We start from the raw sequence: 72,089 nt of genomic DNA on the forward strand, positions 1-72,089 counted from the left end.
TGGAGAGTGTGTTATTTTTCTCTAGGTCAGGGTCACTCATCCTGACCTCTGCTGATATATTTAATCCAGATAATTCTTTTCGTGGGGAGATTTGGCAGCTTTGGCTTCTGCCTGCTGGGTGACAGTCCCACCCTCTCTTAGCTCTTCCTATTCAGACAGTCACAGGTCCTTCAGAGACAAGCTCTCCCTGAGTGAGAGCTACCTGCTTAGATATTTTGGGTTTCTTCTTTGATCTATACATAAAATGAGTTATATCAGATCTTCGAACTCACTTTAATAGAAATTTTGTGTGCAGCAATTTTCTGAACAGAGCGAACAGCTCTGACATAAATGCTCCTACAGAACAATATCTCATCTGTGCATGTTAAACTGCAATTCCAGCTGTGCATTGACCACTGGTGTCACTCATGTGGTAACATAAGGATTTTAAGAGCCATCGAATGTGGGCTAATACTTAATGCTTCATTTAAAACCCTTCCAAGTGCTCAGCTATGTTGATATAAAATATTTGCCCTAATTTGGATATGAAACACTTTTCTTGTGTGATATCATTAAATATAGTAATACATTTTCAGAACAGAGCTTTGATAACAGGAAAGAAAAGAGGTGATGTGAATGATTCTATGTGAAACTGAGCTCACAAAAAGAGTCCTAAATGTACTTTGTCATCAGTTTGGGATTTCTCTAATTACTAAACAGCATTCTTCAGAAGGCACATTAAAATATTGAACAATGACAGAAATTTGAAGAGATTATATAGGACCACCAGAGAAAGGAGTTGCTAATCTTGGTCTTTTTTAAGCAGTAAGGAGAAGGTAGAAAAACTACAAACTTGATACACCTGTGAAGGCCCACAAAGGTTTCCTATTGAGATGTGAGCTTGCTTTACCCAGCAGAGCTGCATTAAAGGATTGCTTGACCATATGTGTGGTTACCAGGGGATTGGAAAGTATCTGCACTTGGATGTGCTGGGGAGGTCTTTGCTCCACCCCTTGGCATTCCTATAAAAGGCCCTTTAGAAGAGACAGAAGAGGCTGGTGATTAACGATCCAGGCCCTCCCGAGTCTGTCCTGTGTTTTTATTTGTTTCTCTCCTCTCTATCCTTCAATCTAAATATTTCTCACTCCTCCGTCCTCAAGACTACCCTGGGGAAAAAGTAGGCCTCCCACAGACAAATGGGTAGCCCCCCGCTCCCAACATACACCTTGCTTTTGTGTGTGCATGTATATGTTTGTATGCTGGTTGTGATTTTTGACTGGAAGGAAGACATTAAAATATAATAGTCACATAGAAACTAAGAAGACAGGTCATCAAAAGAGAGTACTCTGAAGTACAGCATCTTAGGCTGGAAATGACAGGGAAATATATTCTATGGCCTTAATTTTTTTCAAAGTTGTTAACATTACTAAGACAGTATATTTTAGTTTGAGCTCCCATTAATAAAAATGCTACATGGAAATCTGTTCACTGACTTCCTGAATAAGTTTATAATCATCCAGTGAGCGAATGTGCACATGTGTTTGCACATACACATGGATACACATGTATTATGACATGGCCTCCCCTTTGTGCACCTGTTGTGACAAAGCTGATTTTTTTCCCTGTTCTTTTCAGGTTTTGTTAATTTTTCTAAAGTTTCTGTGGTTCTATGCTTTATGACCTCTACCAGGTGATGTGGAGGCAGTAAAAATTAAACATACTATGTTTATATGTCATTATGTGTTTGCAGTTTGAGATTTTAACACATCATCTGAATCCACGTACAGTGAGATACCCAGCTTTCCTTTATGGGCCTGAGTTGTACCCTAAGGCTAGCTAGACACGGGCTCAAATCTACTCAGAAGTCAACTGTAACATCACTGGACTTACAGCCATCTATGTGCAGTGTCAAAATTAAGACATAAAAGCCAGGAGATGTTGGAGCTCCAGTTTGTAGTCAACTACATCATAAGGTAGCATTATGCTGACAGCTCATGCTCTCCTTTATGAGCAGTCTATGCCAGTTATGATTTGCATGCGTATGCCACTTTAAAAAAAAATCACAATGGAGTCTTTCCCTAGTAGTAAATAACATGATGTGAAATAAAAGGAATGAATATATTTCAGAACTTATTGCTAGTAGATGTCGCGTGGGAAGTGAATGAGTTCACATTAAGAAGAGATCATGGTGTGGTTTAAATGATAGACTGGGGAACAGTCTTAAGCAACTTTGTCCCTAAAGCCACTTCTAACTATCCCAGACTTTTCCAGAGACAGAGTTTCCCAAACAGTGGTTGCACAGAACTTCTCAAAGGCTTTGTGAAAACATAGACTGCTCAGCTTTGGGCCTGGAGTTTGTGCTTCGGGTGAAGCCTGGCAGCCTGCATGCATGGCCAATCCTCCAGCGATGTCCAGTGGTCACTGCACAGCCTTCCTGACATCCAGGAACCACCATGTAGTTTGAGTTAAGACCTTTGCCTTTCTTAGAAATGGCAAGAACTATGCGGATTAAATAAGTAAATTCATGAATTGGGAATACTCATTTGTAACAGACCGACTTAGCTTTAATAGCAGAATAGATGAATTATAAATGAGGCTGTTTTCAATGAGATCCTTCACATGCTATTGAAAGAGAGGACATTTTAAGAGAAAAACAAAACAGGTGATCTCTTCCTCAATGCAAATGTCAATCAGCTTAATTTTAAAAATGCATCTATATAGTAAGACAAAACTAAAAATACCTGTTATCAATATTTTATTCATCTTTTCCCTTAATTATCTCTGTTCCATCTGCTCTCAAAGACTTAATGACTCTGTTCTCTCAGTGTTCACCCTTACCCTAATATCCAATATCTCTTAGACTCATATATATTTTTATTACTTATGTGCACTGCAGGTCTCTACTAACTCAATACCATGACTTAAAATTCATCGGGATTCTATTAAATTTAAATAAGTACTAATCCATGGAATATAATGTTTCACATATTAGCCAGAACTGCAAAGCACATTTTGACAGATAGTTAGGGCTCCCTGCAGTGGTGGTGGAGGCCACACACCTGAAGTACTGGTGTAGCTGATCAGCTGATCATATGGATGACAACCGTGGGAACTGTGAGCCGATCCATACGGAATACAGGGTTGCTGAGTGTTTTCTTCTCTTTGTACTTTGTTTGAAAGCATTCAGAGTAAACCAGCGATCTAAGAAGTCCCTGAGGCAGATGTAATAGACTACTCATCCTAAGACAGGAGTCAACTTTTAACCCTAACTCCCAAATTTGACACAGTGATGAAGCATGATGTTAAGAATGGCCCATGCGGTGTGTGATTGTTCAGATGAAGATTATCCTGCACCACCTCTGGTCAGCTCTTATTGTCCAACTTTCCACAGGAACTATGGAATGCTTGATGTTTTAGGAGATGATGAAGGCAGCTGAAATGAAGATGATGTGAAGTCCTTCTCTTTGTGGTTGGGCAAATGAATCTAAAATTGACTTGTAACTCTCACAGGAAACCAGGGCACCAACTTCTGCTTATTTGGCAGAAACATTGATTCAATTAGCCAAATAAGCAACAGAAATGTTTCAAAACAAGACACAGTTGAATTAATATCTGAGCTGTCAATAAATATGTGTTACGTTTGACAGTGAATTATGCCACACTAAGGCCTGTATGCTTTAAGAATTCTCATCAAATATGGCCTCTTCTGTCTATTTGTGGAATGAGCATTTACAGAGATCTGGAAATTGTGTGGTTGTTCTGACTACATAGCAAGGGAGGACGAAAAGTAATTGCTGATCGAATATCACAAAGTCATCATCCCCCCCACCCCATTCAGTTACTGCTACTCGAAGAACCTTGAACAGAGGTGCTGATTCATTCCCGAGTCAATATTTTATATTCTCAAATGCAGTGGATAAGGTATATGAGAACACTAATAATTATCCTTCATTTTTTTATTTCCTGGCTTTATAACACCATTGTTTCCCAACACCTTGCCAACATTATCTAAATTTGAGATTCAGGATTAGAAGTTGGCTCCCGTTTTAGGACAACTGGAAGTCAATGTGAATATAATAACACAGGTTTGAGCCTCTGCCCTGTCTGTTTTCTAATTTAACAAACATAGCCCTCCTTTTCCACAGAAGCAAAAGTACAAATCTCTTTAAGACAAAGACTTCCAGCTCGTTGTGTGCATATCCAAAGCCCTGGCATTGACGCAGGATCTGGGGTTTCCAATGGGGAGGATAATCTGTGATAACAAAATTGTATCCCTTTCTTCCTGCAATTACCTCAGCATCCTTACAGCCTTGACATCTGGAAGCCCCCAGTTACTGTCACAGCTGCCATTCCTGCCCCACTGCAGCAAGTTAAGCACATGTTCCAAAGAATACTCATTGTTTCGTTATTTTCTGGGAGCTCAGAATGAAGGCTATTGGCGAACACACTACTTGGTACCACACACATTATGGAATCATATACTCACGTGTGACATGTCACAAGATGAACCTCTTATTTCCAGGTGGTGCAGGATTGTTTTTTGCTTAGCAACACACACACACAAACACACACACACACACACACACACACACACACACACACACACACACACACACCCCACACACATACCACATACAGTGGACTATCTTGAATCTTATCTTTGCTTTGAAGACTACTGCCATCATTTTGTCAAATGATCAAGGTTAGTTAGGAGGATGTGTGCCTCAAGATACACTCCTATTTAAAATGTTGAGAGAGAATTAAATCAGAAAGTAAGTGTAATGAGATGTGTGGCACTCTGTATTTGTCCATATAGTACTTCAGATAACAGTCAAATAAACTTTCAAATACTTGGGAATCAACTAAAATAAAATCTAGCTTCCCAAATGAAATACAGAATCACTAAGTGTCAGGAAAATCCAACTGTCTTTTGGCATCAATAAATGTGTGGAATGATTTTGTGATTTAAAGATGATGAACATTTATGGCTGTTTATATGGCTCACTTTTATTCTTTTAAAATCATCAAAAGGAGTGGGTGCTACATGGATTTACTTATCTTCAAAAACACCATAATGATTATCCTCATTTTAAGGGTATTAGTGGGTTTTGTTCACAAAATTAAGAGTGAGATGGGTATTTCTAATGCTCTATAATCATTTTGTTAATCAAAATGATTGCCAGCAATCTTCTAGAAACTAAACTGATTTGCTCCATAATAGATTAAGGATTGCTCTAACTCACAGCACCACTTGGCAAAAATATAATTGTATATGACTTTTTATTTAGTTTACTAATTGTATTTTCATTTCTGTTAATCCATTTTGCTTTCATTTACTCCAAAACATTAAAATATTCTCCCTAGCATATTATTTGCCCTAATTTGCTACTTAATTCAGTATTTCCCTTAGCTTGATAATTTTTTTTTAAATTTGTGCTCATAGTGATTAAATAGTCTCTCATAATTCAGCAGTTTATTTCAAATGATTGAAGCAGGCTTATATCATTTATGTAGTGACTGCAATATCTAATATCCTATTTTGGTTAAAATTTTTGATAGTGTACTTAACAATATGTTCATATGATACTGATTTTATATATGCTTAAGCATTGTGTTAGCTTTAATACTGATCCTCCAATAACCAGAAGTCACTGGACATTATGCTAATATTTTAATATGACATTCTATACTGAAAGGTTTAACTCACTTTGAAATGAATCTTTATTTGGATAGTGCCTGTTTTTTTCTACCTTCACTACTCTATAAAACCTCGCCAGAGGCTCATCTTTCTGTAAGCAGCAATTATAGAGTCCAGAAAGATGTTTGTATGAATTTATAAAAACCCATTTTAAAATCACATACAAAATACACAATACATCTTGTCCAATTGCTTTCTTGCCTTTGTGCTTCTACATTGTGTTCTCTTAGTGACCATTCATTTTTCATCTCTGCACAGAGAGTAAGAGCAAATTTTGGATTGGTCTGTGCAATTCTTGAGCAATCAGATGCAGGTGAAGGATTTTCAGAATCAAATAAAGCAGAATTGTGTTTACGATGGTCTGTTCACACACCGTTGGTGCTTTGCGGCACATTGGATAAAATGCTCCTTTTCATTGCTACTTAAACAGAAGCACATGGAATACTGTATTCTGCAGTCAAAGTTCCATCAGTGGGTCAATGTGCTAAGGGAAATGCAAAGACCTGCTCTTAGGGAGATTGCACTTTGGTCTCCCCCACAGGAGATTCAGCTGGGTTATAAAGATCTTTCAACAGAAGTGCTGCTGTAACCTTGGTTCTGGGCAGACAGAAAGCGGCCTCCTGTTTCTCTAGATTACAAACCACTCACGCTTGTTTAGAAGGCCAGATGAATGAAGATGTCAGTGAGCAGCTCCAGACTTGATTTTCTTTGTCTGCTTGTTAACGAGTGTTTTGCAGAGCTGATGTTGAATTGTTTCTGTTGGACACAATTTGAGTGAGAAATACTGCTTAAGCTTTTTTCCTGATTCTTTTTGGTTTTTCTCACACCTCAGAAATCACTTTTAACTTTCCAAAGACATCTCAGTTTCAAAATTCATGGTTAGACTCTTTTATGTCATGACATAAAATGTAACAGGGCAAAATTAGAGATGATTTATGCACAAGACATTGTACCATTAAAGTATTTAAGCCAACCTTGGCAGAGTTCATTATCAAGATTTTCCCATATGATAAACTCCGATGATAGATTTTATTTTTTATAGTTCTTGGGTTTGAACCCAAGGCCCCACACATACCAGACAAGTATGGCATGGCTGAGTCACATCTCCATACTGGAAATAGTATTGTTGACTATGAAATAGTGTGCCTTTAGTTACTGCAGAGTTCTCACCTACAAAAGAAACTGAAAGTGATTCTTGACTATGAGGATATATATAAGGAATCATATATATATATATATATATATATATATATATATATATATTCCTAAACCCTTACTTTTAAAAGAATTCATTACTTTTTTTTAATAAAAAGGAGGGTCACCTTACAAATGTGTGAGACCTAAAATATACTAAGATTTGAAAACTGTCACCAACCCATCATCTGAAATAGATGATTTGGTAACCTATCTCTCAGTGTTGCATATAATGGACCACCAGAAGATGTCTAAACCAAACTGACTTTTCCTTTGTCAGATTTTCCATGGAAACATAGTGACTCTTCTAGGAAAATCTTCCAGACCATGCCTTTCCCTTGGGAAGTTAGCATACACTTTTTTTTCATTATAATTTAAGATAAATTAAATTACCCTAGCATTTCACAAGTATCTCTCCACTTGGAGCCCTGACCTGGGCTGCATGTGCTTTGCTACAGTGTGGTGAATATTTTACTGTAGATTCTTAGCTCTCGAGTTTCTTCAGAGGCCAAAACAGTGTTGATGCTTCATTTACCCTCATGAGCAAATAAATCTCCATTGATCCAAAAGAAAAATTATAGAGCAGAGCAGCAAATTGCGAAGCTCTGACTTCCCAGCATAAAACCATGCAAGTGGTCGTTATCAACATATGGAGTTAGAGTCTAGGCTCTTTAAACCAGATGCAGCTATTCTGAGCACATCGTTTTTAGCACTACACAATCGTATCACAGCCTAAAATAAGGATGGGAGAACACGAAGCCCTGCTCCATGCAATGTGCTTTACTTTTTATGTGGTGTTAACAAAGTGATTCTGATAGCAAATGAAGTCTGTCTTGGTTTAAGACAGAAGCACAGAGGCATTTTCCTTCTGGACAGCAGACTTCAGTACTGAGAGATCAGACGAACAGTCTGATCTGCATTGTGACTACGGCATTCCTGCCTCCATACCAGCTAGAGTTTACTTGTCTTTAATGGCATTTAAATTATAGCCCTCTGTAGCCACGCAGTCAAAACACCACGTCATCTGATGGGACACCACATGACAGTCAGATGTCGGAGTTTTAAAATCCCTATACTATGCTTGCCCTTGTTTTTCTCTTTTGATAGCAGAAGCAAGAAAATTGTCTTTTAAACTAGATTTATAGTTGAACTAATCAAGATAGATTGAAGACATGATTTGTTTATATTATTTTAACTTAGTTTATAGATTTTTCCTTTCCCCCCATAATTTTATTTTAGTGTTTTTTGCATCCCATATACCTATCACATGTATGTTGTATTTGCACCCAATGCATGAAAATTAAAAATGTATGTTCAATAGAAAATTACAGAGATTTTGTTTTTGCTCAAGACAAGACATTGGATATAAAGCTGACTTATACTAGAATATCTATTATATATAAAGAAAAGGCACCACACTCTGTATTCTGGGACAGCATTCTGTACAGATGGCCTGTTTCAAATGTCACCCGAGAAACAAGTTTTAATTGGAATATGTACTTTAACATAATGTTTATTACAGTGACTTCACAATAAAACTCTTCTGAAAATTACCATTTCACTCAGTATTCCTACAGATACACAAACAAGATGCAACACTTTCTGTAAAAGCCCTTTACCTCCACCTCTTCCAATTATTTACATAATAATACATGTATCTGTACGTCTGTATCATTGGTGCTCAGAGAATTAAACTCTCTCCCAGGAACACATGCTGCCTTAGTAACTGGTTGGAGAACTTTGCTTTCATTCTTCATAGTGTAGCATGGACTTCATGGATTTTCAAGAGTTGGTTCAAATCACATGACAAAATAATGAGGTTTTGCATAATATGCTTGCTCATTTGAAGACTCAGGTGGAAGATAAGTGCCTTTAATACTTTCATGGGAGGTTTTGTTTTTTAATTAATCTGAAACTGTCTTAAGTAAGCTTTATCTGAGAATATTTATGCCAAAATGTTTGTCTCAGTTTTGAAAAAAGCCATTCACTACAAATAAGCAGATTCCTAAGCTTCCAAAAGTTCAGAGCAACTTTTAGTGTGTGTGTGTGTGTGTGTGTGTGTGTGTGTGTGTGTGTGTGTGTGTGTAGAAAATCACATTGTAACCTATATGAAAAATAGAAACAAAAAAGAATTACTGTGTAGATAGTTCTCAAACTGGAAATGCCTAAGATCTCACAGCATATTTCACCTCCCTAAGACACCAGGTAAGGAATGGCCAAGATATTTGAGAATAGAGACAATTCAATTTTTTTCCATTGAATTGGGTTAAATATATTCACACTGCATTAACATTTGACAAGAAATCATGACAAGTATTTTAATGCAGAATTTTTTGGCTAAATAGAGCCATACAATGTAATTTTTAATTAAAATGCATTTTTCTTTTGTTAGAAGTTATGGAAAAGATGGAATAGCCATACTCAAAAGCTAAATCAAAGAGAGGAAATTCTGCACAGCTGGACAATGGTTAACTTTAGACTATGAATCTCCTCTCCTTGCAGCCCTAGAATGCAGGCTAGAATTACTTCTGCAAGTCCATTGCTTGATAAACACAAAGGAGTGTGTGCAGTGTGATGAACACCTATAAATCCATTTATACAGACGCTAGAGGTGTGTCTCATTGGATGACATGTCTTCTTCCCTCCTTCTTCCAACTCTCCCTCTTTCTGCTGAGAACTTCCTCCCATCAAGGCTGTACATTCCCAGTGCAGAATGAGCACTTGACAACTTCAAAGAAATATCCAGGCCTGATAAGAATGAGGCCTCATGGAGTGGGCTACATTCCACCTATGTGAGTTTTGCCCATGGCTCTACTGTTTTTCTGAGCTTCTTCGAGGTTCTCTTTGCAGAGGTGTAATGCATTTGCTTGATTTTTAAGCTTTATAAAACATAACATTTTGTAAATAAATAGCTTTACAACAAGTTTATGAACCTATAAACCATACTGCTGAGATTCCTCTGCATGACTGCCTATGTCAGGATCCCACACGTATTAACTTCACTGCTGAGTAGAACTCCACCATGTAATCATGCCTAATTTAGGCTCTCCTTCTCCTCTTGACATTTGAATTATCTTCTTTATGCGGTGACAAGAACCATTATGCCACAATTCTTCTGTGTATGGTGGCATTCGTGGTGAGAAATACTCTAAAATCTGTAGCAAACTAATAATTTCTGAATCTTAAGGTTTTTGGATGGATGAGCTTGTACATGAGTTTTGTTTTAGGTTTGGTTTTTGTACTTGTTATTTCTCTTAGTTAGTTAGTTAGTTAGTTAGTTAGTTAGTTTGTCTGTTTGTTTATTTGTTTTAGCCCCTACAGGACCTAGCTTTTTTGTTTCCTTGGTCGTGTAAGTCCTAGTGTTCTTTTAATAGTATTTGTGTGTTTTTAAATCTTTTTGCTTTTTATGTTTTAAAATTTAAATATTTCATGGTAAACTCATTTCATCTTTTTCATTATTATCATTCCTCCCTCCAACCCCTCCCATATACCTATATCCTTCTCTCAAATTCCTGGCCTTTGATCTCTTTCCTTTAATTGCTCATATATACATATACATATCAAAACATATGCAAATATATTCCTCAATATATAAATACAACCCGCTTAGTCTTTACTGTATAATGCTACTTGTCTCTTGTTGGCTTAGCTAGGTGTCTTATATTGTTTTGTTCTGAGACATGCTCTCACCATGAAACTCTCCTGGCCTAGAACTCATTCTGTAAACCATGCTATCACAGAACTCACAGTGAACCGCCTACCTCTGCCTCCTCAGTGCTGGGAATAAAGTCATATGGTATCACACTAGAAGTATTAGGGTGCATAGGGGACAAGTAAAACAATTTAGAATAGTGTAATATGAAACTCAACAAGGCTTTCTTTACAAATCTAAGAATGTGGAATATATTTGTGCATGTCAGTACATATTTGTAGCTGCTTGAGTAATTTTATAAAGCCTTACCTTACTAAGTCACTTGCTTTATCCAACTCCACTTTTTATTATATGAGGTCAACACTGGTAGAATTTGTACTTCATATGAAAAATATATTTGAATACTACAAAGCCTTCATGTAAAGAACAGTTCAAACTACCATCCAGCTGCAAAATTTTCTCCCTCTTCCAAAATAAACCTGCATACCCATAACAACATATGCCCACTGCATCACATCAACTGCCACGGCACTATCTGTATCTGTGAAATTGACTACTCTGTTACATCACGTGAGCCATTATTATAGCATTGGTTGTCTTGACTGGCTCATTTCAATTATCCCAAGGCCCCTCAGATTTCATTAATTTGGGAGCAGAATATCCTTCCTTTTCTAGACAGAATAACTTTTCATTGTATTTATACACCTTTTGTTCATCCAAGTCACTAATCCATGAGCAGAGAGCAGCAGGTTCTGCCATTTTTGGTCTGTTATGAATAATACTATTAAGGAACAAACAACAACAACAAACCACCAAAATAGCTGTTTAACCTTTTTTCCCAGTTCTTTTTGGGTATGAAGGTTTTTGTTTGTTTGTTTGTTTTTGTTGTTGTTTTTGTAAACCTGTATAAGTCAGTATGAGCAGTATGAGCATCTGTGATCATGGATGTTATTATTTTTTTCTTTTTAATACTTTGGATTGGCAGAAAGCAGGATGGAGATAGTTGTTTTTAAGTTTTGAAATTTTAAAATATTTTCTGATATGAATGTTTCTTTTTTCCCATTGACTAATAGTTAAGTGTTGATTTAATATCCAATTTGCTGTTCTTAACTTCAATCTTATAAAACAGAATTCTCTCTACTACCATAGTCTTGTACATTTTATAGAGGCAGTTCTTATTTCTTCTTCAAACGATGGACTGCATTTATATGAAATACTAATTAGAAAATATTTTACACTTTTAAGATATTTGCTGCAGTTGTGAGATAATAAGCACTGTGGTAGGTTAAGTCTATAGATGTATATATAAACCAGCCATCAGCTCTCATTTGACACTTCCTTGCCCATCTTAGAGGAGAGGAAAGTGAGACTTTGAAAGGATAAATGTCATAAAATGTAACCATTATACAGGGGCAAAGACAGAGTGCCAATTCTTGGCTTTCTGGTATCAAAGCCATTTCAAACATAGCGTGTTTCAAGGTGAGTGAATCCTTGCAAAAGCACTGTGGTAGATCACAGTGCAGTTGGCTGTACATCTTTCCAGGAGAGATGATCTCTGTGAGATGAAGTCATATTTGTGGATCTCACAGCTAACAATTGGTGTGGTATTCCTTTGGAGTGTTGGTTCTTTCTTTTTACTTTTTCCTATAATCCATGCAATGCATGGCCACCACTGATTTTACTAAAGTTAATATAGCATGATGTTTTCAAAAGATAGGTCAAAGCCATGTAAACAGAATGCAACTTGAACAGAGTGTGTCAAATATACAACATTCTGTATATCAAACTTCTTTTGTTTTGTTTTACTATGATGCTCAGGCTGACCTTGAACTCTCAATTCTCTTGACTCAGTCTCAAAAGAAATTTGATATACAGCTTGTTGTATATTACAGGCATGTACCACCACACCTACCACCTCACCACAACCCATTAACTTGTTTGTTTGTTTGTTTGTTTGTTTGTTTGTTTTGAGACTTGGGCTCTTGTATCCCAAGCTAGCCTCCAACTCACTATGGTACTGATTCTCCATCTTCCACCTCCCAAGTGCTGGGATCACAGGCATGCACTACCATTCCTAGCTCACTGCAAATCTTACCAGGACAGTAAGTCTCCCATTTTGTATTTGTTGGGTTTAAGAACAAATCATTTAAGTCTTAATCGCATTGCCTTTAAGAAGAACTGTTGGAAGACATTTCTTTAAGTATGGGCATACAGATCACAAACCCTTCTGTAGAATTAAAGCATCCCCTACACCACCTACAAATCTCACTATTTGGCCTGATACAGTAGAAATTTCATAGATGCTTTAGACCCGGTTCCAAGCATTTGCATCTAAGCTCATCTTTGTACCTCAAGATAACAGCATACTTCCAAAGCACTAGTTACCTGTCCACGAAGAAGTTCAATCATTGTCACCAGGACCATTGTCCATTTAACTGCTATTGAATTTCCCTGAATAGAAATGCCATTCATGTTTTAACTTACAGAGCCAAATCCCCAGAAGGTAACTCCTCATTACTGTTTGGATTAACCCAGTTTCATGATAAAGGACTAGACTATCATTTTTCACTCTCATATGCAAATAAACAGGCACAATGGCAGTGAATGTGCCCCTCTATGCCACTAAAAATGTCCCAACCCCAATCATTCCATCAATGTATCTTTACCTCTTCTGTTGTAATCGTCTTCTCTACACAGAAGAGAGAAAAGATGATGAAAGTATTAAATAATTTAATTAATAACAAATAATTTATGTGATGAATAATTTATAAAATATTCATGAAGTACTTAAAAAAATCTAGACCACTACCTTCCAAGGGGTTTATTAAGAAAATAGATATTACAACCACTTTATGCCTCGCTACAAGCCCTGTGTGACAAAGGTCCTTGTTACATCTACAACTGCCGGGTTCCACCCAGAGAGTTCCACACAGGAAATCTTCAGGAATCCTGAAATGTAACAAGCAGTCACTGAGACTACCTTGGTCTCTGCCTGACCAGGAGTCCTAGGTCAGCTATGCTCTTCTTCAATTGATTTCACTTCCTCCACATTTTAACTCATTAGCACAAGAGAGAATCCTGCCTATTAATAACTGAAGGCTAAAATATATGGTGGTAATGATAATAATAACAACCCATGATAAGATAAAGGAAAGGTTATTTTATTTGCTAAAAAGTGGTAACAACGCTAAAATACTTCAGATAAAATAGTTTTGGTATAACTATCAAACATACAAACATTTTGAAATATTAATAAAGTACAATTTTGTTTTCAGAGGAGAACAGCAATTTGGTCTCAGTTTTTCTCTCTTAAATAAAATTTTAAAAAGGTCTTCTAATGGTGGGCCAAGTATTTCCATGGTGGCTTTTGGGGTTTGTGTATTTGTTTTCCCAGAATTAGTGGTCTCTCAAACATTGATTTGCAAAAAGCCAGCCACTGATCATGATCGTTTGGGTGAAGATACTCTTCTAAATTCCATTTTTTTTAATGTTTGTGAAGCATATCTTCTTTTATATTAATATGCTTCCTTCAGTTTTAAATAATTGCTTTATAAAAACACACACAAAGTAAGACCAAAGTTGTTATTTTTTATTAAAAATCAATTTGATATTACTTAAGATGGATTCTATAACATTATGAGGGTAGGTGAGTAATAGAAGGCTTCAGTTAAAGGAAGTGTATGTCGTTGATTAAAAAGGGGGAGGAAGGATTAAGAAAATGAGGAGATAATGGGGATTCTGTATCTGTCATCTTTCAAAAAGTGTAACAGCTTGAGGGGAAAAAAAGTCAAGCTTGTAATTGACATACCAATCCATTTCTAGAGAACTGACCACTTAAGCCACATTGTTAAGTATGTACGTGTTACTATAAGGAAGATTTTTTTTGGCCATATTTTAACATATATAACTTTTTAAATTGAAGCATTAGTATATTGATTTTTTTTTATAAATAGCTACTATAATATACAATAAATAAATTTAATTTCAGAATTTACTGTATGGACAGTGTAGTTTCTTTCTAGAATTTATCTCTGTGGTGGGAACTTGGTATGGCTTGGATATTTTTTTTAAGTGTTAGGGTACAGAGTTTTACTATGTAATTCAGATTACCTTCAAAGTTATGATCCTCTTGCCTCAGCTCCACCTTCCCAAATGTGGGGTTACAGTCATACATCTCCATGCTTAGTTATTTTGACTCAATTTATTTATATTTATACTCACTAACTTGATAATTTTAGTATACATTAATATAAAGGTTAAATTTTGAAGTAGCCACAACTTTCTAGATGTCAAAATCCAGAAATCTCATTAAAGAAACGTATGACTATAAAGAAGATATGCTTCACAAACTTTAAAACAAATGGAATTTAGAAGAGTATCTTCACCCAAACAAATGATCAAGTCGGTGATCAGTGGTTGGCTTTTTGCAAATCAATGTTTGAGAGACCACTAATCCTGGGAAAACAAATATACAAACCCCAAAAGCCACCGTGGAAATACTTGGCCCACCATTAGAAAACCTTTATTAAATTTTATTTAAAAGAGAAAAACTGAGACCAAATTGCTGTTCTTTTCTGGATATGAAATGTGCTGTATTTTTATATTGAAAAACAAAACAAAACAAAACAAAAAACCTTACCCATTAAGAATCATATCCTTAGTAAAATGGAAGGCATTTTACAGGTAATTAATGGATACTCTACTGGTTTTTAATGACGTTCTCTTGCAAATACCCTAGCATGCTACCGACCGTGTATATCGTGGAGAACTGTTGTCCTCCGCTCACAGTGAAGGGCATGCCTGGGTCACCCCACATGAGAATCAACAAAGGGTGCCAGGCTGTACGATGACCACAGAGACGTGCTCTAAAGGAAGCTTTGTGGGATTTCCACCCAGATGGCTGCTGCAAAGCATGAATAAGAATGAGGAGGAAGAGGAGGAGGAGGAGAGAGCAGAAAGTGGAAAGGAAAAAGCAGTTCCCTGTGTGTTCAGAGAAGGCTTCCCTACGCGCTCCTTATCATTCCTTAATGTCTTGCTTGATCAGGGAACCGGCGACTTGGAAGCACCTCCAGTTCTCATCTATAACTGACAACTTCACGTACGGATACTTCTCTATAAACCTGATCTCGGTCCTTTGACTTCCACATTGTCTTTCCTCTCCTGTCATTTTGACAGCGCGTTGCTGAGTTTATCCTCCCCTCTGTCTGTGGCCAGCTAAATGGAAAACGGGCCACATGCTGTGATGGCTCTAGTGTTTCAGCGCGGGACAGAAAGGAGAGGCGAGGAAGGAAGGTTCCTCAATGTTATTCTTACATCTTTGAAATTTATTCCAGTAACTCTTCAAAGCATTCTCTGTTCCTTGTCCACCTTGCCTTGTAAAACTTCTTGTCAAAGGAAACATCATAGAATGAAAAACAGATTAATTCCTGCCATAAGCTATCATGTAGCTGTAGAAAGTAAAAAAAAAATATGCCCAGCACTGGTAACGGTTGAAACTGTACATTCTGTTACCCATAGACTAGAGCCCCAAGCTTAGCGGTTCCAAATCACCTCCGGTCTCGGCACTGGCTGTCCAGCCTCAAGTTTTCCTAACAATATGTGGTTCTGCCCTTCTCTGAACAGCTCACTCTCCTTAGCTGGCTTCTATTTTCACTGCGGATCATTTCTATTCGTCTCTTTAGTGGCTCGAAATCGCTCACATCATTCAAAAACAAAACCCACCTTTGAGCATTTTCTTCAAGGAGTTAGTATTTACAGGAATACAGCAGTAAACTCTGTGAACCTTGGGGGGAAAAATAGAAAAACAGGGAAATTTTTAGAGTACCTCATCAGATATTTCTATGTGTCAGCTAAGGAAACTGAGTCATGGAGGAAATGATGTTATCCAATGCCACGCAGTCACAAATGAAGAGAGCAGGGCTAGTCTCTGCAACAATGATCGCAGCAACCCTTGATTCAGACAGCCCTGAACCTGACCTTGGCAACCCTGTCATCCTCTCTATACATTTAAATTTAAGACCAAGAATAAAAACATATCATCCAGAGTAGTTTCTGTCTCCTCTTTAGTCTGTATACCACAGGTTCCTGCTTGCAGAGAGACCTAGAGCTTCTAGTACAGCAGACAGCCGTGGTTAGACCATGGGCAGCAGAGGTAGACTTGCTGGTGGTTCTATTTGTTTATTTTATTTATTTATATATTTATTTATTTATTTTGTTTTTTTGAGACAGGGTTTCTCTGTGTAGCTTTGTGCCTTTCCTGGAACTCGCTTTGGAGACCAGGCTGGCCTTGAACTCACAGAGATCTTCCTGGCTCTGCCTCCTGAGTGCTGGGATTAAAGGTGTGCGCCACCACCGCCTGGCTGGTGGTTCTATTTTAAGTGTCCTCTCAAGACCTGGTTATTTGCAGCTAGTTACTTAACTGCTGTTTGTCTATTTCCTCCTTGGTAAATTAAAAATAATTAGCTTATTTTATCTACTCAACCATGCTTGATCTGAAATTTCTGTTACAGACTGGACATTCAGTATTCAATCACAAAAGTAAAGCCCCTGTTATGATGGAGGCTCCCTTTCAACAGGACACACAGACAGTCAACTAACAGAGGGATGACCCCAGCCTTCCCCAGTCACCAACTCTCAGTGTGTACCCTATCTCCTCACATTTCCTTCCCTTAGATATGTCAGGATGATCTCCTTCTATGTGTCAAGTTCATACTGAAAACCTGCCTGCTTTGGTATTACCTGCTCCCTCGTTTCAGTTCATAGTCCCTTCTCTGCACTGTTATTTGAAATCCTTAGTCCCTGATGTTGCCTGGCAGGCTGTGTGTTTTACTTCTCTCTTTCTTACTGGTTTGTGTTTAGTCATGTGCCAAGATCGTAGAGGGGATATGCTTGATATATGTGTGCGTATATAAGGAGCTATGCATAATTTACTGACAATTGACTGCCGTAGTATCTCGTATAACGGCCTGTGGTGATATATGCAACTGAGCAGAGTAGAGCAGAGTCAACACATGGACTAAAGAACGAGGATGCTGTTTCCTATGGAACAGCGAGACAAGCCAGCAAGGGTCACTTTGAGCCAGAGACATGACTGAAGTGTGAAAAGCTAATCTAGCTAATGGTTTGGCATTCTAGACATAAAAGATGGCATGTGCCACAGCGCCGAGGGTGACCTCTGACTGTCATGTTCTGCGAATGGTAAGGGCATCCTGCAAATGAAGCAGAGTGAGGGCAGAGAAGCAAGAAGTAAACTAAAACAGATCAGCCAATCCCCATCACCCATGGACTTCGATTTGAGAAGCTACCCTACCAAACTGAGGGGGGAGAGCAGCTGAAGGGGTCTCCAGGTATTCAAGGCAAGGGATTGATCACATGAATTGACTGCCAAAAGGTGCAGGTGATGACGGTGAAGAGAGAAGTGAGCTTGCCATTTTCTTCCTATCGGTTTGATTAATAGCTGCCACAGCAAACACACGGACTTCCCATAAACGGTGAATCGGGATAGAAAGGGTTTGTGGAAAATTCTACTAAGAGAGTATATACAGAATATTACAAAGATGAATTATAATTTCGTTGTGTAAAAGGTGAATTGTACGTGGTAGCCATCCACGCATCATCCAAAAGATCATTGCACTATCCCAGGTTGTGTAACTTTATTCACTTTGAATTTTATTAAATACTCAGTCATCGACAATAACAGTGACTTCCTGCTAGGGACATTATATTGCAACCTATTGTTTGAGTTTATAAACACACCAAAACACTAGCAGCCTGGTCATCTCCTTCCTCCGCAAAATGAGCTGGCTTGGTGCAAATGCTCCACACTGCTTGACCGCTTGGATCTAAGTTATGTATGTTTTCATATCCACTCTAAGCAAGAAGGCAAGGAATAAATGTCTTCATATATATATAAAATATTATTTTCTACATTCACCACATTCTCTGTTTTCAATAAAGATAATGGCACTTTGGAAGAGAAAAATCTCCATTCACACAGTATCACCCTGCAAGGTACCTTCTGTATTACTACAAGGCTTCCAGAGAGAAGAGAAACCACTTCATAAAAACACTCAAAAGGTGATTTTTTAAGGGTTTTTAAACTATAGGCTGTGCCTGTGCATCTTCCAATTCTTGTGTATTAGTGAGCATAATGTACCCAGCAGATTTTGTCAAAGAAAAAACATACACGGCACTTAGGTTCAATAAGAGTTACAGAAATTGATAGAAAAGAAATCTGCGTGGAGTTGGTAGAGAATATGTAGGCTTTTAATTACGTTCCTTGTTCAAAGCAATTGGGCAGACTGCCTTCTATACATTATAAATTAATTCCATTCATTATTTCCCTACTTCGAGTTTTGGCTGCCTAATTAATGGCTGTTATATAATTCAGACTTTGAGCCCCTCCCTCCAAGGCTCCTAATCACCTGGCGCAGAGGCCCAATGCAGACAATTGTCCAGGCCTCCCAGAGTCTGACTTCGACAGACTTGGGCCTCTGATTTATGGGCCAGTCCTTGTGAAGAAGAATGCACAGCCAAGACAAAACACAGCTTCAGGCAGATTGCTTGCCGGGGTCCTCCCGTGTGCCGCCTGAAAGCTGTCACCAGGGCGCTGAGGTTCCGGAATGGTTCCAAGGCAGCATGCCCAGCTTTCTTCAGCCTCCGGTGCTCCACTTACCCTGAGTTCCCAGCTCTGAGTACAGCATGGTGGTGGCGACCCCAGCTAGGCTGTCAGCTGACCAAAGGAGAAACACAGACAGGCGGCAGTGTCCCTCTGCAATATGCTATCAGGAAACTGACTGCTCTGCTTCCAAGGAATGGATCGAAATTCCCTTGCTCTAGTGTTCATTTCAAAAGAAAACACACCTTCTTCCTGACCTCTTCATCTTAGTTCATATCGTGATGTAGAGAAATTATTTATCAAGATATATATGTTAAAAACTCAAAAAAAAAAAAAAGCTAACAATGTTCCCGCCTAACTTCAAAGGGAATTTACTCATGGCCTGGAAATTTATTTATCAGCTTATCAGACCGTCAGACATAAATACCAAGCCCTCTGTCTTCACTGATCCTCTGCAAATGCATGCCTCAGCTGCACGTGGCACGCAGGGGCTCCATTCCTGATCAGATGCAGACTAGATCAGTTCAGACCTCCAGAATGAGCTTGGAATCTGCCCAGATGCGGCCTCAGAAAATTGGCTTTATGCATGCTTCACACTTCTCATTCCTATTGTTCTCTCTACAGTCTTAGAGGAGGTTTTGTGTTTTGAGAATCCACTGATCTGCATGCTGCTGGGATGGAGGCTTGGACATGAGGCTGAGCCATAAAATAAAATTCAATCCAGGGTAAAAATCAAGATAATTCCTAAATCCAAATGGACATTGGAGGTATGGCTTAGGGACCTTTCCCATCATCCTGTAGAACTTGAACATTTCCCCACTAGTTAAGGTCATCATCAATTTAATAATGGAAAGATATAATTTTAAAAGTATTTTAAGGTTCCCTGTGTATTTCTGCAAGTAAAATTTACTTCTCTACACCTCTTGATTTACCCTTCTGCCTTGCAGATGTTGGAAAGTAAGGTAAGGGCTTTAATTGAAGGAGAGGAGAAGGAGGAAATGGAGTGGAAGGAAATACATTCAGGGACTTGAGAACTAGAAAACACTTTTATTTTTAAGTATAAACATACAGTTCTTTGTCTTAGAGATACTCCACTAAGTAAACTTGCTCTTCAGAAATGACAGAGACAAAGTGGACACTGATATTTTATGACAGTTTGAGATCAAATGTATTTGCCTGTGGCTCTCAGGGAGAAGCAAGAGAGACCTGGCTAGAGATGTTAGCATTCCGCGGGGGCACCGGTGTGATGACATTGATCTAAAACAACTTGGAAGTTTCAGATTTTTAAATGCATTTGTGAAGACAAGGAGAGAAACGCAATTAGAAGTGAGAAGGAAATACGGACTGTCATGAGGAAACACAGAATTCTAGGTGTTAACTCTGAGCTGAACGAACAGGAATAAACACATAACAAGATGGTGAGTGTGGAATAGAACCTGGAAAATACCACACAGCCTGACCCACAGGCTTCACCAAGTGCCTGTGGGGACAGGCGTTCAAGACCATCATGGGCCCTGGTTCTCGATGAAGCACTCACCCCTCACTCCCAGTACATTTTGAGGAATTTTAGAAAAGTCACTTACATTGTCTAAATCTCCCTTTCTCATTTCTTCTTCGACAAAAAAAAAAAAAAAAAAAAAAAAAAATCAAAACTAAACTAGATTTGATGGTAAAATTTGAAAGAACTGGAAATCTACGTACTAATCTATTTTGATGGTAAACTCAATCTTCACTGGAGTTTCCTCATTAGAATTCAATAATTTGTCATTAGCTCATAAATATTTGTTTGTAGTTACTCAAGTATTCCTGCGTGAATGCGTATGTTTGTATTTTTAGCAAATGGTAGGTAAATAATCCAAATTTTTACCCATATTTAGCTAAAAGTCTACACTGAAAATGGCACCTATCAATCTAAAGTAGAAAAGCTTGCTAAGTATCTACCCCTCATGTACAGGTTCTCAAATCAAATCAAACCCTTGTATAATTTTGAGTTTCACAGAGGAAAATAATGCCCGATGATATTTTGGTTTCCGTTAATCTTAAAATAGAGTTGCTATTGAATAAGATATGTTTAATAACCAGTGACTTGCTGGTTATATATATATATATATATATATATATATATATATATATGTATTATATGTGTGTGTATACATTTATATGTGTATATATAGGTAAACACACATGCTCACACACATGAATATATAAAATCCCATCAACTCAATGACCAGACAGGTAGAAAAATGCAAGCTCAGCTTCATTTTAGTTAGGCACCAAATCTCTAGAGCACCACTATTGAAATCAAGAAATTGAGAAAAAAGGAAGATTTTATTGCGCAAACACATTGGGACTGGCATCCTCTGAAATGAAACTCTGAGTCGCAGGAAGGACCCATGTTCAGATGGCTACAAGTCTGTTCTTCCTACAGTCCTCCCATCCCTCAATGTGTTGTTTAATTTTAATCTGGGGACATTTGTGAGACAGATACTGACTGTGTAGCCCAGGTTAGCCTCCAATACACCACCTAATCCTTCTGTCTCAGCCTCCCTGAAGCTGGAGTTATAGGCATGCAACCCACCACCACACATGGTTCCCCTCAATGCCCTGAGCTTCTCCAGATCTCCAGGAACCACTCCCATCTGTTGCTCTGGTACTTCACCAGCTTGGAAAGTTTCTATGCAATTTCTCCCTCTTTCTGTTTTTCTTTCCTCCCTCACGCTCTCCTTTCTTTCCTTTCTGTCTTTCCATTAAGGAACATATTCAGTGTCGGGCAGTGGTGGCACATGCCTTTAATCCCAGCACTGGGGAGGCAGAGCCAGGTGGATCTCTGTAAGTTCGAGGCCAGCCTGGTCGACAGAGTGAGATCCAGGACAGGCACAGAGAAACCTTGTCTCGAAAAAAACAAAACAAAAAGAACGGAAAAAAGTGTATTCAAGCAAAGGAAGCTCTATATTGAAATGGGGTGTCAAATATTTTACTTACATACTTGGACTGTTATTAAATTAGTAGTAGGAGTTTTCATGATTGCTTCTGAGTACAAAGGGAGTGTTCCTGTTTTGATCTTCCTATTCCTGGGGGCTTCCTGTGTCTCTTTAAGGTTTTGTGGCAACTCTCAGCATATACCATGTGGGGCATCCCAAGGCAAATTATAAAGCCAGAAAGTAACTCTACTACCTCCTCCAAACTCAAGCTCAGCTTTATTCCTGCAGCAAATTTCTGTCAGAACAGTTTTTTTTTTATATCTCTCTGCAGTATCCTCAAAAAATATGAAAAAATCAAAGAGTGAGGTCTAAGAATATATTCTATATCACATGTACAAAAACATGAAAGTAAGTTCTGGGAAACATCATTATTCTGTATTCAGTCATATTTTTCTTTAAATAGAAGCATTCCGTCACACTTGGACTAACTGTAAAGACTCAGGCTTTTGTAGTTTCATTCACTGAGAAACTTTGAATAAAATGTATTTTTCCACTCTCACCCCCACCATTTAGTAGACACATTCAAGTGTACTAAAGAAGAAAGTCATGTTTGGAAACATACACTGTTTACAAGCGTGTGAATGTACTGAATTTTAGGGGACACATGTTTTTAATTTCCAGTATGTTGTGTGTATCTTAATTCTATTATTTCTCCCAAAGTACTCCAAATTTATAAAAATGAATGTACATCTATTTTAAAAATTTTGCTGTTCTTTCCAGTAGGATATCTTTAGTGCCTATAAAGGCTTAGAAAATGTCTACTTTCAAAATAATGCTGCTTTCACTAACGTAAAAGTAATGTCTAAGGGCCGAGTAAAACTGAGGTTGTTTCCATTCTTTTTGCCATATGCCTCCAGCTATTTCCCATCACAGGAATGAAAACTTATTTGTTGATACCCTGTCTCTCCAGGGAACATTTTTAGTTCTCTGATATTAATTATCTAATGTCAAAAAAATGATAATGGAATGCCCCCAAATGTTTCCAGGATAGCATGAGATAATTAGGATAACTTAAAAGATATCCCACAGTTCATTTTGTTCATTTGGAATGCAACAGACATTGTGTGCTTTTGTGCGACACCAAAATCGGGATTATTTTCCAAAATTTGTAATCATTCATTTTATAGTTTGTTTGTCATAATTCATGTGATGCCATGTAGAGCAGATAATCTGAAACTATTTACAAATGAATATTTAGGTTAACAAACTCCTTCTTAGTCAACATGTTGTTACTTTATAAAGTAAAACAGACACATTTGGGTTTTTTTTTTTTGTTTGTTTTTTTGCTAGAAAACAAAAGCTGATACATAGTATATTTTTTCAAACTCTCTCCAGGAGGATAATGTTGGTCTGAATTTCTTCATGGCTTCCTTTGGTTAAATGTGAGGTGTGGGAAGAAATGAATTGGACTGTACAGATCAGTCGATGTGTTTGAAGCAATGTTAGAGAGTCCTACCTTTTCAGGTGACTAATTTGGTTTGTTGCTCAAAATTTCTTCCTTTGAGCAATAAGCAGAAATACAATGTAACATTAAGAAGTACAGTTTCAAGAAAAATAGGACCATAAGTTATGGTATGAGTAAGGAAAGATGAAAGAGATTAGCTGACAGTAACATGCCTGTGTGTGTGTGTGTGTGTGTGTGTGTGTGTGTGTGTGTGTGTGTATGCTATATATATGCATGTGTGCATGCAAGCATATGTGTGTGCGTGTATGTGTGCGTGTGCGCACGCGCGCGCGCGTACATGTATGTGATGCTTATGTAAATGCACATGAAGAGGCCAGAAGAGGATGTCAAGGGTCGTCTTTCATCAATTTATGACCTATTTTTTGAGACAGGGTGTCCCATCAAACCTGAAGCATACCATTTTGGCTAGAATGATTGGTCAGCACACTCCTGGGATCCACCTATCTTTGCCCCAACTCTGGTTACAGGAGTACATGACCACCTTCAGCTTTACAGAGATGGTGGGGATTTAGCTCAGATCATTTGCTTTCACAGCAAACGTTCTCAGCCCCTGAGCCATCTCCTTAGACCTGATCATCAATTTGTTTAGCCATTGATATAAACTGAATTTAGTAAAAGAATGGAAATTCAGATTCTGAGATAAGGTATTTTATATTATTTTAAACAGTCTTTCTACTGGAGTCCTTTGGGGAAAATAATTTCCAACTAAAATTTTTCAATTAAAAAATACTGAGATCATTTGAACATTTTCTGAGAACTATAAAATCCACAGCAACTTAAACTATTAGTAAGGAAGCCTTTGGGTTATTTAAATGTATCTGTGGAATACCGTTTCCATTTTTATTAAATATCAATGTTTATGTTAATATGACTGCCTTTTGGTTTAACTGTTCCTAAGTATAGATCTGAACAGTGTTGCTCCCTCAGAGTTAAGTGCCTTGGAGGGATGGTCATAGGGAGAGACATCAACTACTAACCAATTTGGTGAAAAAAGCAAGCGGTCAGCTTGGTTTACATGGATTTTGATCTGTGTAAGAAGAAATACCACGGAAAATCATTACTGGGAACAGAGCAGAGTTAGCTACATATCTGCCCTGAGAAGCAGACTACAAGAAATTATGAAGAACTGTAGACTAGAGAGGATAATCTGTATCAAAGCTTACCTCGGTGAGACAGTGACATGTACCTAAACTGCAGGGTAAGGTGAAACTCCCTACCACAGATAGATTTGAGTAAGCAATTGAAATGTGCTTTCCTGCAATCCCAGGGCAGAGGGCAGGAGCACCACATCTTCCCAGCCAGCTGGGCTACATAGGAGATCCAAAACAGCTTGTAATAGGCTGTATGAGACCCTACAAGAAACAAACAACAATCAGAAGCAAAGAGCTCATGGCTCATTTTGAAAGGCAGCCAGGCTTTTCTTCAGCCTGATCACTGTACAACTTCCATGCTCTGCCCCATTGTGCCTTTAACCAAATTAAAATTTTGAACCATTCTTGGATATTTTTCATGTACAGCAAATTATAATACCTTTCTCCATATCTACATCTTGCTCAACAACAAAAAAATATTATAGAAATATTTTGGAATTGAAAGTATCATTGAAATCAGTATAAAATTAGTCAAAAATTACTGTAAGAGCAATTAAAATATGTAGAGTATTTTTTTAATGTGATTAATTGTTCATATTATTTGAAGAAAATGTCTTGGCATAAGAGAGGAAAATTCTGATTTTAATGGAACTCTCTGTCTTGAGTGTGGCTCTTGCTTCAGCTTCTCTGAGTGTAAGCTTCTGAGAATGATTAACAAGCCTCAGACATCAGGGCAGTCCCTGTGGGATGTGCCAGTGCGGTTCCTGAAGGGCCCATACAGGATATGTGAGGCCCTAATAGTGAAGTTCACTATTTCAGCAGTCTCCATATGTAGTCCCGTAGTCTGGAGGATAGAGAACTAACAGACTATGTCTGGATGAAACTTCAGACATATGCCAGGGAATCAAGGATAAAGCAACCATTAACATATTGAGCACGTACTGTGTTCTAGAAATTCTATTAGGTCCTTAAGGCCCTTGGGAAAGGAATAGTCTCTGACCTCAAGCATTTTACAGCTCCATGAGAGACACAGGCCTAAAAGGACACACTTGGAGAAAGTTCTCAGACATCCTTTCCAGTTTTAGGAAAACACTTCAAAGATAAATATGTAACACTGAGGTTAAAATTCTATGTCCTTCTGACGTTTATGTCCTCAACCTACTACACTAACCTGTTCGTTCCTCATTTTAAATATCAAATGGAAATATCAAATGACCTTTAAGTCTCAAGGTACACATATCACACATAATTTACATGGATTTCTTGTCTAATTTTGAAGAATATCTTTAGTTAATATTTACAAATAAAATAGTGTTAAGAATAGAAGTAAATACATTTGGGGGCATTAGATGATAAATGGGAGGAGGGACTCAACGCTCAGTGGCCATCAAATTTTAATCACTATTTTAAGCTTGTTCAAAACTATTTAATATTTTGGATTCAATACCAATATGATTATATAATAAGTGGGTTTTTTAAGAAGAAATATTTTCCATCATTCTCTGACTGTTGTGATGTGTTGTTCTGGTTGTTAGTATAGGAACCACCATATACTATATGAAATACTGGACACTTGTGGAGGTGTTTACAATGTGCATGTTTGAATATAAGTAAGCTTATTTTTTTTTCAAAATCAAGGTATGCGTGGCCCTTTATTCCAGGTGGAATTTAACTGCCTCTGCGGTTACATGCTTCACTCATGACCCAAAACATTGCATCATATTTGGAATGTTGCAGCTGCTTAGCAGCCTCCAGGCAACACTAAAACCGATTTTTAAGACAGGAAACTGGGAAGAATAGTGTGTTTGCTTGCATTTGCAGCGGGGATACTTTTTAAGTGCCTAAACTGCGTTTGAACAAAAATTATCAAGTCAATACACTTTTTGATCTAGAAAAAAAAAAAGAAAGCAAAACCCCTGTATATTATTAATGGTAAATGAATTGTTGAAAGCAACTATACAAACGGGTCAATGGTGTCGGTTTTTCTTTGTATTGATCTTCAATAACCATTTATGAGTGAAATAGGAGATGGATTGCTTACAAATTAAGTTCAAAATACTTTTGAACAGAACATACAATGACATCATGTTTTTGTCCTCAAGTAAATATTTCCCAGCTGGATTAATCATGGCCACAAGGCATTGCATTAGAGTTGTACACAATCAAGTAAAACCATAATTTCCCACTCTGTGCTAACAACATAGAAGGTTGTTCACTCCTGTCCTTGATAGGCTCTCTCTCATTTATGGCAGGCAGTTTTTGAAAACATAAGCCCATCTATTTTCCAAAAATATGTAAATTAAAAAGAAAGTGGCCCAACAGAGAAGACTGATAAAATTTCTTATTGTAGAGAAACTGACTCATTTCTCTCTATGGAGGCATATTTCAACATACGTGATTTTAAAGGTTTTTTTTTTTTTTTTGGCTTTTTGAGACAGGGTTTCTCTGTAGCTTTGGAACATGTCCTAGAGCTCACTCTGTAAACCAGGCTGGCCTCAAACTCACAGAGATCTGCCTGCCTCTGCCTCCCGAGTACTGGGATTAAAGGCATAGGCCATCACTTTAAAGTAATTTTTTAAAGATAAAATGTTGCAAAGAATGTTAACAATCTATCTGTATTATAACAGACCATTTAAAAGAACAGGTTCACTTTGATAGAATAATATCTAGCTGAAGTTTTTTTTTTCCTCAAATTTATGACTTTAGTCAATCTACCCATCACAGTCTACCCTATCACAAGATCCTATTGTTTAAGGATTATGATGACCTATTGATATATTTAAGAGCAGAAAGCACTGTAAGTCATTTATTAAAAACCATCTTTGTTACTGTGGTATTTTAAAATGTATAATGGTGGAAATAAAATTAAGTCCTCTAGAGTCATTCTCTATCCAAGATAATGAGAAACAGTAACTATCAAAATATAGAATCTTTGGAAAGAGGCCAGTCATCAGAGTCTGAGATCAATGCTTCCATGCTTTGGGTAATTCAAACATGTGATTGTGACACATTTGATATAAAATTTGTACTGTGTTTCAATGTCATGAGGTTTTCAGAAAATATGATACTGATGAGATGGACTCTTGATGTTTGCTGAAATCCTTTTAAGATCCCAGTGATGTATGGCAAGAATACACCTGACCACTGGTTCCATTATGGAAGGTACGCACCCAAGTCTACCCAGACTGTTCGTTCTTAACACAGTACTTTTATTAAGACAATGAAACAACATCCAATTTGTATGAAATATACCAGAACTCAATGTGAAAGATTCACTAATTTTCTTATTTTCCAAACACAAATCATTTAATATGATTCATGCCGTAATCAATATTTTATAGAGATGTAGACTGCACTTCAAATATGTCATGCTCTGCCATTCTATGAAGAATAGTTGCCTGGAGATGCAACATGGCTGCTATGATTTAAGTACCATACTTTTTAAATTCCCACAGTTTTAACTTTGAAATATATTTACTTATTACTGCATTTAAACCCTCTCCCTCCGTCTTAGTCATTCAAACCCTTTTTGACAGCAAACTCAAGGCTCACTGAAATCCCATGGGAGATAAACTGTATTATATGCATTGTTCACACAGGGTAATGTACAAACCATTTGGTTCACTGTTGATTGAGAGAACAGATGTCTGGACAATTTATGGAACCAGAAACACATCCACAATATCTTATAAAAACAGTAAGGTATTTTAATGACATAGTAAGTGGAGAATGCAGTTCAAAAATAAAAATAAAGCTTAGGAGTCTAAGTTAGAGGGTAAATTTTGAATGGAGCACAGAAAAATTGAAAGATGTCCAATTGTATTCTTAAAATAAAAAATTCAACTAGTCTTATAACATTCTAGATGGAAAAATGAAATGTACTGTTTCAAGAAAAATGAAATCTTAAGAACCTAGAATGGTATTTTGTATTTATGTTGCTTTTTGATTATGTATACTAGATCTCTTTCACAGAAAAATTTTAACAATTTGCATAAATAAGAGGTCTGCTTCTTTTCAAAGACCATGATTTTTTTTTTACAAAAAAAAAGACTTATTTTTCTCCAATACATATGTTACTTTCAATTTTGAAAGATAAATTCATGTTGTTAATATTTGGTCAAGTATAGTACTGTTTACATTGAGTTGATTTTGCAATTGCTTTGAATATATGTTAACATATCTGTCTTTTCCAAGTCAAGGGAGGGGTCAACTCTTATTGCATAGTCTATGATTAAGGACAAGGCATTTCTTTAATGAGAAAATAACACTGCTCGCTATGGGAGTGCCACGGTTTGTAGATATCACAGGACTCCGATAAGTTCATCATGAACAGGACCCTCACTTTAACTATGGTTTTAATAAACATTGTTTATTCTAAGTTTCACATTATTGTGATTTCACGTCACTATGATTTCTATGAAAACATAATTCAACCCAATTAATTTTTCTTGTCAATGAGTTATTTAACTCCTTCCACACAGAGTCAAAAACTGCAGACAACTAAGGAATGCTGAGAGAGGGAGAAACAGCCTTCCCCAGAAAGAGTACACCAACTAGTTATCCAATACTAAATGGGGGTTTGGAGAGAGAAAAGAAAAGAGGAGGGTGTAAATGTTATAATTAGAGTATAATCTCAAAAACAATTACTTAAAAATTAAAAAATACTTTAGATAGCACCATCTAATTTGTCTGAAACAGAAGCTCTTGAGTTTGAGGGAAATGAAGTAAGTTCTGGATCTGTCTTCTTCCTATTTCTTCTTTTCTTGCTTTAGGAAGAATTATAAACATCAGGAAATAGATAAAGTACATATACACATACTAGAGAGGGAGAAAAGGAGAGAGAGAGAGAGAGAGAGAGAGAGAGAGAGAGAGAGAGAGAGAGAGAGGGAGAGAAAACTGAGGATTTTCTAGTGGATAACATTTTTTAATGATGTAATGATGACTGGATAAATTTCTAAAGCACAATTAAACATTTGTGCACTTCTTTGTGGTAAAATGATTTAAATTAAACCAATTCAGGACATAAGCTGAAGGACAAGCCACCGTTTTCACAGATGATCAGGAATAATCTCCCTGAGTATGTTCCCATCCACACACTGCAGTAATGCTGATGATAAAGACAGAGATACATTAGGTTAACCAAGGGCTCCTAACTTTAGAAGAGCTTCAAATTAATTGTAACTTTTATGTAGACATCAATCGTCTTCAGAAGCACCTGTCTAGGAAGAACTCTTCCTGCCTGTCAGTCACTACCACCTACAAGCCAGGTAAGAACACCACTGCTGCAGAGCATTCCAGCTTTCTGGGAATGCTGAAAAGCATTCTGGTTTACTAGCAATGTAAATGTGCAATTAAAAAAAAAAGTATGCTGAGGCTACTTACAAGAAAATTATATATGTGCATGCATGTCTATATATAAGTATTTCAATTTTAAAAATTGAAATATAGCTTTTTTTGTGGAAAAGGCATTAGACACTGAGGAGACCTGGATTTAATTTGTCCTTTAAATGACTGGAATGCCATACTTTAGAGAGTATCTATTACATGGAGATTTACAGAAACTAGAGTGGTCTAAATGAGAACATTTTTAGTATGCAGATTTTATCCAGGCACAGGGGTTATATAACCAAGCCAGTGTGTGGCCAGCCCCAAGATGTTAACCGGCTTCTAGCACTCTTCTCCTGTTAATTTTTATCATATTGCCTCAAAAGTGATCCTTCTAAAGTACTGTGCAGAAAATCGTCACACTCGGAAGTTGTATGTATACATTGACTACTAATTTTTTTTAATTCAGTATATGTTAATAACAACAGTTATTCAAGGCAAGAAATACAAGCAAAATAATATTTGTAGGGTATTATAGAAAGCAATGCCCAGTTCTCAAACTTGGTGGTACACACCAACAATAAATAGTTCCAGAACTAGAGAGGCTTCGAAGGGAGATGAAATTTAAGGTCAGAGTGGCTTCATCTTACAAGAGTAAAGAAATGTGAAAGTACAGCTGTGAGGCGGCACACAGGCAAAGCTTCTTGCTGCCAAGGCTGGTGGCTTGAGTTGGATCCCTAGCATCGCCCAGCAGAAAGAGAGAACCAACTCCTGAAGTTGTTCTCTGGCCTCTATATGCAAGCCCGAGCATGCCTGTGCCCCTCTCCCCAAATAAATCAATAAATGTAACAGAAAAGAAATAAAAGGTTTATTTATATTTAAAATATCAGAAAATAAAAGTGAAGTGCATGTTGGAGTTATACTGGTTCATTTTTAAGGTTTTTTTTTTTTAAATTACTGTAAACATTTCAGCTTGTGTGTAGTTTTTAAATGAACAGCATAAAACATTCATGATGAGCATATGTTGAACTGAGTGGGTGTCTTATGTGTAAATGTACCCTGTGAGTACACCAAAAACCAATCAATTTTTTTCAATCACTGGTAATTTTACCAAATAGTACAAAGACTGCTAAGAAGTTTTGCTTTCTCCAAAGCAAAATCATAAGACATTTGATAGGCTCAGTATGTAGATTATGAATCACTACAAAGCTATCGGAAGAGGACCATCATTCCTCTGGGTCTGCATCTCTAAAGGGAGGCTGTCTTTCAGTCAAGCTTTGGCCTGACTGCCCTGATTTCCCTTCTCGCACAGTGGAGACCACGCCCTTGTTCTCCACTGTATTTAGTCAATTTTGACCTCTTCAGTGTTTCTCCTTTCCTACCGAGGGAGGCAGAGGGCCCCGTGGTTATGATAACAGTTTCTGAGGGTGAGCACTTGTAACTTGGGCACTTACCCGTCTGACTGGGAAGGTAAAATTGCTTGTGCTGAGACATTTCATGAGCTTTCCCGAACAGAAGAATGACACTTTCAAGGAAACAGACACAGACACGACCAAGGTGTCTGGAGACAACCAACTACCAGTCATGCTGGAATCTCTGCCATGGCGTGTTTCATGCGGGAATCTCCACCCTGGTGTGTTTAGAGATGGCATGTGCTTGCTTTGGAAAAGAAGGAGACAGTAATGTTCCAAGTGTGAATTTTTTATTTCTTGCATTTTGAAGAGTCATATTCATGACAGAAAGGGAAGCTAATGTATAAATGTGCTTCTGAGTGTGTGTCTCTCTCTCCAAGACAATTTCCAGCTGACTGGAAGTATGGATAAAATGCGTGTGCTGGCACCACCTCGTTCACGCTCATTTGTCAGATCAATGCCCACATCCCCAATTCAGGTCAAGGCATCAGGCGGAGGAAAAGGGCTGCAGACTGACATTGAGATGCTCTATTTCGCACACTTGCCCTCTGGAAGGACTGGCAGAGGCAGTCACTTAAATTAAACACAGGTCATCAAACAAGATATACAATCTATTTCTAAAACAGACAACCCCAGCATTCCAAATCCCCGTGGCCTTTTACCGAGGCACATTGTGCTTCTTTTTCATGCTGCTCTGTCAATTCATGTTAAAGTTTGCTTTGCTTAAAAGTGGTATTTCATGTATTCTCTGACCCTCTTGCTCAAAGCAAAGAAATTGCTTTGGTTTATTTATGACCCAGTAACCTTAAGCAAAACTGAATTTCTTAATGCTCCTGAAGCCTTGCAGGGAGAAATAAAAGCTAAAGTAAATTTGGCGTCGGTGCAAATCAGTTTTAACCTGTGCAGAAGACCTTCCAAAATCATGAAGGGGACATGGGTGGATGCTTGTACGCAAATGACGTATTGCTTGTGGCTCTTAACTCAAGGAAAACTATGTAAGGAGGCATACAGTTAACACAAATTCAGAACCCTAGGGTCACAGAATCTTCTAGCAGCAATAAAATAAAATAAAACCATACACCTTCTAACAGAAAGTGTGAAAAATTCAATACTGTCCAACATTAATATTTCAGCCAGTGACTAAATTGGGAAAACAACAATACAGAAGAGGTGGGCTAGTAGAAATAGGGATTGGAATCAGCGTCACATTAAACTAGTGGAAAGGTAAGCTAAATCAGCCAAGTAGACATTTTTTCCCTTTAGAATACAGTCCTGAAGTACTCTCTTATCGCTGCAAGGCAGGTGCCACAAGAACAGAGATGCCATTTCCCTGTTGAGAGAGAATTTAAACTGTTAAGAGGTTTGTTTTTTTTTTCCTTCATCAACAAAGTATAGCCATGTGAAAAGTGCATCTGCTATTCCAGGTAAACAAGAGTTAATCATTGCTCTACTGCTACTTGTATATGTAAATGATGCGATATTTGATTTAATTTCTTACTAGACATGAATCACTTTACATCTTCTAAGAATTTTAAGGTATTATATTCTACATTTTTATTTTAAGAATTTGAGACATGTGGGCTTAAGTTTTCTACCAAGAATTTTTAGAAAGTTCTGGAACAACCCCCCCCCCCCCCCGACACACACACACCAGTTACTTGTGCTTTGCTATTAATTGTGACTCTAATGGAAGTTGCTTTATCATAGGTGAGGTTTGTATTCTGAGTTAAGGCAACACTTAGGGCTGAAATCTTTTACTTCAACATATGTGTCCAAACGCTCATGGATGTAGACAGAGCTGGTAGGTATGTATAAAAACAGTGGAATGCGCCGGGCGGTGGTGGCGCACGCCTTTAATCCCAGCACTTGGGAGGCAGAGCCAGGCGGATCTCTGTGAGTTCGAGGCCAGCCTGGGCTACCAAGTGAGCTCCAGGAAAGGCGCAAAGCTATGCAGAGAAACCCTGTCTCGAAAAACAAACAAACAAACAAAAAAAAAAAAAACAGTGGAATGCTGCCCTGAGAAGGGTGGTGTGGTGGGCAGAAGACAAGGGGAGGGCAGGGACATGCATTCAGGTGAGACTGATAACACAAACTGATGATCCCAGGGGAGCATGCCTCCCTGCCACAAAAGGCAATCCTCTGCAGGAAAACTGCTTATCTCAAAGGGAGACGCACAGGAAAATTCAGATGAGTCAATTTTATGTCCTGTGACTATCTGCTGTCTCAATACATACCGCCAGCAGATCGTTACCCCATTTACCTCAAAATACCAATTAGAGAAAATTGTCATGTAATCTTTTTGTCTACAAGATACTAAACAATTACAGGTTTAGCATACAGTATTCTAAGCAAACAAAATGTCAGAATGTTTCAAAATTTGGACTTATGTGGGTCACTGATATTTTATTAACGGTTGCAGTAATTTGTCTAAGACTAGGAACAGCTTCAAAGTCAGATTCAAATTTTTTTATCTTTTCTCATTAATGCCACATAAAATCCTACTTAAGTATAATATACTGGCTTTCTACCCTGGCTTTGAAGCATGCACAGGGATTTTTGTTTAAATTGATGATTGAAAGCAGTTGTAAAGACACGTTCAACAGAGTTCATACTAATTTACAAATACATGTTACTCAGAGAAGACTTAGAAAATGGATATAAATGACTTTCATCTCCACTCAATCATTAAAAAAAATAACAGTTAGGACTTTAATAACCAAAATGACTGGAGATGAATCTTGTGTAGTATGTGTAGGTTGAATTCATTTTCATTCTAGTTTGAAATGTTGTGAAAAATGGGTTGAATTGGTTTAATTTGTTCATCGTTTCTGGGTAAGTATATCTTAAGGAAATTATATTAATTTCTAAAACCCTGTTGTATACTAAACCCTTATTCTATGTACAGTGTAAAAATAGAGGGCCAATACTGTTAGCGATATAATTTGAGAAAACCTAAGTAGATTCTGTTTCATTTTTGCATAATCTACATACATCCTGGCTATCTTTATTATGTGCTCACCATTATTTAAATCATGAAATACTTAAATGTTGTTTTTATTTGATAGCTCAAATTACTTTGAATGATACATTCTCTCTGCCTTTAACCACCTGGGACTAAGCCCCCGAAAAGGCTTTTTTTTTTTTTTTTCCTTTTTTGAAAAAAAAAATCAGATCCTTTTCTTTCACTCAGCACAAAGTGGAGGCTTGCCAAACTCTGGGTGGGAAGAATCACATTTCTTTTCTTTCTTACTCTTTAAAAATGGTTTAAAATGTGTGACATGTGTGCTTAAAGGGCTGGGCTTTCCTCCACTTCCCTCTGGCTTCAGACACCTCCGGAGACTGTAAAGTCAGCACCACTCTGGCTTAGAGGTTGCTTCAGTGAACATTCAACGCTGTCGGTGAGTTTGGATTTCAAATGAAAACCATCGACCGTTGATTGTACCCTATAGCTAACCATCTACTCCATGGCCCTCTGTGTTTGCTGAAGACCGAACTCCAAAGCAGGACCGACCCACCAGGATGGCCTTCGCCTGTGCAGAGATTGTTTACAAAGGTCACAATCAACATTCATTGCTGTCGGTGGGTTGAACTGTGTAGAAAAGCTCACTGAACAATGAATGCAACTGTGGCCCCGCTTTTTGCTGTCACCATCAAGAGACGTTCTATCCCTAAGAGAGGTTCTGGAGGTGCTGTTGCTCTTCACTCTAACTTCTGATGTCTGAATTTCCAGGTATGCTTAATTAATTTGTATCATACAGTTCTATGTCTGTGGGGAAGTCACTAGTTTATACAAGAATACTATTTTTCTAGGCTTCTGCAGGTTACAAATGAGGCACTCCTTATAAACGCTGAAGTGTTTGATGTCCAGAGTCAACAGCAGAGCTCTGAGTTGGCACAGCTTCCTGCTCCACAGTGTGGGTCAAAGGGAGAGCCATAGAAGCACCGTTTGTCCCATGCCAGTGTCACCCATATCTTTACACCACACAAAATAATCATTCTCTCATCTTTCATTGGATGTCCTGGTCAGATGGGCCTTGAAGTAATAGCTAAGTCTTTCATTCCACTTAAAGAATCACTGAAATGCTTCTGCTTTATATGAAATTTGATAAGGAGGGGGAAATGTACATAAACAGCTAGGCAGTTATCTGAGTACTTATGGTAACCATACAGTAGATTTACTTTCCCAGAGAGACCTCACATTTAAGATGAGGTTTTTACCCTTTTTATTTGTCTTTCTCCCTACAAGAACCTAACCTGAATTGGTAGACTTAATTCTATGACCTATCTTTTCAAGGAGCAGTAATGTTTGTGTGTGTGTGTGTGTGTGTGTTTGTGTGTGTGTGTGTGTGTGTGTGTTTCTTGACTAGTTTGGTGCCATATTTCCAAAGAGAACCTTTGTTATTTAGGCTCATCATCATCTATGATAAGGAGAGTGGTTGGATTACTATTTATAAAAAGATGTTCTACATACAGTGCCTGTTCTTTGGGTACCTTGAAGGCTTTAATTCGTTGGGAAAATCTGTCAAACACATTGTCCTTTCTCTCTCTTGATCTATTAAGTCTTATATACATTCAACTTTCATTGCAAAAATCCATTTTTAGGATCCTACTCTAGTATTCAGAATCATTCTACAGTATTTTATGAAGTTAGTTCACAAGCTCCCTTGCCTAGGAGATCTCTAGGTCCACCAAAATCCTTTCCTCCCACCATCTGGCTCTTTCTATTTACCATGTGACAAGGCTCAGTTTCTCTATTGTCAAACAAAAACCAAGAAATATAAGAGAAAAAAAAGTCTCTGGTCTTGCCTCATTCACTACACAACTCTCTCTCTCTCTCTCTCTCTCTCTCTCTCTCTCTCTCTCTCTCTCTCAGCTATGAGCTTGGAAATAGCATTTAGTAACCTGCAGTACAGTCTATATTTATAAATTTCTCATTACTCTCCTACCTATAATTTGATACCTTTAAACATTGCTCTCTTCCACTTGTGTGGATTTCTTTAATGGAAGTTGGTCTTGGTGGAACCAAATTACCAGTGGTACTCAAATTGCCAAGCAAACATCAGGCTTTTGAAATTGCTAGCTGCCCTTCTGGGTCTGCTCTCCATATCCAAAGCACTTTGGACCTCTTCCTCCAAAATTCTAGGCCTATTAACTTTCCTGACCCTGCTCTTCACATTTAGGTTCCTGTCTCTCATGTTGATAACCTGGTTTGTGGGGTTGTCTATCTTTGTTTGTTTTCTGGTTTATTTTGTTTTCTGTATAGGTGTGTTGGGAATTTGTGTGTGGGGTTGCACATGCATATGTGTGGATGTGCAGAGACCCACAGTTAATATCAGGTGTCTTTCTCTATCACTCTTCACTTTATTTTTTGAGTCAGGGTCTTTCACTTAGACCTGGACTTTGTTGGCTAGAGTGCTGGGATTATAAGTGGCTGTTCCACCTGCCTGGCTTGTGCAAGGGTTCTGAGGGCAGGAACTGTGGTCTTTATGCTTATGGGGCAAGCATTTTACACACTGAGCCATCTCACCAGCCTCTATATTTGCTTTTTAAGATGCTTAAAATCCGAAATCCAGTATCTTAGTAAGGAATACTCTTGAATTTCTGGATTTCTTCTCTTATGCTTCATGAACTGAAGGAATGTTCAGCACAGGCATAGTCCAGCACAGGCTTATATGTTGCTGGTATCCAAGTCTCTGTCTCCAGGTTGTCTATCCTAAATTTGCCAATCTCTGTTCTGCTCATAGGCCTAAATCTCACCATAACCACATTTACCTCTGATCTTTCCCTATGGGAACCACACCTCCAATCAACTTAGTAACCCACACCTTAGATCTTGAGGCCATTTCATGTTCCTATATCTTGTTTCCTAACTTTTTCAGAGCACTCAATAACAAAGGCCTGGAGATGCTCACCACTTGGTATCCTGCTAAAATTTCTGTTCTTCTGTGGAGTTACCCTGCTTCGGTCCAGAACTGTGTTGCTCTGACGTGGAATATTCCAATATTCCAATTAACACTGTGTCTACTACTAGCCATCTGTTTATATTTTGTCCACATTATTTAAAAATGTGTTTATTTTTACTTTATGTATATGAAAGTCTGTCTGCATGTATGTGTGTATATCGTGAGTGTGCCTGGTGCCTATGAAGATGAGAAGATTCCCTGCAACTGCAGTAATGGGTGGGTGGTTGCAAACCACAATGTGGGTGTTAGGAACCAAATCCCTGTCCTCTGGAGGTACAGCAAATGCTCTTAACTATTGAGCTACCTACCTCTCTGGTCCTTAAGAGGGAAGTTTTTAGTTATAATGATTTTGAAAAACCTTCTGATATATCCTGGATAGCATAGCATGTGCTGATATGTTTAATAGATAAATTATTCTTGGGAGAAAGGTGTGAATATTAACTAAATGAAAAAAAATGAAATAGTATGTATAATTTCTCAGATAGTCTAAAGATTTATTTTATTCCTTAAGGGATTACATGTAATTCTCTAAAACAATCCAAAATAAATGCAATAGAAGATGTACTCACTCAAAATGACAAGGGATTTTCTTCAATATTCACACAAAGCAAAAGAGAGAAGAAAATGATGGAAGATGTTGCTTGTATGAATTGGAGCTTGTCAGAGTCACCTTCCATGAGAAGGCAACTTCCAAAAGGAGGACCTGTGGGCCACAAATGAGAGAGCCCTAGGAACCTGAGTATATAAAAACCTTGCATAGAAAGCTTTGAGGAAAAATAATCATTTGCAAGGCAAACAATGGGCTAGACAGAGTAATGATGGATTAAATGTAAGTGATACAGAGATGATTTGAAATTTTGCATTATCCATGAAAATTCACACATGAAAAAATGAGATGCAGGTGACTTTTAGTAAAGCAGGCTGAGGAACAAGAGGCAACACTGAGTGATGCCAGCCTGAGTGTTTTCATCCTGCATCTGGCATTCTTACATCAGTTTCTCTTTGAACTCACACCCAGTTCCTTCATTCCACCTCCTTTTTGAATATGTGACCTTCATCTGCCAGCTATGGTGTGTTAGCCAAAGAAACACTCCTGTCCTCAGGAGAACCACCCCGGGCTTGGAGGTGATTTACATATTCCCCTTCTGAGGAATTTGAACTGAAATTTACCAAACCCTTCATAGGAGATTTGTACCATAGCTGAAAGTCATGATGAGTCCATCATTTAGTAACTATCTTGGTGTTCACATTAGCAAGTCAGGATAAGAAATGGTTAGCCAAGGAAAAAACCACAGTAGGAAGCAGGCATGAAATGTTTCATAGTCCTCAAGCCATGGACTGGTCCAGAATGGCTTCTTCCAGCCATCTGGACTCTGCCTCTTGATATTTGTTGCAGATTCTATATGATCTTTGATGCCTTGCACTAAACTCTACTCTAGAAAACCCTACTTTTTTGTGAGGTAAGCTCTTCTGTTCTTGGCCTTCAGAAGCACACAATGTTCAAGAAGGTCTGATGTGAGATAAACTTTATGGAAACAATTTGGCTTTATTAATCAATAATTTTAAAAAGTTTTATATCAGTGATTTAATTTCTGGGATTCTCAATTATTAGTTATTTTGATTATTAAATAGTAGTTATGAATATTTGTGAAGTACAGCATGGTCTTGAATACATTTATATATTACAGAAAGAGCACACCAAGCTAACAAACTTATCCATTACCCTATCACCATTGCTACTATAGTGATAATGTTAAAACCTATGCTTTATTGTTTGGAAATGTCTAGATATTATGATTAAACACATAGTGCAATAGATCATGAAAATTTCTCATCTTTTTCCAAGATTCTGTTCCCCACTGAGCCCCAAGTGATAAACTTTCTGTTCTGTTTCAATAAAATCATTATCTTTAAGTTCCATATTTAAGTGAGATCATACAGCACTTGTCTTTTTATCCCACTAATAATAGTTGTTCAGTTATATGTGTACAAATGAAATTCCCTTAGCCTCCATAGTATTTCATTACATAAACATGTTTATATATATATATATATATATATATGAAAGCATATATATATATGAAAGCATACAGCATGTTTTCTTTATCTGTTCATTGATTGAAGGACCCTTTATTTGTTTCCATAGCTTGGCTACTATGAATAATTTTGAAATAAAGATAGAGTGTAGACACTTTTTTTTATATACCTATTTCAGTACACACACACACACACACACACACACACACACACACACACACACACTCAGGATGTAGGAAATGCTAGGACATATAGGGATGCTATTTTCATTTTTCTGAAGAACCTTCATCCTGTTTCTGAAAATAGTCACAATAATTTACATCCTCCAAGAGTTTACAATGGTTCTTTATTTCACCACATCCTTGTCATTGTCCTCTCCACTGTTGTCACTTGTTACCACTTATGTTTTGATAATGTCCATTCTAACAGGTGTCAGGTGTTAGCTGATTATGATTTTCAATGTGCATTTCCCTGACAGGAATGTGAAACCTTTTCTACATGTATGCTTTTTGAAATTATAAGTACATTATTTATTATCATTTATGTTTCTTTCAAGGAGTCTGAGTGTTTAATGTGAAATGACAGAAAAATTTATTTGTCAAAATTATTTTAATATTGTACTGTTCATGTACAGACTTGACTTAAAAGCATAATAAAGCATTAACATTTTAATTATTCATTTGGCTTTCATTATTTTCTTAATGTACATGTACTATTGTTGCATACATTAATTATGTAATGATTATTTTTCTGAAAATTTATGAATCATGAATCTTATTGATTTTGGAATGAAAGGCAGAAACAAAATTCGCATCCCCAAGTGAGCTTCTAAAGGCTGTGAGGTTGAGACAGCATCTCCCTGTGTGAACCCTACAGGTCTAGTAGTTGCTCTCTTGTCCCAGCCTCCAGAGTCCAAGGATAACATGTGGCTAATACAGTGGGCCAAAGATGGGTTCTTAGGTGATCCTGGGCAGTCACTGCCAAGTAGTAGCACCAAGATGTGATAGGGAAGGGAAAGAAAAATGTTTCTCCAAATTCAAAGGAGTTCTTATGCTGTGTGGTTATGTTTTATAAATCTCTTCTTTGGGTAATTAAGAAAAAAAAGAAACCATCTCATTTTTCACTGGTTGTTTTCTCTCAAGGATGATCACTAGTTAAGGATATTCATATGGACACTAGTTAAGGACAATCATTTAGTTAAGAACTCTATTTGATTTGTTGACTAGAATTTAATTCTTTTCAAAAGTTTTCTCCTTGGGGTTGAACAGATGGCTCAGTGGTCAAGAGCACTGCTGTTGTTCCAGAGGACCCTTGCCCAGCACCCATATCAGGCAGCTCACAACACCCTACAACTCCAATTCCAGGGGATCCCATGTCCTCTTGTAGCCTGCATGGGCACATGTATGTATGTGGTATACCTCCACACATACACAGATGCATGCACATGTGCATACAGACACATGAAACTATCTACTCCTTTTTTTGCTTTGCTGTGTTTTGTTTCAAGCCACAATCCTCTTAAGATTTGATAAACTTATAGAAACAAAGTTAAATGAAACAAGTTTTTTTAAATGCATGAAAACACAGGTCCTTCTTTGTCAAAAATTGTACTTTCATAGGTGTGCGGATTAATGTCAGGGTCTTCAATTCGATTCCATTGGTCCACATGTCGGTTTTTAGGCCAGTACCAAGCTGTTTTTATTACTGTACCTCTATAGTAGAGCTTGATGTCGGGGATCATGATGCCTCCAGAGGTTGTTTTATTGTACACGATTCTTTTGGCTATCTTGTATTTTTGTTTTCCCATATGAAGTTGAGAATTATTCTTTCCAGGTTTGTGAAGAATTGTGTTGGTATTTTGATGGGTATTGCATTGAATCTGTAGATTGCTTTTGGTAAGATTGCCATTTTTACTATGTTAATCGTGCCTATCCATGAGCATGGGAGATCTTTCCATTTTCTGACATCTTCAATTTCTTCATCCTGAGTGAGGTAAACCAGACTCAGAAAGACAAACATGGTATGTACTCACTCATAGGAGGATACTAGATGTAAGACAAAGAAGACTAGACTGCTACTCGCAACACCAGGGAGGCTACCTAGAAAACAGGACCCCAAGAAAGACACAGGGATCATCTGATGACAGAGAAATGGATGAGACCTACGTGAACAACCTGGACATGAGTTGGTGTAGTGGAGGGCAAGGGTCAAGGGAAAGAGAGCTTAGGGGAGCAGGAGATCCCAGCTGTATCAAAAACAGAGAGGGAGAACAAGGAATAAAAGACCATGATAAATGAAGACCACATGAGAATAGGAGGAAGCAAAGTGCTAGAGAGGTCCACAAAAATCCACAAAGATACCCCCACAATAGACTACTTGCAATGGTCGAGAGAGCCCAAACTGACCTACTCTGGTGATAGGATGGCCAAACACCCTAACTGTCGTGGTAGAAACCCCATCCAATGACTGAGGGTACCAGATGCAGAGATCCATGGCCAGACCCCAGATGGAGCCCCGGGAGTCCAATTGGCGAGAAAGAGGAGGGTTTGTATGAGTGAGAATTGTTGAGATCAAGGTTGGAAAAAGCACAGGGACAAATAGCCAAACAAATGGAAACACTTGAACTATGTACCAATAGCTGAGGAGCCCCCAACTAGATCAGGCCCTCTGGATAAGTGAGACAGATGATTAGCTTGATCTGTTTGGGAGGCATCCAGGCAGTGGGACCGGGTCCTGTCCTTAATGCATGAGCTGGCTGTTTGGAAACTGGGGCTTATACAAGGACACTTGGCTCAGCCTGGGAGGAGGGGACTGGACCTGCCTGAACTGAATCTACCAGGTTGAACTCAATCCTCAGGGAAGTCTTTGCCCTGGAGGAGATGGGAATGGGGGGTGAGGTGGGAGGAAGACAGCGGGGGATGGGGGAAAACAAGGGAATCCATGTTCCAAGGGATGGGCTTTTGGGAGCAAAAGTACATGGACGTCACAAATTGGAATCAATGGGTTATTAAACTTAAAGTATTTACTAAAAGAGGCCACATATTTGAGAAAGGTATGGAGATGGGAATAAATCTGACAGGGGTTACAGGAGGAGTTGGGAGTTAATATGATCAAAATATAGTGTACAAAATTCTCAAATGTTTAATAAAGTATAAAAATAAGCTAAAATATCTGGTTTTGCTTGTTCATAAGTTAAAATGATCTGCATGTCAGAGGGCATTATGTGGTGTTTCCTCATTTTTTTTCTACTCTAAACCTGGTTCAAAGGAAACATTGACCATATAATAGATGCACAATAAAGTCTGGCTAAATAAGTAAGTCAGAGGTATGTCTACTCAGCAAGCAGCATCTAGAGTGAATACCTCATACAACTCAATACTTTTCAGTCTCAGTTGGGCTGAGAGTCAAACTGAGTGGTTGTCTCAGAAAGCTACCTATGTGACTACCATATATATATATTTCTAAATAACATATTTCTAAATTATTGGTCCCTAATATTTATGTTAGTATTTATCAGATGTGAACTTAACCACTCCATTTTAAAATTAGATTTATTTGTGTGTTCGTACATGTGTGCCTGTGTCCATGCCTACCATGACACACATACAAAGGTCTGAGGACAACTTGCTGGAGTCTGTTCTCTACTTTCACCATATGGGTCCTGAGAGTCAAATTCTGATCCTCAGGCTTGGTGTGCCTGCTGAGACATCTTGTTGGCCCTAATTGCACTATGTTGTAGTTGATTTGTTTGTTGTTTGTTTATTTTTACTTTCTGGGGGCCTGCCACCCAGCTCCCGACTATAAATATATGAAGACTTATTCTTATTTATGAATGCCCAGCCTTAACTTGGCTTATTTCTATCCAGCTTTTCTAACTTAAATTAACCCATTTCTCTTCTTCTGTGTTTTGCCTCGGGACTTTTTACATTTCTTTATTCTATATACCTTTCTTCCCTTCCTACTCTGTGGCTGGTTATGTGGCTGGGTGGCTGGCTCCTGGCTTCTTCCTCTCTTTTTCCTTTTTAATTACTCCCTCTTCTTTTAAGCATAGATTTCTCCTCCTATTTATTCTCTCTGCCTGGCAGCCCCACCTGTCCCTCTCCTGCCCAGCTATTGGACATTTAACTCTTTATTAAACCAATCAGGTGTTTTAGAAAGGCAAAGTAACACAGCTTCACAGTTAAACAAATGCAACATAAAAGAATGCAACACACCTTTTCATCATTAAACAAACATTCCACAGCATAAATGAATGTAATAAATCTTAAACTAATATTCCACAACATTTTGTATTCAAAGCTAAGAACCTGTTTTTCCCAAGATATAACTATCATTAAAAGAAAGGAGAAGAAGGAAGGATTCACACCTTTTAAATATCATCTGTTATGACACTGCCAACTGCTGAGATGCTAACATGTAGATAGGATGCATCTCTGGATCAATAAGCAAAGATTACACCTTCAGACTGTCACTACTGGGTTTCACTGCTCATAATACAATTAAGCCCAGATAAGTGATGCATGTAAAACATACGCAAAGTTCGAGGTGCTGGTTGTAATAGTTTAGTGGTTTAAAGTTTACAGGTGTTTAAAGAATTTTCTTAGATTATTTTGGATTCCTGTGGTCATTTTCATCCAAAGTGCTGACTTTAAGTCTGGACTCCCCCTCTTCATTAAGGTGAAGATAATGTAGACATAAGCTGAATTTTCTTAATCTCAAAGACATGGTAAGAAGAGACATTGGTTAAGCAGCAATCAAATTTGCATTTTCACAAATCCTTTAGCTTTTCTCCATGACGTAATAGTTTTGATAGATCTTAATCACGCTTTCCAACCACTTCTCCATCATGCTTAGACAAATATATTCCTTTTTCCAGCCCCTTTAAGAAAGCAGATTGTGAATATACCTTCAGACTTCCTTAAGTAGATGCTTGCCATGCAAAAATATCCTGAAATATCAACACCAAGTAACAGGAATAAAATATCCCCATGAGCTCACTGCCTGAGCTTCTCTAAGCCCCGAACAGACAGCTTGGAACCTGAACATAAAGCCTTCGCTAGTAATGCCAAATCACAGAAAGCCATTTTAAGATGCCTGGTCTGTGCTATCAATCCTCTTACCTTAGGCAACCCCCTCCAGCTGCTTAAGTGCTAACACATGCTTTACAATTGCAGGGAATGAGATGGTTTGCACATTAAAATTAGATGCAGAATGAAAGTGCTTGAGCACAGTTAAATTGAAGGGAGTAGTGGGTGGGGTGTAGAAGACAATCTGAGCGTGCCAATACTCACACACACTTAATTCCAAGACTTGAATCCCCATTCGAATTCTTAGTTTCAGCCTCTGATTTCATTTCAAATAATTGAGCAATAATGCATAGAATCTTTCAAAGAATATGCATCCCTGTGAAAATGCATGCCCAATTTATAGCATTTACAGCCATGAGAGATCATAGAGGCAAACATCAGAGATAGTCTTTGAAAGCCAAGCCAAGTCATTTAATGGCTACTAATGACATTTGTAGCTTTCCAGGCTTCTATAGCAAGAGTAATCAGATCCCAGGCTCTGGGCTGTAACATGATAGCCTCGGCTTTTCAGAGAGGGATTTCTGTAGCAGCCATGATGCTGCACAGCTGCTCAGGCATGTTATCGTAATGTCAGAAGGAAAGGGTGTTGAGATCGCCTTTCTCCAGTCCATTAGATGGCTTTTTCAACTGATAAACACAAATGAATACAGCAGTAAAAACTGAGCCATCTTTTTTAAGTAGAAAATAAAATCAACCATTGCCTAAAACTCAAAGTCCCAAAGCACCAAGAATTAAAGAAGTATGTGCATGTACTTTTTTGGTTTTGAACCTGAGGTCACACAAAGATATTTACCCATTTGTTTTAAAAAATGTACACTAGAAGGCCATGCATTTACTTGTACAGCTAAGTGCTGGGATACACCAGAGCAAGCACAGACATAGTTATTATCTCCTGGAACTTGAAGTCTACTTACAGAGGAAGATCTCAACCAAACTTCTATAATTAGAAGACTCTACAGGAAAGGGCTAGAGAATGAAAAGAAGACCGACCACTAGAAACTTCAAAACAGAAAAATTTAAAACACAGCTGAGTTTTATTAATGTGCACATTAATGACAGAACACATACTTCTGTCATTAACTCACAGGGAAAAGTGAAACATACCTATACAAGAATAATATTGATAGTGTGCAAATGACTAAAACTTTCTTTGCTGGGACAGAATGAATGAATCTAAGGTCTTTTCACGGTGAGAAATAAAAATGTCACAGTTAATAATTGGTAAAGGGTGCTCAGTTATAGCTAGTTAAGGTTTGATTACAAAAGAGAATCAAAGTCCAAGTCTTTCAATAGCTTCAACTGTTTAGAGTGAGTTGTGATAAAATTTGGTCTTGAGATAGCCAGGGATGCTTAGTGCAAAATTTTCCTCTTGTAAATAGAAAAAAAAAGTTTAAAATGTTAAGGGTCTGGGGTCAGGGAACTAACACAGAAAATATTCAAGTTAGAGAGAGTAACAGCTGCAGATACCTAGTGACTCCTGGAATAAGAGGCCAGTATGGTGATGGGAACAGAACTCCCTGTGGAGGTGGGCTACAGAAAGGCCATTCAAGAAGAGACAGACCTCTACATTCTAGTCTCTTTGACAGGAGAAGGTTCTCTGCAGGCTACAGAAAGAGAAACCTGGACACCAACCCAGCCACAAAATCCTTGACCTACAATCCGTCCTGCCTGCAAGACATGCTGGGGCAATGGTGGTGGGAGAACTTGTGAGAGTGGACAAACAATGTTTGGTTTAACTTGAGCCCATGCCAAGAGAGGGAGCCCATGCCCTGTACTTCCTGGGTGGCCAGAACCAGAGACTGGATTGCCCAGAGTCCTAAGATAGAACCAAACATGACTGGAAAAAAGGAAATCAATGAAATGATTCCTAATGATAGTCTGCTCTAGTCATAGATGGGTGCCTTATCCAGTTGTTATTAGAGAAGCTTTCTCTGACAACAGATGGGAGCAGGTACAGATACCCACAAGCAGACATTATACAGAGGAAGTCTAAATTAGAGATCTCAATCATATCCCGCCTCTTGAAACTCAGAGAACCCTGTGAACGAGGGGGAGGAAAGATTGTAGGAGTCAGAGGGGCTGGAGGACACCAGGAGAACACCAGGAGGCCCACAGAATCAGCTAAGCAGGGCTCATGTGTGCACACAGAGCCTGAAGCAGCAAGTACATGGCCTGCCTGTGTCTATACCAGGTCCTCTGCATATATGTTATGACCGTGAGCTTTTTGGTGTTTTGAGAAACTCCTAACAGTGGGAGCAAGTGTATCTCTGATTCTTTGTGACTGCTTTTGGGGACTCTTTTCCTCCTTTTGGGCTGACTAGTTCAGCCTTGATATGAGGGCTTTTGCCGTGTTTTATGGCATCTTGTTTTGTCCTGTTTGGCTCTTGTCTCTTGGAGGCCTGCTCTTTTCTGAAGAGGACATAGAGTAAATGGATCTGGGGAAGAGGAGAGCTGGCAGGGTGTTGGGGGGGGGGAAGCTGGAAAGGATGGAGAGGGGAAAACTGTGGTCAGGGTGTATTGTACAGGAAAAGAATCATGATAAAGCACAGGAACAAATAGCCAAACGAATGGAAACACATGAACTATGAACCAAAGGCTGAGGGGCCCCCAACTGGATCAGGCCCTCTGAATAGGTGAGACAGTTGATTGGCTTGATCTGTTTGGGAGGCATCTAGGCAGTGGGACCGGGTCCTGGGCTCGCTGCATGAGATAGCTGTTTGAAACCTGGGACTTATGCAGGGACGCTTGGCTCAATCTGGGAGGAGGGGACTGGACCTGCCTGGACTGAGTCTATCAGGTCGATCTCAGTCCTCTGGGGTGGCCTTGATCTGGAGGTGGTGGGAATGGGGGGTGGGCTGGGGGGAAGGGCAGGGGGGCAGGAAGGGGGAGAACAAGGGAATCTGTGGCTGTTATGTAGAACTGAATAGTATTGTAAAATTAAATACATAAATAAATAATAAATAAAAATAAAAATAAAAAATAGAAAAATAAATAAATAAATTGTGCAAGGGAGGGGAGAGCAAACCATGTTAAAACTCTGCCTTTTGTCCTGAGCAGTAGAAACTCCCAGAAGGATCTTGAGGCACAGAGCAAGGGTAGTGACTGGAAGCAGTGTTTTGCTATTTGAGATGTTTATTCTAGGAGGCAATTATCCTTGCCTGGAAGGGGGATGGTGTAACTTAAACCACAGACTTCTAATACACCTGGATGATGTCTCTAATGAAAGAACAGCAGTCACCAAAAGCTTGACTGTCTCAGTAATATATACACATTTTTTGTATTTAACAACTGTGCCCATTAGTTTTGTCAACTTGACACAAACTTTAACCTGGAAAAGAGAATCTCAGTTGGGGAATTGCTTCCATCAGAACGGCCTCTGGGCATGTCTGTGGGGTGTTTTTTCCTGACTACTAATTGATGTCAGAGAACCCAGCTCACTATGGGTGTTGTCATCCCTGGGCAAGTAAGCCTAGGCTATCTAACAAAGGTAGCTGAGCGAGCCAGGAGAAGCAAGTCAGTAAGCAGCACTCCTCTGTGGTCTCAGAGGTTCCTGCCCCTGCTTCTCCAGGTGATGGACCTGAACCTATAAGGCAAATAAATCTTTTTCTGGCCCCAACTTATTTTTTTTGTCAATGTTTTATCACACCAACCAAAACCAAATTAGAAGAACCACTGAGGCCAAACATCCCATCTTAGGGGCATGGAATTGGCTTTCAGAATATGGATTTATGATTTCAAAATACTTTTAAGCTCCTGTTCCTGAAGCATGAGCTGGACCCAGTGACTTAGCTCTAATAAATACAGTGTAGCATAGGAGGGTCATTTCTAAGAGGACAATGTGGTCAATGAGACTTCCATCTTGGATCCTCTCTTTTATTTACTCATGGATTACTCTCTTTGGGTCAACAAACTTCTATATTATGCAACAACCTTATGGAGAAGTCTGCTAGGCAAGTGTTGGATGGAGCCCATCAACCACAACATTGGGTATTTTTCCAAAGGGACTCTCTCCCACCCAGATATGATGATTGAAGTGTATCACCCTAACCAGACAATTGATTCTGACCAATCTTAGGAGAATCACTGAACCAATAAGAACTCATTCCAAACACATCAGATTTGTCATTGAGTTAGCTTCCTGTCACTGGGACAAAACAAAACAAAAAAACATCTGTGATAAACAGGTTTATTTGCAATTACAGTGTCAGTCCATAATTGTTGGACCCAATTGGCTTCAGGATTGTGGAAGGGAACATATGATGGAGGAAACCGGGAGCCTTGGGGCAACTGGAGAGCTAAAGAGAAAATAAGAGGGATCACCAAAGTTCCACAACCCCGCTCAAGAATACATCCTCAAGTATTTAATTCTCTCTCTCTCTCTCTCTCTCTCTCTCTCTCTCTCTCTCTCTCTCTCTCTCTCTCTCTCTCCACATATGAAGGTCCACAACCTAGTAATATCACTGGGGTCTGAAGACCATGTCTTCAACATATGTACCTTTCTTCCTTCCTTTCTTTCTTTCTTTCTTTCTTTCTTTCTTTCTTTCTTTCTTTCTTTCTTTCTTTCTTTCTTTCTCTCTCTCTCTCTCTCTCTCTCTCTCTCTCTCTCTCTCTCTCTCTCTTTCTTTCTTTCCTTCCTTACCGTTAAAGGCTAGGCTCACAACCAAAAATGTGTATGTTTCAAACTATAACCCCAACTCCCGAACACGGCAAGGTGAGAAGACTTTCATCTATCAATATGGGCTGTTTGGTTGATTAATTACAAAGCTATGGGTGACTAAAGGAGAGAGTTTATTGATAAAGCAAGCAGCTAGATCTTATTACGTCATATTTGTATTTATATTTGAAACTCTACAGGTAACTACATTATTTCACTACTTTATCCCTTTCTTTGATTTTTAACTAAACCCTTTAGCAAGTAACATTTTTACAGCTGTGTGTGTGTGTGTGTGTGTGTGTGTGTGTGTGTGTGTAATAGCAAGCTTACATGATTTCCTTTTCAATGATTAATAGGGTGAAAAGCAAAGAAATGCAATAATGATGAGAGTCTGATATTCTCTACTATGCCTATATTTTTTGTTATATGTGACATTTCCAAAAAGGTTGAGCTCTGAAGCTGAAATCAACACCTGTATAGTTGAAGCTCTTTATTGTATTTTTCACCTCTCCTGTGTGGTGACTGTATATTTTGACCTTCCACTATGTTAAGGTTTCTTAAAAACGTATTTATGAAATAAGTTGTAGTTGATTTAAAACAGAATAACCACTAAACCATTATAAAAAAATCATGTTGAAGTATAGAACAAATGCATTCATACTAAGTAATTATCAATAGATCACTCTCAATAATTACTGGATAAGTCTCACTTTTCCTGCCTTAAAAGTGATCTAAATTTCCTGTTGCAGCCACGCTTGATTCATGTATTAGGTGTCCTTCACTGTTACCACACCTTCATGGAAAGTGCATTTAAACTTCTCTCTCATATAAAATCTCCTTAACTGTATTCATCTTGCTGTGCCACAGAACACTACAGCTTATTTTCCCATCTAACTCCCACATCACTCCTATTGACAGACATCTCTTCATCCTTTATCCCTGCTGTCTCCAGCCCCCTACTCTTGGCTTCTCTGAGAACAATGTTTGAGATTCCAGTCCTTCCAACAAGTCACTAATTTCCCTGACTTAAAAATCTTTGCATTTGATATGGCCTGTGCTTGGAGCATCTTCCTAGAGCAATCAACCTGATTATTTCTCACATGTTTCTTAACTCTCTAACTGGATATTACCTTTTCAATGGCCATTCTGTTTTATGATAAAATCTGCTCTGCATTCTAGCCACTAAAGACTCTTCATTTTTTTGTACTGCAATGGCCAGAACCTTCTAACATATATATAATCTCCATATTTACTACATATGTTCATTACATTATTTTAAGCTTTCTGTGGAAGGGAAGATCCTTAGCATAAAAGTGTTCACTTTCTTCACTCATGCATACCAAGTCCTCAGAAGACATCCTAGGCTTTGGCATACAGTAGCTGATCAATGAAATTTTGGTTCACTGGTTACTTGAATAAATCCATGGGGTTTAAATGAAATAATCTTTCTGACAGTACCAATTTTTAACAAAAATTCAGTGATTGTATCTGTTTATTATTTGCTTTCTTATGTATTATTGCACACATGTTTCTTAATAGTGATTAAGGAACTAGTCTATTGTTCTATTGTTGTGAAAAAACACCATGACCAAGATAACGCTCACTTTTAAAAGGAAGCATTTCTTTGGGAGTTTTCATGCGAAGCTTTCAGAAGTTTAGTCTATTATCATCGTGGCAAAAAGCATGGCAGCAGGCATGGTGTTGGAGATAGCAACATCCTGATCCACAGGCAGCAGGAAGAAAGAGGGAGAGATACTTGGTGTTGAATGGAGTTTTGAATCCTCAAAACCCAACCCCAGTGACACACTTCCTCTGTAGCAGGAATCTTAAAAGTTCTTATTAATAAAATCAAACCCGAGGCCAGTTATTGGGGTCCATGCTGGTAGATCAGAGAGACAGAACAAGCCACAGCTATCTCACCTTGCCAATTCCTCAGCTGGTCCTGTTTCCTCAGACTGGAAGCTTCTGTGTCCTCATCCCAATGGCTCTCAGCTGAATTGCTGCTTGAAAGCCTGAAGCTTAACCAGCCACATGCTTAACCAGTCAAAATCTTCTAGTTTCTGGTCCTCACGCCTTATATATCTTTTTGCTTTCTACCACCACTCCCTGGGATTAAAGGCTGGCTTTCTGGGATTAAAGGCGTGTGTCACCATGCTTGGCTATTTCCAATGTGGCCTTGAACTCACAGAGATCCAGAGGGATTTCTATCTCTGGAATGCTAGGATTAAAGGTGTGAGTGCTACCATTTTCTAGCCTTTGTATCTAGTGGCTGTCTGTTCTCTGACCCCAGATAAATTTATTAGAGTACACAATATTTTGGGGAAAACAATACCACCGCATTCCTCCAACAAGGCCACACCTCCAGCAATAAGGACACACCTCCTATCTCTATAATCTTTTCAAGCAGTTCCACTCCCTAGTAACTAAACATTCAAATATATGAGCCTATGGGGAGTCATTGTTATTCAAACCACCAATGTACATTTTGTGTTACATATAGGGGGGCATACATGTCAGGGTATACTTGTGGAAGTCAGAGAACAACTTTTTTGAGTTAGTTTTCTCCTTCCAAGTATATATGGGTCTTTGGGATTTAACTCCAGTTGTCAGACTTGTGCATAAAACACATTTACCCAATGAGCTATCTCAATGGCTCATAGCCTGGTTTTTCTCTGCCTCTGTCTCTCTGTCTCTTTCTTTCTCTTTCTCTCTCTGTCTCTCTGTCTCTCTGTCTCTCTCTCTCTCATACACACACACACACACACACACACACACACACACACAATGTGGTTTCACATAGGCTGGACTGGCCTTGAACTTGCTATGTAGCCAAGGTTGATCTTGAAATCTTGATCTTCTTGTATCCACTGATCAAGTTCTGGCACACACGACTACTGCCAGCCTCATTTTTATTCTTAACAATTAATTTTCTTAGAATTCACTCTGAAAAACACCAGTCACAGAAGATATTATTTTATCATGTTGAGTAACTTTTCTGTATAAAGATTGATTGGTGGTTCTTAAAAGTGGTTGTTTTATAACAAGAAAACTTGACAGGTATTTGCTTCTCTAGTCCCACGTGAGTGATGACAAATGCTTTGTCTGATACTTTCCCATTCATAGAGTAAGGAACATTATATCCTAAGGTTTCTGCCTCATGTTCAGCAACTGCTTACCCGTTTGCAGGTTGTCTTTCTTGGACTTACTTAAGAGATGGATTCTATAGAGAAATTACTCTACTTTACTGTGAAATTCTTAAAGAAGTGCCTGTCAGGGATTCCACCCAGGCGCCACATTAAAAGCACTAACAAAAATAGGTTCACGTTTACACCTAACCAAACCAGATTTTCTTAAAATTGACAGTTATTCGGGCCCTTAATGCTCATGATGGATAATGCTTGTCAACCCACAGGAATTGTTGTAATGAGTATTTCTAGAATTGCCTGGCATATCCAAGACACTTCTGAGTGAATCAAAATTTCATATTTATTTGAGGGATTTAAAGAACACAGGAGATTCAGAGACTAGGAGACAAAGAGCTTCAGACAGAGACTTTAAAAACAGTTCATTATTGTTTTCTTAGCCTCACAGATATTTGGAGTTGACAGCACTTACAGAATCCATACATTCAAGACAAGAGTTGAGTTTTTCTAAACCAGATTAACTTTAAAAAGATCATTCCACACAGTTTAAAGAGCAGTGAGTTAAACAGACTAGAGTACAAACAGTACAGGACCATGGGGTAGAAAGTTTACAGCAGTGGTCCTTCCCACCACCAGCAGGTTCTTTAAGTGTCCATTCATTAAGTTCTGCCACTCAGTGCCAGACCCTTTATATAGAGCAAAACAAGAAGGAATCTATAAAACTTAACACTGTGACCTCAGTCATCTAAGTGAGAAGTGAAAGAGGCAGTTACACATCTGACCAGTAAAACTGGCGAAGCACTTACATGCTGGGATTGGAAGAATGGATGTCTATGTGCATGAGGAAAAGAACAATTTGCACAATTCTCTATGTGGGTCGCATGGTAGTGCATGCTTCAAAGCATTCCGACATGATTGTTGATCCTTGGCCAGCTTCTAGAACATGAGTTATCAATGAGGTCGGAGAAGTCTCTGGGAACATTGCAAGGGAAGGGCTTCTCCATCGAAGTGCCTATCACTTGGAGCAAGCAGGCTCTCACATATGTCCATTTCCTTCTGAGTATCAGGCCTGACAGATCCCCAAGTGTCTATGGAAGAGGGAAGCACTGGAGCAGAGACGAGGGACCAATTTTATACTCAAAGCCAGAAATAGGAGGGCAAGGCAGCATTCCTCCATGTCCTGATTTGGGGGCTGGCAATCAAGGCAAGCCTATTACAATCGTGAGTGTTACATTGCACCAGAAAGCACTCTGGCAGATAGAAACAGCTAATCCTCAGGCCAACCTAATAACATGAGCTAGTTCCTTCCGGTGGGCAAAAAAGAAAGCCATAGAAATTTGAAAGTTGGGGAAAAAAAGTGGGGGCTAGGAAGATGGCCGCACTGCTGGACTACCTGATATGCAAGTGCAGTGGCCTGGGTTTAGATGCCCAGAACCCAAGTCAAAACTCAGCCATGGTGGCACACACCTGTAATTCCAGAAATGATATAGCAGAAACTGGAGGAGCTCCAGAACAGTCTGGAACCCAGTATAGCCAATCAGTAAGATCGAGGATCAGTGAGGACCCTGTCTCAAAAATTAAGGTAGAGAGTGATAGAGAAAGAACCCAATGTACATCTCCGGCCTCTTCATTCGTACACACATACACGGGCATAGACGCACATGTGCATACACAAAAAGTACACACACACAAACAAGAAAGGAGTGTGAGGCTGTAGGTGGAAGGACCTCTTACATCAGCAGATTGTAAATTCCATCAATGACTCATGGTTGGCAGCCACAAAGACCTAGTCCTATAACCCCAAGGAACTAAGTTTTACTAACACGTTGAAAGATTCTGCAAGTGAATTCTTTCCAAGAACTTCCAAATTAAGGGGCCCATTTGCCCCCTAAAAGAACTGATTTCAGCCTTGTTACAACCTAAACAGAGGACCCAGTTGAGGAAACTTGGGCTTATGACCTGCATGTCTGTGAGATAATAATAGCTATTGCTTTAGGCAGTGAAGACTATGGTAATTTGTTACACAGAGAGAAAACTAGTATGACTCAGTCGTCTGAAAAGTGCTTTCTGTCATTAGTAAATGGCATGGACACCTGACGGCAGCTATTAAAAGATTAAGCCCAAGAAACCTGGATTTGAACCATTCAGATTATCAATAATAAGGCACAGCATTCACAGGTCAGTACTTATCAGATGCTCTGATTGGGTGGCCCAGGAATTCTGACTATGAGCTGATGGGACAGCTGTGAGGATGGGCCTTTGAAACTTCAGCTGCTTGGGATTTAGTTGAAGGTATCCCTTAGCAGCTCTTTTAATTCAGCAATTGCCTGCACTGTTTCTGGCCAATCACCATGGGCATCTTGGTGACTAAGGGGTGCCCACTGTACAGCAGCAGTCACCTCTTTAATGACTGACTTTAGCTTAAGGTGTCCCTCACAGGTCTGTTGACGCTCTTTACAAACCGTAACGTAGTTTAGGAGGTCCCGCCCAGTCTCTCTTCCATCTCTCCTTTATGAAGCTCTGACTTGATTGACAGTCTGAATACTCTCCCAGCCTTTCCTGGCTCCCTCTCCACCTCGTGTTTCCTCACACAGGTATTTCCCCTAATAAAACCTTTGCAAGCTGGGTCCTATCTCCAAGTCTGCCTTTTTGAGGACCTGGACTAACACAACTGGGGTTTCTTTCTTCTTGCGAAACCCTTCATTTCAATACAAGCATAAAATAAATGCTGGTTGTCTAGGTTGCTTTTTCTGTTCTTGTGATTAAAAAAAAAAAAAAAAAAAAAAAAACCACCCAGACCAAAACAACATAAAGGAGAAAGAGTTGACTTTGGCTCATAGCTCAAGGATCCAGCCCACCATGGCGGAGAAGTTGAGGCAGCAAGAATCTGAAACACCTGATCACATCATGTCCACAGTCAAGAAGCAAGGAAGAAGGAACACCTGCTTTCTGCCTTCTTTCTCCTTTTTATACAACCAGGATCCTAGTCTAGGAAAGGACACCAGTCACAGGGAGCCACCTTTGCTACCTCATTTAACCCAACCCGGGTAACACCCCCCACAGGCTTGCCCAAAGGCACATCTCCCAGAGAATTCCAACTCTGTGGTCAATATATTGTGTACCCCAATAAACTTATCTGGGGGTCAGAGAACAGAACAGCTGCTAGATAGACATAGAGGCCAGAAAATGGTGGCACACACACCTTTAATCCTAGTCTTCTGGAGACAGAGATCCATCCGGATCTCTGTGAGTTCAAAGCCACACTGGAAATAGCCAGGCATGGTGCCACACACCTTTAATCCCAGGAAGTGATGGCAGGAAACAGAAAGGTATACAAGGCGTGAGGACCAGGGACTAGAGTCTGATTAAGCTTTTAGGCTTTTGAGCAGTAGTTCAGAGATCCATTCAGATGAGGACACAGAGGCTTCCAGTTTGAGAAAACAAGATCAGCTGAGGTATTGGCAAGATGAAGTTAGCTGTGGCTGGTTCTGTTTCTCTGATCTTTCAGCATTCACCCCAATACCTGGCTCCAGGTTTGTTTTTATTAATAAGACCTTTTAAGATTCATGTTACATAGCTGTTATGTAGATAATTTAGATTAGCTATCACAACCCTACATTTTGCCAAGGTGACACCCAAACACATCATTTCAAATCAAAAATTTCCACCCTTTGTCCCCAAGTCTCTTGTTCATATCATAATGCAAAATGCAATCCAACCTCAAATGTCCTCCGTCTTTAACAGTTCCAACAATTTAAAACTCTAAAGTCTTCATTTGTCGAAGCAATTGCTTAACTGTGAGCTCCTATAAAATTTAAAGTATTCACAGGCTGTCTCCCATCCAAGTACTAATAAGGCCTGACCCTTGAATAGCTTCTGAGATCAGACAAAATCAGGTGTATTTAGGGTGGTATGTTGGTAGACCAAAACTTTTTTTTAAAATATATAAATTTTAAGTAAATTACTTGCTTCTAAACATACAGTGACAGAATAAATATTCCCATTCCAAAGTGGAAGTGAATGGACATGGCAAAGACATCTCTTACCTGGCAGTATTATAGCATGCAGGGTACTGTAATGGATAAGAGCACTGATGTCTTTCTGTCCCAGCAGTCTGCTCAGCACCTTCCAGCACTATGAAAGCTAGACAGCTAGGTGTCACAGACACCAAGTGTGTAATTTATTCAGCAATAGGGTTTGACATCTGGTTATGGTTTACAAGCACACAGACCTGCGTTAGAGCTCCAGAGCACATATAGAATAAAACGCTGGGCATGGTAGCATGTGCTGATTGTCCAGCACTGGGGATATAGGACAGGTAGATCCCTGGGACTTGCTGGGTAACCAGTCTACCTACAAGGTGGCTTCCTGACCTATAAGGAGAACCTGTCAATAATAATAATAATAATAATAATAATAATAATAATAATAATAATAATAACCAAGGTGGATTATACCTGCAGAACCACACAGAGGTCATTTCCTGGCCTTGACCTGAACAAACACATACCACGTGTGTGCCCAGTGCCCACTGAGGGCATTGGATTCTCTGAATTGGAATTACAGATGGTTGAAAGCCACCATGGGGGTGATGGGAACTGAACCTAGGTCCTCTACGAAAACAGCAAATATCAGCCATATCTTTAGGCCATAAAATCTACGTTAAATTTTTTAAAATATATTCTTATTGACTCTTTGGGGATTTTTATAGATGCATAAAATGAGCTTGGATAACATTCACCCCACCCTCCTCTTTCTCATTCCTCCCAGATGCACACCCGGTTCTCCACCCATCCCAACATTATTTCTTCTTTGCTTATTTTTCCATCACCTATGGTGTCAGTTTGTGCTCTCCATATACTCATTGGTGTGGGGCCATCCTCTGGAGCCCAGCCATCCTACCAGGGGACGTGAAACATTTTATTCTACCTCCTCCAGAAGCTTTCTATTGGGAATAGCTCCTCAGTTCGGGATTGACGTTCATTGGCCCCTCCTCTCTCCACGCTAAAATGTCAACAGTCGTGATCTTGTGCAGGTCTTGTGCAGGCACCTGCAGCTGCCATGATTTCCTATGTGCACCGGCTCTTCCATTACTAGGAGATACCGTTTTTTTTTTTTTACTCTGCCCCTCCCACTTGGCCTCTTATTAGCTTTATACTCCCTTTTTGATGATAGTCCCTGAGCCTTAGAGAGGAGAGGTGTGGTATAAATGTCTTATTTGTAGTTGACCATGCCACAGTCACTTATTCTCTGCACTTTGGCCAGTTGTGAGTTTCTGTGTTAAAAACCATCTGCTGAGCAAGGAAATTAGCTTATAAGTGAGACTGAATGAAATCAATATGGGGAACGTCAAACTCTGTGTCACTTTAACTATCACGGCTATTTGCTAAAATGATGTTTTTCATTAAGTTGATTTTGGTATTCTGTAGCTGACAAAACTAGTAAATTACAGATCAATGAGAAATGGCTCCAAACATACTTCTAAGGAGGGATCTGAGTGCCCCTCTTGGGCTCAAGCCAGAGGACGCCTCATCTTTGAGAAGCTTTTCTGTCTGTGGTTTGAATGCACCTGCCAAGGAAAAGTGCTTTATTTGGAGAACAGAAGCTCACTGCCAAAGTTTTTCTATCTTTACCTGGATATATTTTAAGTAATATGTGAAAACACCACCTTAGAGCAAAAATAAGCTGATTCTGAGGCTAGATCAAGGCTTCAAAGTTTGAGAGCCCAACAAAACCCACATTTTATAATAACACAGAGAAATCATGACATCTGACTTGACATCCCTGCGGCTGTTACTTCTCTCAAAGAATTACCACAGAGATGGGAGAACAGTCAATTTTGCTAACATGGCCAAAATTTAGCTCTGGTTCTGGTGCCATGTCTGTAGTTCACTGTTGGTGAGCATCACTGTGAAAAGAAAAAAGACATGCTTACATGTGTGGGTGCATCATCATTCCATGTGTGGAATAATGGTTACAAGGACATGATTTTTAGGCAATACTCTTTTTTTTTTCAAAGACCTTTTATCCAGCTTCTCACCCAGTACCAAATTCATGTCAATGGATTATTTTGGTGAGCCAGGAACATGGTCTGCAGCCAGAGAGATCCTCAGTAACTAGAACTGATTGAGACTTCAAAGTTCACTGTACAATGTCCTTGCCCAAGCTTACATTTTAAAAAGCATGTTTAAAGAAACAGAAGACATGACTTTTATTATGTGTTTATTGGGTTGTCTACACTCTCCACACAGTCTTGGAAATGCTGAAGCACAATTAAGCTGTAGACCAACATCAAAGATGAGGATACAGGGATGAGGATGGGAAAGTAGGAGAGCCTTGAACAATCAGCACTGGACATTCATGCAATTTAGAGGTGCCAGGGGCTGCAGGGATGCCTTAACACAAAGCAGGTTCTATATGTATGAAAAATTGTTGTGGGTAGCCAAGGGGGATAATTGAACCTAATAATTTTCCTCCAGAGTTGAAGGCATCTGCAGACCTGTGTAGTGTGAAATGGTAGAACTGGTTTATGAGGTTTGGTTTCAGGTTTACTTAGAGTCAAGGTGTTCAGTAGAATTGGCATAGGGAATCTAAGAATTTCATTTTTTTTTATCCTCTTACCTCATTAGCTTGAAAAGGTGCCCTTTTTTGAAGTGAACACATTGTTTTATAGTAAATTTATTTTAAAGAGTTCCTTATCTTTTCTTTTGAGGTTATTTTTTAAATGTTTTACTATTGATTGCATAATTCTCAAAACTACTCATTGGCAGTTGATAGTATTGATAAATCTTTGTCATGAGGAAAAACTTGGAAAGAAAGTTGGGAACTTTTCACTGTTTTCTGTTGTCGTAAGTGACAAATGATTGCAGTATTGCTTACTTACAAAGAATTTGTGTCTTTCAATACACTAACAAGTGCCCAGAAAGACATGTTAAAACACTGGGGCATGTTTGAGCTCCCAGAATCTGTGTGAAAATGACCTACTAGAGAGGGCAGTGGAGACATGTTGGGTACGGCCTATCCTAAGGAAGCTTCTGGTCTAACCTGTCCTCTCAACTCTATAAGTCTAAACTGCAGAAGCAATCTTCTTTATGGGATGTGGTCTGGCATTCTCCCTGTACTAACCTTGAGAGGCTTGTCAATTAAGTTCAATGTTTGCTTTTTGGATGTCTTCAACCAAGATTAAGAGTTACACATTGGATAAGGTTCTAGCAAAGCACTACCAATTATTAACAATTAAGAACTTTTAACAAATTATGCAAACATCATTCTGTCTTGATATTAGGATGAGCTTGGTACATAATGTGAACTTGCATGTGGTCAGGTATGGATTCAAAAGTCGATGTGGGGTTAGTCCGAGGGAAGAGGTTAATTTCTAAAGATATAGTGAGCCAGCTCACTCACACTGATTGTTTATATATGTTTAGGCTACTATGAAGACCAACCACTAGGCCAGTTTCTCCCTTCGGCTGCCGACTTAATGTGTGTTCTGATTTATCTATATTTTTCTATTACAATTGGTCTGTGTGGCCTTTCAGAACCACACAGAAACCATTAGTGACAGACAGCACTGCCTGGGAATCGATGGACTGTGATTTATGGGACAGTGGCTAACTGTTTACCCTTTCATGCCTCTGTCATGTGCGGACTCAGAATGGGGGCCTGAATCGCATTTCTTGACGCAGCAATAGCTCTCACATTCTGAGGTCACAGGTTTGATCTGTGAGGCCTCGAATCATCCATAATGTTTCATTTAGATAATTCCTAACGTGACAGTAACTGTCTAGCAGGACTGACGCCTCATGCTTGGCAACACTGAAGAGCAGATTTAGCATAACTTAGTGGCGTTTATGTGGAGGAGGCAATTAGTACAGTATTGCAATTAGAAGGCAGCCAAAGGCACACGTCACTGCAAATGCACCTTCTTTTTCAGTCTAATATGTCTTCCAACTTTTTTATGTGACCCATTTGTACATGCCACAGTACTACTTTTGGTGTGTGTGTGTGTGTGTGTGTGTGTGTGTGTGTGTGTGTGTGTGTCCATGCATGCTTGTGCGTTGATGATAAGGACATTAAACATTACATTATGGCATTAAATCTCCTGCTCAAATGCAAACACTGTTTTAAAGAACTGATATGCCAAGACTCACATTAAATGAACATGCTAGCTGTGACCTTTGGAGTAATAAGACAGAGATAGTTACAGTTTTTAAGAACTATGAAAGACAAAAATCAGAGCAATACTTGAATATTAGGGCACTTCACTAATATTTTCTCTTAGTCCAAGAACACCTGAAGCACAATGTCCTAGAATGGATCAGTTATTCCTTCACTAAACCAGAATGTCTTGTTTAGACACAACTGCCTTCCCAGTTACTCAGAATAGATAGCTCAGGGTTCCCCTAACCCCTCTTTGAGTTCACTCACTACATGGCTCATGTTGGCTGGTTTTTGGCTTGCAAATTAGGAATTCTAGTCCATTGCTCTCACTCTATATCTTGGCTCAGTGTTCTCAGACCTTATGTAGACATTGCAGTAACCTAATCATAAGCTACTTGCATCCAAATGAATTCTTTTAGTTTCTGTCCCCTCTATTAATTGCGAAATGGTTCAGTGAAAGAAACAATACTTTTATTGAATTTTCACATCCATTCTATTGTATTTGATAAAGTCTATCCTCCTGGCATCACTTACATCTATGTGTGTGCTTGTTTTCTTCTCATTATTATTTTTGTATGTGTTTGTTAATTTTTTCTTTTGGTTTTTTATTTTATTTGTTTATTTATTTATTTATAGATAGGTTTTCTCTGTATAACAACCCTGGCTGTCCTAGAACTTTCTTTGTAGACCAGGCTGGCCTCTAACTTATAGAGATCCACCTGCCTCTGCCTCCTAAAGTGCTGGGAACAAAGGTGTGTGCCACCATTGCCTGGCACTATTGTGTTTTTTTTTAAGGTTATATTCTTATGAAATTAAGTGTAACATAAAAAGGAGCAGGTATCAGTCAACATGAGCCAAGTGACAACTTTAATGATGATCAAACAATGTTTTGAGATTGTTCATTATATCAGGTAATTGAAACACACTGGGGGTGTTCAGCCTAACAACCTTCAGAGGCAGCCATTGCTGATCACACATTTTCACATAACTAAATGAAAGCACAAAGTTCTTACTTGTTTCCACTCAGCTGGCTCTCAAATCATTCTGTATGTGGAGACAGGTGCTTGGTGAGAAAGTGCTGGAAACCAGCAGAGCTGAGGAGAAGGTTCGCCCATCTTAAATTTTGCTCCAACTTCTAATGTATCTACAAGAGTCCTTGCATGTTGGAAATCATTCTGTATTGTGAAAGCTGCATTTGGATAGGGAGTGAAGGAGATAACAGACTACTACCACTGCATGCAAGCCCATGAAGATGAACTCTGATTGATTGTGGAACTGAAATGCTTAGCTTGAACTTGCACTCATGTACCTGTATGCACAGATCACTGTCGACATATGGATAGCCTACACTTGACCTTCTTCAACTGATGTAACAGAGAGAGAGTGGTATGCTACAGTGAAAAGGCCAGCAAAAACTTACTACAAGTTCTTTATTGTATCTTGAGAATGCTACAAATCAGTCCTGTCCTGACTTGATCTACTAACTGGTGCCTGCTGTTGATAATACAGTCATGTTCTAGAGTATTTGAAACAGCTTCTCTGCATCTAGTCAGTGTGGCAGATGTTGAGAGTGACAATTTGAGAATCCTTTTCAGAATGGAAATGAGTTTCCAAATCAAATCATAAAGTGCTATGAACATCATATGTCTTAAAGAGGATTTGATTGAGTTATTTTATACCAAGATTTGGGAGGCGTGTTAAGCTTGAGTTGTATGTTTTATTTTAGAAATCAATTTTATTTATACAGGAGTTCTATTTCGTGTTATTGATTTTAACTTCTTGAATTAACAAAAACAAAATCTTAGTCAGTCAATTTGACAAAGATTAGTATAAGACTCACCCCATTAATATAAGAATCACCCTATCACCTCAGAGAGTTTTTCTATAATTGAACAAAGACTCCTTAGGAGTTTTACATTCACAAAGAACTGTATAATATGCTTTAATTTAACTCAATACACAGAAACAAGGTGAATGGATTACTGTGACCTATTTTCTAGGTACTCAGAAACCATAAGGAACTATTGTGGTCAAGCTTTTAGCTTTGATATGACTTTTGGCCTATTATTTTGAGAGCAGAACATATACATTCTTTCCCCAAGTCTCAAAGCCTATTGCCCATTGTACATGCTGTTCGGTAGTCCTGCCTCTAGTGTATAAGGACTTTGAGAACTGAATTAAGCCAGGTACCTAGTCACCTATACAGACTAGAAATTTAAACGAAAAAAGCATTATTATATAAATTTATAGAAGTACAAATATCATACTTCCATTAATGCCTTTTTAATATGTAATCATATGTAACTTTCTTACCACTCATCCTAGGTGCCAGGGTCAAATATAACACTTTAAGCATGCTTTGTAATATCTTTCAAATATTTGTAACTCAATTTTTGGTGTATAATGTAAAAATAATAGCAGCATCTATAAACTTTTACAAAAAATAACTCAGAAAATTTCTATTATAATTACTGCTATCATCTCTTTAAAACTCTAAAAGAATAAATGATGAAGCTGCTTTTTCAGTCTTGATTGTCAACTTGGTAGAATTTATAATCACCATACTTGTCTATGGTCTATAATCACCATGGGCATGTCTACCAGAGGGTTCCCAAATTAGGCCAACTGAAGAAGGGATAGTTACCCTAAATGTGGGCAGACCCTTCCATGAGGAGGATTCTGAACATAACAAAAAGGAGAAAGGCAGCTGGGTATCAGCAACCATCTCTCTCTGCTTCCTGGATGGGGGATATGATGTGAACAGCTGTCTCAAACTCCTGCCACCGTGCCTTCACCACAGTGATGATCTATACCAAAGTGTGAGCCAAAACAAACCCCTGCTTTCTTGAGTTGCTTTCCTCTGGTATTTTGCCACAGCAATGAGAAGAGAACAAATTTAACTACTAAAAATGGTTATTTTATTTCAAGATGTGATTGAGGTATAAATAATCTATGTAAGGTACTACTTTATGTTGCCTAGAAGATAGAATTATTCCCATATTTGTTTTTTTACATTAAAACAACTATGGGGAAGTTAGGGTAAAGATTCTTCCTATCTCTAAGAAACATTCTATACTCTTCTAAGAAGTAAGAAATTTACTATAATTTCTATGATGTTTCTGATTTTCTTAAGACCTTTCTGCAGGTCTCATAGTTGTAACCCTACCATATTGGGAAGCTAGTATCTGTGCTTCCAGTTACATAAATAGAAAGTGAAGTTTCAGAAAACAGACATATATACAGAACCAGTGTCTTCATTCAGACCACTCCTTTCCTCTAGTAAGAAAAACCTTTCATCTGGGAGAGAGAGAGAGAGAAAGAGAGAGAGAGAGAGACAGACAAACAGAGAGAGAGAGGATGCTGGAAGAAATAACTACCTTCAAAGTTACTGGTATTTTTATTTGATGTGGAAAGCTTCTAGAAACTTCTAAATTACAGAATAAATTGCAAAATTGAAACTCTTATTTGTACTTACTAACGATACAAAGTAAAGAGTTTAACCAACCCCTCCAATCTCATGGGAAGTCTGTGTGTTCTAGGTAAATATTTATAGCTTTAAGGATCAATTATGACTAACCCCCAAAAAACAACTCAATGTGTTCTCCATTCTCTCAAAGCTGTCAATATAGTCCTTCATTATGACAAAAGTGTGCAAGCAGAAGATACCAAGAGACTTTATAAGAGACTCATCCAATGGTGTTTGCTTCTCTTTCTATTTGTATAAAAAGTCAGCATGATTATTGGAGGTGCAGCAAGAAAATTCAAGAGAATATGGGAGTTTTTTGGTCAGGATGCTTTGGGCTACTCTACTATCTTGAGTTGCCTACTTTATTTACTATTATTGCAAGATGATAAATAAATGCATGAATGTCCTGTTCAAAGAATGAATGATTTTTAGTTTTTGAAACTGAATCTATTTTTTTGTGTGTGTGTGATGTCCATCATGCAGGCCAGTATCCAGTGCTTACACGAAACAGCATCAACAGGAAAAGGGGACAATAGACGAATTTAAACAGTAGCTGAAAGCCTATGAGACAAGTCTCCACGTGCTTGATTACCATTCCTATGATAGTATCACCAAAGCAAGCCATGTGAGAAATGAAGGGAAAACATACTTCACTGATAAACTCTAAGAAAATTGGAATATATATAAAATATATTATGACATAAGCAGCAGGTATGTCCATGATTACTGTCACTCCACTTTGTACCATATTTGCTTCCCCTGTACTGTACCTTGACTTTGGGTATCCCTGAAGTCCCTCACCTTACAAGCTGGACACTGCAGGGGGGTGGTAGAACTTTAGGAGAAGCAGCCTAGTGAAAGAACTCAGGTCATTGGAGAGAAGTGCACTAAAGACACAGTGGGGCTCCACTACACTCTCTCTGGCTTTCAGCCGCCCTGAGATGAGCAGCCTGCTCTACCACTGTCTCCCTCTCCATGATGTCGCATCTTGTCGTAAGACCAAAAACAAAGGACCAGTTGACCCTGAAGAATTCAGACCTGTCAACTCTGAATTCCTCCAATTCAAGAACTGTCAAGTCGATTTAAACCTTCCCTCCTTTCGGATTGATTATCTCAAGTACTGCGTTACAGCAACACAAGTCTGACTAACCAACTAAAAACAACTTCCCATAGGCCTTAAAATTTAAACGGCACAACAAAACCTCGTGTTTCTCTTTCGTTTTAAGTAGCACAATTCTCTTTATAACCCACTAACCCTTCATTAGAAATAAATTAAAGAGCTAAGGGTCTGAAATAATCTGTGGAGCTTATAAAGGCTCTAGTGCAGAGACATGTAGCCAGAGGCTGAGCATCACACACAGATGGCGGTGAACATGACCACTTCACAGGGAAGTCTGCAGTCCCCAGGAGTGCTGTAGCCCAGCTGTTTCTTGGCATCAGTTGCCATGAGGTGAGTACAGAAGCTTCTTCACCAGATAGACCATAGCCACTCTCAGCATGTGTTCTTGCAGCCACAGTCTTGAGATCTGTGCACAATTCCCAAAGCCTCGAATGAACCTCCCTGCTCATTCAAGGAGAAACATTCCAAAGCTATGTATCTTTGCGTGTTCTTTAAGAAGCATACTTTAGATCGACTATGCACATGAATATGCTCATTCAAGTTTACTTTTGTTAAATTGGATACGGTAGAAATACGCTTGGAAGGCCTTTATTGTTTAGGTTCAAGGGCTATGAAAACAACATTTGAGCAACTGCCCTGGATTCTGGCATCACTTCTCAGGTTTGGTAAGAGCAGGTGCTGGTGGTGGCTGTTGGTAATGGTTTTAAACGTGAGGTCCCAGCTCTGCTGTCTCCAAGGTGAGATCTTGTTCATTGCACTGCTCTATAGCTTATTCTTAACTGCATACTCCTATTTTCTCTCCAGAGATAGAAGGTCCGGAGGGTTCCCTCATCTTTATCAAGGTAAGACCTGGGTGTTTTATTTTCTATTGAAACCTTGCTTCAAAATCATTAGCTTCGATTCTCAAGGCTTTTAAATGATGTTATAGTGTTTTATGGTTAAATGATGGAATTCACTGTCACACTTTCAGTTAAAATGAATCTTGCATCAGAGTGTGTGTGGGATATAGTTTTTTTCTTTGCATACATAGTGTGTGGGGGATATAGTTGTTGGTGTGGCAAATCACACAGTAAGATTAATTGGGACATTTGATAATAGAAATGAGGATGCAAGTACTATGAAGCAGAAAACCTAAGTTTTATCAGGTGTCACTTTAGCAGGAATTACAATGGGTAATTTTCTCCAAAATACTGACTTTCTAATTACAATAAACACTTGGGAGGCAAAGCTATGAGAGGGCCATGGAAAATTCCCAGAGGTGTTACAGTGGACTGAATATTGCCTTTCCCAAGATCTGTTCATATTCCTGTTTAAGAGACCTACAAATTATTCTACATTGGAAAGGAAATGTGAACTGTTTACAGTTAAGGACCCTGACTTTATCTGGGTGGTCCCATTGTAATCCCCACAGGTTCTTATAAATGAAGGAAGGAGATCAGAGTCAGAGCAAAGGCTTTGAAGATGTCACACTTTTCTGGCTTTGAAGACAGAGACAGGAATCTATAAATTCCATGAGCCAAGAAAGGCAGGTGGCTTCTAGAAACAGATGTTCCCCTTGAGCTTCCAGAAGAAACTCTGCTGAAACCTTGATGTTAACCTCAACTCATGCTTAACTTATGACTTGTAGTACTTCAGATACAGAGACATTAAACTTAAAAGAACCGAGATAGCTTGGTTGGAGTAGAATGCAGACACACATGAGAAGGAGACGTGCTTATGGGAGGTCAGATTATATGATAGAAAACACTCATGTTCTCAAAGAATTTATCTGCTATTATAAAGTATTTGGAAACTAAGGGGAGTAAGTTGTGGCTTATACCAATTTGCTTGTGGGGAAAAAAAGACATCAAAAAAAGTAAAGACTGAAAAGCAATGCTAACAGTTAAAATCCTGAAAGCTGCAATGATGGTGTGGTACCAAAAAAAGCTTTCTTCTTGGTCCTCTTTTCACTAGAGTGCTGAGAGCACCTGGCAGGATCAGATGAGCAGGGGCTGAATCAGTGCCTTCCCCAGCCCACCTTCACCTTTATTTTGTTTTAATTTCATGACTGTATATATGTATGCATTTATGTGGGTACATAAGTTCCATAGTGGACATGTGGAAGTCAGAGGACAACCTGCAGGGGAGTGAACTCATGTAATCATGCGTGAAGGCAAGCACCCTTACCTGCTGAGCCATCTCACTGACCCACGCACATCTCTCTTCTAAAAAGTACACACTGTAACAATATTGTAAAATCTGGGAGACTTCTCTCATTAAGTCACTTGTAGGAATTGGAAGACTCAGCATAGCTGAATAGTCATCATTCGACTTATACTTAGAACCCACACGTATCAGTAGACAAATGTCTATCTATTCATCTTTTTATTTTATTTTATTTTTGTTTACATTTATTTATTTATTTATTTATTGGTTTTTCAAGACAGGGTTTCTCTGTGTAGCTTTGCACCTTTCCTGGAACTCACTCTGTAGCTCAGGCTGGCCTTGAACTCACAGAAATCTGCTTGTCTCTGCCTCCCCCAGTGCTGGAATTAAAGGCATGTGCCACCACCGCCCAGCCTGTTTACATTTATTTATTCATTTAGCTCTCTCTCTCTCTCTCTCTCTCTCTCTCTCTCTCTCTCTCTCTCTCTCTCTCTCTCTCTCTCTCTCTCTGTGTGTGTGTGTGTGTGTGTGTGTGTGTGTGTGTGTGTGTGTGTAGGCCAGAAGAGAGATTCTCTCCTTTTACCACATTGGCTCTGGAGTTCAAATCTAGGACATCAGGCTTAAAGGCCAGCATCCCTCAGGACTCATGATGAAATCTTGCCCGCTTACATATTACCATTTTAATCTGTTCACCTGCAAAATAAGAAAATTCTTTCATTTCACACTAACATGATTAAATAAAATGGTGTTAATTACGCTTTCAAACACCAATTAGTCATCAGCTAACCAAAAGTGTCTCCCACAAAAGCCCCTACCACAAGAATATGGGAAGTCACAGAACCAAGTTTGATCTTAGACAAATTTTCATTGGTTGAAAAGAAAAAAAAGAAAACAAAAACAAAAACAAAAACAAAACAGGAGACTCAAATGATGACATATTTTTTTTAATTCATTCATGTTTATAAACAAACCTCAACATTTTTTTACACACACTGTTATTTTGAGCTTTCAAAAGCTCCAAAGTTTTCGCCACACAGCAATCATGTTCTCAGCACCAAGTCAGGACTCACCTTTCTAAATGGATGTGTTTGTGGTAATTCACATGAAACTTTCGCCTCCATCGTCTGAATATTCTGATTACTTCTCTTTTGTGTAGAGTTCACTCACCTGTCTTTTCGCTCCTAAGAGGAGTGTGGAATGCTTGTTGGAGCCCACTGAGTTTGCTGTGGTGGCAGGAATTAACGATGGCAATAGTATTTACTATATCTGACTTTTTTTTCTATTCTACAAATCTCCGTAAACCATTACTAAAGTGAATTCTCTGGCAATATTTTACTTACTGGAAAGAGTTGACATTATATCCATCTTGTGTAGGCTTAATGACCAAACTATGGTAAAATGAATTAGGCATCTTTGTAATGATTTTAATTTCATGAGCATGATGTCAAAATTATTAGGCAGATGGAAAATTGAAAACATATGGGGCTCATCTCTCTCTGCTCCCTGGATTCATTTTGAAAGTCCCCAGAGCTTTACTTAGTTGTTGGTCCTACTTCTCTTTTCCTATTACATTCTTAGGACGAACAAAGACTTACTCAAGCAACATGCCAGGCTGAGCTCAGCCTCCACAAAGAATGCTCTCTCTGGTCTGAGAAGAGCAGCTGTATCTGAATTTGCAATATAAGAGCTTCCTATGTGGTTATCATGAAAAGGAACTCCTGGATTATCCTGGATCCAGGGCAATTACAGTAAAGTAGGTATTGATGACAGACAGGCAAATATTCTGCTGGGACCCAATCAGTGTTCCAAGTTGGAGAAGAACATAAAACTTAAAAGAACTTTGGAAGGAAGGAATGAGGCCAACTTGAGCTCATCAACTCACTTCAGTCATAGATAAAAGGTTGAATCTATTTCGACCATAATTACTGTCCAATCACTATTATAATTCTATGCTATTTTACACATTAGTTCTTACCAGACAATAATAATCTAACAATTTAAAACCGAACATACACAACTTCAAGTACCAGATACATTTGTTGCCAGCTCACCAACTTTGTGTAGACTTCTTAGGTTTTCTAAATCTCAGTTTCATTGTAAACATGAATGCTAATTCCTTCCAGAAGAACCACAGGATGACACAATTCAAGATGTTACACAGTAGAGTTGGTTACAAACCTTCCATTCACTTCAGGTCTTTTTGGGGTGCAGGTGCCTAAGGCCACCAGCACTGAAGGTCTTACTGTTCTTTGGAGAAAGCAAGGATTGTGTGTGCTTGTTGGCTGCCATCTCTGAGAGGAACCCTAAACTTACAAGAACAAACCAAGCATAGCAGAAGACTCATTAGTGCCAAATGGTCCCTTGAGATACAGGTAACTAATAAATAAGTAGATTTTATTAAATGTTTTCTTTGATTGGAATTTCACTAGTTAATAGATATAAAAATATATAATTATGAAATCAAAGGTGATATAACAATAGTGATGTTAGAGATATTGATTTTGTCTGCTGAAACAATTTGAAACTTCTAACTGGCTTAATAAAAAAAATAGACTTATAAATGCTGATTCTAAGATAATGGTTGATACATAATTTAAAAAGCCAAGACCAGGCTTGTCATCATCACCCTAGCTAAAACTAGCTGCTGTCATACCTCTAGGTGAAGCTCCCCTGGAATTAGGTGCCCTCATGAGCTACCTGCTGTTCACAGACATATGTGCATTCCCATATGGACTCCAACAAGATCACATGTCTTCTAACCTAAACAAAACTTGACATTTAGGCTGCTTTGTTGCCAGAGAGTCATTGTGGAAACATACACTTGATATGGAAATTAGGACCAAGGAGGAATAATAGCCATAACAACATCTAAAAGGCATGATGTTGGCTTTGGAAATATGTGACAAGAGGAAGCTGAAAACATAGTCAGCTAGTAGTTAGCACGGCTAATAAAAATGATGAGTCAATAGCTATAAGACCAGAGAAAATTGAAATGGGGTATATAATAGGAGAAAAATCTGTTAACCAAATCTGATTTTCAATAAAACATTGAAAACACTAGCTGGGTGCTGCTGGCTGAATATAACAAAAGACAAGGAAGAGATGATCACAAGACAGAATTGATTAATTTTTCAAGAAGAATATAGAATAAGTATTAAAAAGAGACTCACTGAGTTGGAAAATAATTATTCTAAGTTTGTCTTGCCGGCAGAAAATTATAAAACTAAAATATGACCTAGGGAAGAGATCAAATAAAGTATATGCTTGTACAATATTTATAAGACTTCCATAATGATAAAGCTGCTTTTCTCAAAAAATTAAAAATAGAAATTGTATATGATCAGACATTCCTGCTACTGGGCACATGTCATACTACTGGGCACATATCCAAAGAAAATTAATTCAGTATATTGAAAGGACATGTTTCTTGTACCACTGTTCATATTAATACAACCTAAGAATCCATCAACTGGTGAATGGAAAAGAAAATATGGTGCATACATATAATAGAAGACTATCCAGCCATTAAAAGAGTGGAATTCTATTATGCACACAATATGGCTAGAAATGGACATCATTATGTTAAGTAAAATAAGCCAGGCAAAGAAAGACAGATAATGAATGATCCCACTAGTGTATACCATCTGAAATCAGAAATACTGTACAAGTTGGGAGAATTGTAGTTACTAGAACCAGGGGAAAGTAGGGGGATGGAAAGAGGGGATAGGTTGAGCAATGAGTTGTGCCACTACAGACAAAAATAATGGGCCAGAAATTTCAAAAGGCCACAGAAAAGGAGTTCCGAGGGGTTTGTCATAGACAAATGATAAACATTCCAGGAGATAGATATGTTAAGCCTACATTAAACATTGCACAATGACAACTCCTAGGCAGGTGATCCTAGGTTCTACAAGAAAGCAGGCTAAAAAACCATGGGAAACAAGCCAGTAAGCAGTATCCCTCTATGGCCTCTACATCAGTTCCTGCTCCCAGCCCCAGGTTCCCTCCCTGTTTGAGTTCCTGTCCTAACTTCCTTCAATGATGACCAGCAATACAGAAGCATAAACCAAACAAATGCTTTTCAACTGTAGTTGCTTAGATCATGGTGTTTCATCATCGCAATAAAAACCCTACTTAAGACAAGTTGGGAGCCGGGCGGTGGTGGTGCACACCTTTAATCACAGCACTTGGGAGGCAGAGCCAGGTGGATCTCTTTGAGTTTGAGGCCAACCTGGTCTACAGAACGAGATCCAGGACAGACACCAAAACTACACAGAGAAACCCTGTCTCAAAAAACAAACAACAACAGGAACCACAACAACAAAAAGATAAGAAGGTACCAGGATTATGAGGTATTGCTATGACAGACCCAACCATGTTGTTTTGGGGAGGATTGTGGAAGGACTTTGGAACTTTGTGCAAGAAAAGACAGTAAGTATTCAATGCTTGGTGAGCTGTTCTGTGGGAGCTTGGGAGATAAGGATGTTGAGGGCAATGCAGACGATGGAGGTCTGGCTTTTGAAGTTTCAAAGAGAAGTTGAAAGATTCTATTTGGGCTGTTTGTTATTTTTGAATAAAAATTCTGTAGTTCTGGCTAGCTGGGTCTAAAAAAACAACTGTGATCAACAAGATACCAGACTACTAAAGTGAAACCTTTGCTTTGCTGGGATACTCAATGCTGGTTGGCTGTAGCTGAGAAATTAGCAATGATTAAAAAGACCAGCATCACTGAGGGGAAATCTTCCACAAAGTATTTCCTCAGGGTCAGCAAACAGAAGCTGGGTTCCAGGGGTGGCCAAAATTGTACCTTTTGCTGGCAGCCAAACTGGGTAGTGTAAGAGTCACCCAGGTTGTACTAATTTTGAAGGCATGAAAGAATCATGGAGAGCAGCTGAGGCTT

The sequence above is a fragment of the Peromyscus maniculatus genome, chromosome 11 (genome assembly GCF_049852395.1).
Source record: "Peromyscus maniculatus bairdii isolate BWxNUB_F1_BW_parent chromosome 11, HU_Pman_BW_mat_3.1, whole genome shotgun sequence".
In the NCBI taxonomy this organism is placed as follows: domain Eukaryota; kingdom Metazoa; phylum Chordata; class Mammalia; order Rodentia; family Cricetidae; genus Peromyscus; species Peromyscus maniculatus.